The sequence below is a fragment of the Hemitrygon akajei genome, unplaced genomic scaffold (genome assembly GCF_048418815.1).
Source record: "Hemitrygon akajei unplaced genomic scaffold, sHemAka1.3 Scf000081, whole genome shotgun sequence".
In the NCBI taxonomy this organism is placed as follows: Eukaryota; Metazoa; Chordata; class Chondrichthyes; order Myliobatiformes; family Dasyatidae; genus Hemitrygon; species Hemitrygon akajei.
The window spans coordinates 1,469,226-1,541,314 of record NW_027331967.1 but is presented as its reverse complement, the minus strand read 5'-3'; the positions used below and the strand labels follow the sequence as shown (position 1 = coordinate 1,541,314).

At 45.2% G+C, this 72,089-nt stretch overlaps 1 protein-coding gene and 1 long non-coding RNA gene across 2 annotated transcripts; both read right to left on the bottom strand.

Moving 5' to 3' along the window:
• Positions 1 to 27,975: 27,975 nt before the first annotated feature.
• Positions 27,976 to 43,079, bottom strand: LOC140722609 (uncharacterized). Its single transcript, XR_012097683.1, has 3 exons — positions 41,369 to 43,079; positions 39,679 to 39,942; positions 27,976 to 33,665 (listed from the first exon to the last, which is right to left on the bottom strand). It is a non-coding gene; the product is annotated as an uncharacterized lncRNA (long non-coding RNA).
• Positions 43,080 to 46,516: 3,437 nt separating this feature from the next.
• LOC140722595 (zinc-binding protein A33-like) lies at positions 46,517 to 65,662 on the bottom strand. Its single transcript, XM_073037306.1, has 6 exons — positions 65,250 to 65,662; positions 64,479 to 64,574; positions 63,829 to 64,062; positions 62,092 to 62,114; positions 61,886 to 62,004; positions 46,517 to 47,293 (listed from the first exon to the last, which is right to left on the bottom strand). Exons 1-6 carry the CDS (start codon positions 65,658 to 65,660, stop codon positions 46,740 to 46,742), a joined length of 1,437 nt encoding a protein of 478 aa, XP_072893407.1. The 5' UTR covers positions 65,661 to 65,662; the 3' UTR covers positions 46,517 to 46,739.
• Positions 65,663 to 72,089: the final 6,427 nt, after the last annotated feature.

The following is a 72,089-nucleotide window of genomic DNA, read 5'->3' as shown; positions in this document are numbered from 1 at the left end:
ACCCGGGGACTGGATACAGCAAATCCGGCTGATTATATCAGTTCTTGTGAAATCTTCATCACCATCCACACCCTCATAGCAATAAATCCAACCTACATACTTCCTTATAATAAATGCAAATTTATTATCAAAACCCGCATACATTACCACATACCTCATGGGCAGATTCCATTTCTTGTAGCTGCTTAGAAGAAAAATAAACACAACAGGATTTAATAAACACACCGCAGGGAGAGTCAAAGATGGAGAAACATCCAACGTACAGGGAAAATAAATTTGCAAATAAAAAAATATATGACGATGAAATTGAGTTGTAAATTCCTTGAATGTGAGTCTGTAGGTTGTGAAACGAGTTGAGATTTGTTGGTGATTTATGTTAGCCACAGTGGTTCAGGAGCCTGATGGTTGTAGGGGAACAACTGGTCCTGAACCTGGTGGCGGCGGACCATAAGGGCCCAGTATCCCTCTCCCAGATGTAGTGACGAGAAGAGGGCATGTCCTGAATAGTGGGCGTCTTTTGTCAGTGTTCCGAGGGAATGTATACAATGGTGTGGACGGGTTTGTCTGTGATGGACGGGGCTGTATCCACCCCTTTCTCTATACTTTCTCTTCACTAGATTGCTTTAGTAAACATGACAGGAGGTCGTCCAGGAATACAACACCTCACATCTGCGATAGTTAGTCATAAATATTCATTCTGACCTGTCGGGGTATTAAAAGCTGCCTTCCACTCATCCCCTTTATGAATGCGAATTAAGTTAGAAGGGTTCCTCAGGTTCAGTTTTGTGACAATAGTTGGAATAGTCCTGGGAAATTTCCCGGGATCATCATAGGTCAAAAACTTGGGAATGTCAGAGGCAGACTCGGAAACAGGGATTACAGTCTCGGGAACTCGGTGAGCTTCTGGGAGTCAGCCCAGGATGCTGCTATTGAACCATAACAGGACCATGCTATGAAAACCATGGATACCGTCAGGTAAGATTGCCCTCAGGGGAAGAGATGAGGAGAGGTCTATCGGTAACCTCAGGGTCCGTCAAACATGACACACGTTTCCTGGCTCAAGTGGTCTCTTGTCAGGAGCAGAGGCTCTCAATGGATAGTTGAACTTAAAGGTTGGTACTCCTACTGGTCGGGTCACCCGCAGATCTAAAAAAAAACCTGTGGAAACAAAGTCTATAAACGGCCGGAAGGGCCAGTTCCTTGGTTCCAAGGCCAGGTTCCCGAAAGACTGTGGGATGAGAAGGTATCTTCGAGACCGTCACCGAACTCCCTTCACCAACTGTTATGAAGGATGAACAACTCTGATGGGCAGAAGGGTATAGAGTTGCCCATGTTTCCCCCAGCTGGGAGAATCACAAACTGGTACTGTTACCACGCTGCTAATGAGAGAGAAAGAGAGACAAAGGGAAAACATACTGGGACTGGAACATCTGCTTCAGTTAAGGGAGAGATAACACCGGGGGAGAGAGACTTGTTGACCCAACATATTATGACTCCTGAAAGACTTATGGCTCTGGAGAGGGCTGTTTACTTGGTACTATTCTGTTCATTAAAATTCCTCAGTGGACAGCCAGAGTGGGGTGGTTTGATGGACTAAACCATTCAAAACTGATTGACACCTGAGACCCCGTGAGTGGGGATAAAAGAGATGTCTGGGGAGACACTCCTCAGACACACCAGGAGGCACACTAGTCAGCACTGCTTGAGTGTTGGAACCCACGAGAAGGTGTGGGGCATCGGAGACCGAACAAAGGATCGGTCAGTTTAACTCACAGTATTATAGCAGGGCCGGTGGGGGATTATGTGTGTGTCCGCCCTTGCCTGGGTGACGAGTCCACCACAGAAGAACGGTCTAGCTGAAGGACAGAGGGGTCATACCTGAATGGCCACAACACATCGACGGATCAAGAACGTAAAGGAAGGTTTGCCTGACTGTAGCTGTCACAGTTTGCTCGCTCTCTCTCTCTCTCTCTCTCCAACGATTAAAACACAAGAACCAACAACTACCTCAGCACGTATGAACTGAACTGAACTTTATATTCACATATGACAATTCATTATCCCCTAGACATCGATAGAGCTTGTTTATTATTGATTATTATTATACCCACACTTTTAGGTTTAATATTGCTAACATGTATTATCTGTATATTTGCATTGTTGATATTGATTTGTATATTTTACTAATAAACACTGTTTGAAAATAGTACCACCAGACTCCAACGGATTCTTCTATCTTTGCTGGTAAGACACCCAGTTACGGGGTACGTAACACAACCAGTACACCTTTGGACTGTGGGAGGAGATCGGAGCAACCGGAGGAACCCACACGGACACAGGGAGAATGTACAAACCCATTAAAGGTAGCGTCCTGTCTGAAACCCTGTACTGTATGGACCCGGTACTGTAAAGCATTGTCACCACTGCGCTACCGTGCTGTCTCGTAAACCGGAGTACGGTCGAATGGCAATTACACTTCAAAATGAACTTGAGGATCATCGACTGTAGCCGCCATCACTCGGAAAGGGGTGTGCTTCCACTATGTCTATTCTGCCCCTGAATCGCTCTGTCTACTCACACTCACGTCCCAGTGGGATTTTGTACCGCTCGGTAAAATCGGAAAACATTCTTCTAAATGACACAAAGAATCTGGAGCTAATTGTTCCAGTTGTTTTTGTTTGTAAAGAATGAATCTCTGTTGGAGCGTGTTTAATGTTAATGTACTGTTCACTTGCAGAGACAGGGGGTCCTGAAACAAAATCAATATTAAGAATCCGCCACACCAGCACCCGATCCAGTTGTATTTCTAAACCCGAACCACTTACATACCTCGAACGGAATAAACTAACAGACAGGCTGGTATCCCAGCAACAGTCAGGACTTGCAGCCGAAGCAGACAAACAGGTTTGGTAAAACAATGCCGAGGACTGTTGGGGGTTGGGCAGAAGACTCCGGGCCTCCGGGAGGTGGGGGGAGACACAGAATCTCATGTTTACACGGAGCCCACCTGAGGGGGGGGGGGGGGGGTTGGGCAGAACACTCCGGGGGGGGGGGGGGGGGAGACACAGAAGCTCATGTTTACACGGAGCCCACCTGAGGGGGGTTGGGCAGAACACTCCGGGAGGGGGAGGGGAGGCACAGAATCTCATGTTTACACGGAGCCCACCTGAGGGGGGTTGGGCAGAACTCTCCGGGAGGTGGGGGGAGACACAGAATCTCATGTTTACACGGAACCCACCTGAGGGGGGGGCTGGGCAGAACACTCCGGGAGGTGGGGGGGGGGCACAGAATCTCATGTTTACACGGAGCCCACCTGAGGGGCGAAAAGCAGATTTCCCTGACAGTGTGTAACTGGGGACTCTCCCAGTCCGCGAGAAATAACCCCATACTGAGCATGCACGTAACTTTAAACATTAAAATGAGTTTAACGAGGTGGACGATCCCAATAAAAACTCGTGGGATGCCTGGATAATGAAGACGTGAGCCAATTCAAAGTGGCAGGGTGAAGGGATACGGTTTATCCTCCAGGAGGTCAAGAAACAAGGGGGATATTTCCCTGCTGCTGCATCATCACATCCTTACCATGAAGCTGGTGGTAAAAGTCTAGTTAGACAACACTGAGAATTTTGTGTCGGGTCTCGTCTCCTCCTGATAGGAAAGACGTGGATGTCTTTCGAGAGGCAGAGGGATTTTACCAGGGCATGTTTAGTTTTCTCTGTGTGCTGGTGTACGGCTGAATCACGACAAGCTGGAACTTGAACCTGAAGCGGTCGGGGAAAGGCTGCTGGAATGTAAACATCCCTCACTGTAGACGAGCCAGCTCTACATTAACCCTCCTCTTCCCGCGGCAGATTCCTACACTTCTGAATGTGAAGACATTTGAGGATTCTGTACAAAACCGGGCCCCAATGGTTGAGACTGGCCACACTCAGGGTGGAAGGCTGACCATCAGCAGACATCCTACCATCGTGATGTAGGAGCCACACAACATGTTTAAATGATAAAAACACAAAGCAAATTAAAATATATCTGAATGGCAGCTGCCTGTCGATTACTGATTCATATCCACTTTACCTTGGGAAAATCACTGTGAGAGGGCAGAAATGCGGGATCCACTGTCAGAGAGACGCTGCTGACCGTGGTGAACATAGAATCATAGAACCGAAACAGACCATTCGGCCCATCTAACTGGTGCCGAACTACCATGCTGCCTAGACGCATCGACCCGGTACGTAACTCTCCAAACTCATTTTATCCATGTACCAATCCAAATTAATCTTAAATGTTGAAATCAAATCCGTTTCCACCACTTGCGCTGGCAGCTCGTTCCACACTCTCACTACCTGAGTGAAGTTTCCCCATCTCACCTTCCCGTTGAGCATTTCGACAAAAAATGGCTGAAATCGCTTCTCACTTTTATGCAAGAGCTCTTGTATAAACAGAATTATCTGTCTGTATCCAGTATACAAACGACATGTACACATTTACCCATCCCCATCACCAGAGACATTAAATAATCCACCGTGTATGTTGGGAAACGCACCACAAAGCCAGCCCGAGCATTTCCCCTCTGTTTAAAACCCTTTTATGAACACATTGAATTGAGTACATTCAGCCAAACGACAGCAGGACGGCGAGAGTGTAAGGAGTGTGTTTACCGAACGCTCTCTGTCACAAACCCAGTGGCCAAGTTCTGCTCCTATATATTATGGTCTATGGTCAGAGATCCCGCAAAGTAGCTGGTGAAGTTGGTAGACAAAAGACCATGTTACAAAGGATTAGGCCAATCGGCCCATCGAATCTGCCCTGCCGTTCCGTCATGATTGATTTCTTCTCCTGTTTGATCTCTCTTCAATTTCTCATCCTACTGTTCTATAGGGAGTCAAACATAACGTGTGACCTTATGTTCAAGATTTTAGCTTATCTTAGAGGACAAGCACAGAAATAGTAAGGAAATCATATACAGAGCTGAGAAATTATGCTAATGCTAAGAACTGTAAGGCAAAGCAATACTAGCTGGTGCTTCTTAAGTCTATTATTTTCATAATAAAAGACTATTCACAAGGTACCAATTTATTAACTAATAGGCTACTAAACCCTTCCCGGGCTTCCAGCCAGGTGCAGGTATCGATTTAAACGATATTCCGATGACAACCTCTGCCATCTTCATCAGGGATGATGCAGGGACATATCTAGTCCAATGATGCCCAGGCATCATCATCCGGAGTCATTTCAACTCGCCTGCAGTGGCTGGCTTCTATCCACATACTTTTAACTTCTACCTGAATGCTGAATTGGTAATCAACCGTACTTGGTAAGGAGCTTCCCACCGAGCTTCCAGGGGTTCCTTATGCGGTTTCCTGACCAGGTAGGACCCAGTCGCCATGGATCAAGGTATGTCCTCCTGCTATTGGACCATTTCAAGCAGCAGAAACCGGCTGAGAATCAGACTGAACAGATCTGTCAGTTTTGCAAAATTGTCTACTAAACTATCTGACATAACATGTCAATCAGCCTCTCTGAGATCGAGAGCTTCCTGTAGTGACAGAGGTCGTCCCGTCACCACTTCTAATTGCCTACATTTCGTTCTCATTGTTGGGGCTGCCCTGATGCTCCATTTCATCAAACGGGGGCCATGGTACGTCTTCCTTGTGAGAGTTGGTCAGCCGTTGTTTGATGATGCCCATTTATTCCATCAACGTCTTGATCTCTCTGGTGGATGTGGACAGTGAAAAGCCATTCAATATTCATCCTTCAACATGATTATTGACAAACATTTCCAGTGAGATGTGCCTCTGGTTTAAAGTCAATGGGCCACCACCATCCCATCGAGGAATATATTCCTGAATGAGGGTTCTGGTTGTGTGTGTGACAGTTGGTTTTCTTGCTGGGATGGCTTCTACTCATCCTGTAAATGTGTCCACTGCTGATAGATATGAATATCCTTGGCTCGTTGGTGAAGTGACGTCATCCACTTGCAGATGTAAAAATGCATCAGGTGGGCAGCAGAGCTTGGTTGAAGTAGCTTCCCCGGTGATCCAGGTCTGTTTTCTGTTTCATACATCTCTCGGCTGTCAGTCGGGCTTGCATCATGAACTATGGATTTCACCTCCACTGGAAAAATCTGTCAATTACCTTCTGCACTCGAGTGTGTCCTCAGGAGTGGATTAACCGTGCGAGCTAAGGAAGCAGTTCAGCTGGCGCTACCAGACTATGAGTATTACCCCAAACTCAAACCCCATCGTCAAACCCACCTTTTCCCATCCAGTACCGCTGTTTTTGAATATCTCACACGGTCGTCACTTACCGGGTTTTCTTCCATTTCTACGATTTTCTTTAATCCTTCTCTTGCAGCCCTTTTTGCAGTTTTGTCTGCAAATGCATTTCCACAGCTTTCCTCAGTGGTTATTTTAGAGTGACCTTTACTTTTTAACACTCAGACTTCTGACGATAGTTGCATGACTTCGATAAGTTATCGTGTCCGTTCAACACTCTTGATTGGAATTCCTACAGCTGTAAGTAATCCTCTTTATCTCCATGAATTTCCAAAGTCATGAATCACTCAGAAAGCATATCGAGAATCCGTGTAAATATTTATTTCCTTCTGCTAGCTTACAGGCTTCAACTAAAGCTTTCAGCTCTGCCTGTTGTGCCAAGGTACCAGGAGCCATGTGTCCTGATGGCATTACTTTTCTGTGACAACAGGCCAACCAGCCATTCAAATTCCTCTCTCAATGGTAGAGGCACTATTAGTGTACAGAATCTGATCTGGATTCAACAAAGGCACTTCCTTCTCATAATTTGCACCTTCCTGGCATGTTATTGTTCTTACACAGTCATGATCTTCATATTCTGCAATATTCACTGACAACAGTGTTTATATTCTAAATTCCCTTCAGCCCAAGTCTTTAAGCTTCCTGTTTTACGATGCGGCACTTGCTTGGATCACTTGTCATTTTTCCCAAGGTCTGATGGTTGATGAAAAAAAAATCTCCTGTTTCCTTTCATAATCTCCATCATCAGTCTTGTGTGTCTTCACTCTACCAGACCAATTACTTCATTACTGTCATCACCGCTTCAGCCACTAGGGGTCAACCAGTATCACTTCGTGAGGTCCCAGAGGAAGGCGATGGAGTTGTGAAGAGAAGACAGTCGGTGAGACGGGAGCCAAAATGTGTGTGCCAAATTTGCGGAAGATGGGGAAGTCAGTGGTCATGCTGTAAGTTTGGAGGCAAGGCAGCCGGATAATGATGTTACTCCCCCAACCAGGGAGTAGTCTCATCGAAGCAGTAGAAAAGGGCATGGACAGGAATGTTGGAATGGGAATGGGGAGTGGTATTACAATGATAGATAGATAGATAGATACTTTATTCATCCCCATGGAGAAATTCAACATTTTTTCCAATGTCCCATACACTTGTTGTAGCAAAACTAATTACATACAATACCTAACTCAGTAAAAATATGATATGCATCTAAATCACTCTCTCAAAAAGCATTAATAATAGCTTTTTAAAAGTTCTTAAGTAGTTTACTTAAGTACATTGAGTCCTAACCCCGGCACTTTAACATATCTTACTCCTGGAGGTTGAATTGTAAAGCCGAATGGCATTGGGGAGTATTGATCTCTTCATCCTGTCTGAGGAGCATTGCATCGATAGCAACCTGTCGCTGAAACTGCTTCTCTGTCTCTGGATGGTGCTATGTAAAGGATGTTCAGGGTTTTCCATAATTGACCAACTGGAAATCCTGTCCATAAGACGACAAGCCATTGGAGCAGGATTAGGCCATTCAGCCCATTGAGGCTTCTCCGGGATTCCTGCGTGGTTGATCCCACTCAACTCCGTACACCGCCTTCTCACCATACACTTTTGATGCCCTGACGAATCAAGAGACTATCAATTTCTGCTTTGAATCTACCCACGGGCTTCTGCAGATTCACTACTCTCGGCTAAAAAAAACCCTCCTTAACTCTGTTCTAAATGACATCCCCTCAATTTTGAGACTCTGCCCTTTAGTTCTGGATACCGCCCACCACAGAAAACAGCCTCTCCACATAAACCTTATTTACTCTTTCAACATTTGGTAGGTTTCAATGAGATCCCCAGCATTCTTCTAAATTCCAGTGAGCGCAGGCTCAAAGCTGCCAAACGTTCCTCTCATGTTAACCCCTTCATTCCCGGAATTACCTGTTGTAGTGGATAGAGCAAGACTACCTAACAAAGCAGCTCCCCAATGGGTGTCAGGCCTGGTCACTGCATAGGAGACTGGAAAAAGTCGGTGACCCCGAAACACACACAGGCGAAGTGTCACTTCCCCTGGGGGTGACTGTTCGGGACCTTGAATATTGCTATGTGAGTACATGAATAACCAGGTGTAGCACCTGTTGAGATCAGACGTAGATTACAAGCAGAGATTGGACAAACCTGTGCTGTTTTCTTTCCAGCTGCGGCACCTGAAGGGAGATCTAACCAATGTTTGCAGGATTACAGAGTCATAGATAGACTGGACACAGGACTGAATAATCACAGACTAGGTGGCATGCAATTACACTGAGTGAGGTTAAGTTGGAAGTAGATGTGTGGGGCAAGTTTTTGTTGGCACATTGTGGTGGGTGCATGAAATGTCCTTCCAGGGTTGATACTCGAGGTAAATACGACAGAGGGAATCAAAAGTCTCTTAACTAGATACATGAATATGCAAGGAATGGATAAGTGGGGACATTATATTGGCTGATGGCGTTAGTATAGTGGGGCATTAGATGATGAATAAATGGCATGTTTCTGGACAGTTTTTTAAAGAGTTCGATGTTGATAAGAATGTTGTTCCACCCTTGGACTGGATACAGTAAATCCGGCTGATTACATCAGTTCTTCTGCAATCTCCATTACTATTCTCACCCTTATAGCAATAAATCAAACCTACAATCCTTGCTTGACAGTTCCATGTAAATTTATTGTCAATTCCCGCATGTTACCACACACTTCATGTAGATCAAATTTCTTGTTGCCGCTTAGGTGAAAACAGGCTTTACAGAATTTATTGAAAACTGCTCAGGAAGAGACAAAGACGGAGAAACAACCAATGTGCAGGAAAAATAAAGTTTGAAAAGAAAAAAAAACGACATCTTTGAGTAGTAGACTCCTTGAAAGTAAGTCTGTAAGTTGTGGAATCAGCTGAGATTTTTTTGGAGATTTAGATTATCCACACTGGTTCGGGAGCCTGATGGATGGTTGTAGGGTAACAGCCTCTCCCATTAAGATCCCTAAATGGACATAGAATCTTTGGACACTACCTCACTTACTTTAACCCAGGCAATCTGTTCATATTCTATACCTTCACAGTTTGTTCCGGGTCAATTTTGACCCGGCCCGAGAATCCCCTCATAACAAGTGTCTGTAGCAAATTTTGAACCAAAAATCTCTTTAGAATGTATAAATGGCCTGTCTGACAGTAATAAATTGCTGATTAATCCTTAATTAATGTCTCAGAAATCTAAATTCCATTTCAATAGATAATGGTCAAATTTGACCCGGAACAACCTCAGTATAGAAAAAATTGTAGCACGTGTACAAAAGTATAACATTTTAAATAGTTCCACTTGGCGCATTTCCGGTCACTTTAGGAAAAGTCATAAAATTTCGGCTGGAAATGGCATTTAGGGTGTTTTTTTTTTCCTGTTGTTAAATGTCAAAACGGGTCAAATTTGATCCGAATGGTATGTAAGGGTTAATATACAGTGTTTCGGTTTTTTTTAATCTATCCAGTATACGTATACCATAAATTTCTTACTTATTTATTATTATCATTTCAAATGTTATTTATTATTATTACTATTGTTATTCAAATTGTCTCAATTATTATTATCATTATTAATATTATTATTCCTGTGATTCTGATTCCTGTATCCGCCTCCCAGATTTTGTGGTGAGAGGAGGGTATATCCTGAATGCTGGTTGTTTTGATGACGGTTGCTATTTCCTGTGTCAGTGGTCCATGTGAATGTGCTCAGTGGTGTGGAGATGAAGAGGACATATCGAGAAGTGGGCATATCCGGAATGGTGGTTGTTTTGATGACGGTTGCTATTTCCTGTGTCAGTGGTCCATGTGAATGTGCTCAGTGGTGTGGAGATGAAGAGGACATATCGAGAAGAGGGCATCTCCTGAATGGTGGTTGTTTTGTTGACGGTTGCTATTTCTTGTGTCAGTGGTCCATGTGAATGTGCTCAGTGGTGTGGAGATGAAGAGGACATATCGAGAAGAGGGCATATCCTGAATGGTGGTTGTTTTGCTGACGGTTGCTATTTCCTGTGTCAGTGGTCCATGTGAATGTGCTCAGTGGTGTGGAGATGAAGAGGACATATCGAGAAGAGGGCATATCCTGAATGGTGGTTGTTTTGATGATGTTGCTATTTCCTGTGTCAGTGGTCCATGTGAATGTGCTCAGTGGTGTGGAGATGAAGAGGACATATCGAGAAGTGGGCATATCCGGAATGGTGGTTGTTTTGATGATGTTGCTATTTCCTGTGGCAGTGGTCCATGTCAATGTGCTCAGTGGTGTGGAGATGAAGAGGACATATCGAGAAGAGGGCATATCCTGAATGGTGGTTGTTTTGATGATGTTGCTATTTCCTGTGGCAGTGGTCCATGTGAATGTGGTCAGTGCTGTGGAGATGTTCTCTTGTGACGGACTGGGCTGTATCAACCCCTTTCTCTGCACTGTCTCTTCACTCGGTTATTTAAGGAAACATGACAGGACGTTGTCCAGGAATGAATAACGTGGAGCAAATTGAACAATTAGATATGCAAAGGCAGTTGGTGTTTGATTTGTCTGAACATCTAAAATTGCAAATAGATAGATAGATAGATAGATACTTTATTCATCCCCATGGGGAAATTCAACATTTTTTTCCAATGTCCCATACACTTGTTGTAGCAAAACTAATTACATACAATACTTAACTCAGTAAAAATTATATATATGCATCTAAATCACTCTCTCAAAAAGCATTAATAATAGCTTTTAAAAAGTTCTTAAGTAGTTTACTTAAGTACATTGAGTCCTAACCCCGGCACTTTAACATATCTTACTCCTGGTGGTTGAATTGTAAAGCCGAATGGCATTGGGGAGTATTGACCTCTTCATCCTGTCTGAGGAGCATTGCATCGATAGCAACCTGTCACTGAAACTGCTTCTCTGTCTCTGGATGGTGCTATGTAGAGGATGTTCAGGGTTTTCCATAATTGACCGTAGCCTACTCAGCGTCCTTCGCTCTGCTACCGATGTTATACTCTCCAGTACTTTGCCCACGACAGAGCCCGCCTTCCTTACCAGCTTATTAAGACGTGAGGCGTCCCTCTTCTTAATGCTGCCTCCCCAACACGCCACCACAAAGAAGAGGGCGCTCTCCACAACTGACCTATAGAACATCTTCAGCATCTCACTACAGACATTGAATGACGCCAACCTTCTAAGGAAGTACAGTCGACTGTGTGCCTTCCTGCACAAGGCATCTGTGTTGGCAGTCCAGTCTAGCTTTTCGTCTAACTGTACTCCCAGATACTTGTAGGTCTTAACCTGCTCCACACATTCTCCATTAATGATGTCATACACTCTTCCAGAGCTCTGTGGTTGGGAAGATGTTGGAGACCATCAGTAAGGATGAGCTTTCGGGGTACTCGGAGGCACATGAGAAAATAGGGAAAAGTTTCCTTCAGGAAAAATTTTGCCTGACAAATCTATTGGAATTCGTTGAGCAAATAGAAATAGCAAGATAGACAATGTAGTATTGGTATATGTTGTGTATTTGTGTATCAGAAGGCCTTTGACAAGGTGAGGTTGCTAAACAAGATAAGGGTGCAGGATATGACAGGAAAAATATTAGAATGGATAAAGCATTGGCTAATGGGCAGCAGGCAAAGAGTGGGAGTAGCGGAGCCTTTTCTGCCGGTGTCTAGCGAGGTTCCACGCTGGTCAGTGTTGGGACAGTTTCTTTGATTTATCTATATCTATGGCTATGTCTATGTTTATTTATCTATATCATTTGTCTATGATTTCAGTGATAATCATGTTTTCATCATTATGAATCATGATAATCACCAATAATGTTTTATTGGCCCAGATTGTGGACAACACGAGGGGCGTGTAGTGCTGTGGAAGCAGGGCATTGGATAGATTAGGAGAACAGCCAAAGCAGTCACAGATGGAATACAGTGTCGCAAAGTGTATGGTCATGCATTTTGGTAGCAGGAATAATAGTGTACACTATTCTTCTAATCAGTGACAACATTCAGATATCCATGGTGCGAAAAGACCTGTGTGTCCTTGTGCAAGATTCCCGAAATGTTAATTTGCAGTTTGAGTCATTTGTGAGGAAGTTGTTTGAGGCATTGTCAGGATTCAATTCGAGAGAACGAGAAGATAAAAGCAAGGATGTAATACTGAACGTTTATAAGCCGATGGTGAGGCCTCACTTGGAGTATTATATGTGGTTTTGGGTCCGTTATATTGGAAAGGATGTGCTGACATTGGGGAGGGTTCATAAAGAAGGTTGACAAAACTGATTCAGGAATGAAAGGCTTATATGAAAAGCGGTTGACGGCGCTGGGCCTGGATTCACTGGAATTTAGAAAAAGGAGGGAGTACTAATTGAATCCTACTGAGTATTAAAAGGCCTAAAGTGGATGTAAAGACGATACTTGCAGTGTGGCAGCCTACGACCAGCCTCAGAATACAGGGCCATTCCTTTCGAACGGAAATGAGGAGGAATTTCTTTACCAAGTGTGGTGAATCTGTGGAATTCTTACACACATTGGGCTGTGGCGGCCTCGTCATTGGATGTATTTAAGGTAAACATGTGAAGAAGGAATTTGATAGGAGAGGAGAACGGGAAGGAGAAGGGGTAACAGAGAAAGGTGATGGAGATGTGCTGACAAGACAGGAGGTCTCCTAAATGGGGATTATTAAATTTGATTTATGAACATATAGGATTGCGTTGGCCCTTCAGGCTCTTCGAGCTGCGCTGCCCAGCTAACCCCCAATTTAATCCGAGTGCAATCACCGGACAATTTACAATGGCCAGTTAACCAACTAACCTGCACAGTCATGGGAAATCAGTGGATATTGCATTTTCCAGAAGGCCTTAGACAAGGTGTCGCATGTGAGGCTGCCTGGCAAGACAACATCCCGTTGTAATTACAGGAAAGATACCTGTCTGGATAGGGCGTCAACAGATCAGTAGGAGGCAAAAAGTGGGAGTAAAAGGAATCTTTGCTGATTGGCTGCCGGCGACCAGTGCTGTTTTCCAGGGGTGAGTGTTGCGACTGGTCTTTTTATATTATTTGTCAATGATTTCGATGCTTGAATTGATGGCTTTGTGACCAGGTTTGCAGATGATATGAAAATGGACGGAAGGGCACACAGAACTGAGGAATCTGGATTCAGCCCCTGTAATAATGATCAGGGAGGCCGAGAGAGAATCTGTAATTACCGACCGGTACTCAATGAAAGAACCCGTGAATTTACATAACCAAATAGCTTTGAGCTCACCAACTAAGTTTCCTGCTGTTCCATGAACAGTTAAAAAGCAGAACATATAATACCAGTGAAAAATGAGTTCCTGGTGCTGGCTGCATGTTCCCCGTAGTCCCGATTCGAATATCCTCGTGTCCGTCGGGCACCTCGCATTCACCACGGTTGCTCTCCCTGTCTCCACACTTGAAGTGTCTCCTATTGTATTAATTTCTTACCAATTCAAACATCCCATTAAAGTGACATTGACCGTAGGTCGCGGAGGCCAGTCCCACATGGCACGCAGCTTTTCAGGGTCCATAAGAAGATTTCCAATTGTATTTCTAAACCCGAACCCCTTACAATACCTCGGGAGGACTAAACAAACACACAGGCCGGTATCCTAGCAACGGTCAGGACTTGCAGCCGAAGCAGACAAACAGGTTTGGTAAAACAATGCCAAGACCTGTTGGGGGTTGGGCAGAACACTCCGGGAGGGGGAGGCACAGAATCCAAACTTTAAACGGAGCCCGGCTGAGGGCCGAAAAGCAGATTCCCTTGAGAAACCCTCAAGACAGGGCAAAACTGTGTTGTCTCTCCCAGTCGATGAGTAATAACCCCACCAGCTGAGCATACAGGTAACTTCAAACATTAAAATGAGGTTAATGAGGAGAAAGACACTTGGGGGACCTGGATAATGAAGACGTGGGCCATCTCAAAGTTGGGATAGTGAAGGGATACGGTGTATCCACTAGGAGGTTGACAAACCTAGAGGGATATTTTCCCCGCTGCCCGTATCCTTACAATGAAGCTGGTCGGGTGTTTAAGAAAGCGTATGGTGTGTTGGACTTCATCAGTCGGGACATAGATAGATAGATAGATACTTTATTCATCCCCATGGGGAAATTCAACATTTTTTCCAATGTCCCATACACTTGTTGTAGCAAAACTAATTACATACAATACTTAACTCAGTAAAAATATGATATGCATCTAAATCACTCTCTCAAAAAGCATTAATAATAGCTTTTAAAAAGTTCTTAAGTAGTTTACTTAAGTACATTGAGTCCTAACCCCGGCACTTTAACATATCTTACTCCTGGCGGTTGAATTGTAAAGCCGAATGACATTGGGGAGTATTGATCTCTTAATCCTGTCTGAGGAGCATTGCATCGATAGCAACCTGTCGCTGAAACTGCTTCTCTGTCTCTGGATGGTGCTATGTAAAGGATGTTCAGGGTTTTCCATAATTGACCAACTGGAAATCCTGTCCATAAGACGACAAGCCATTGGAGCAGAATTAGGCCATTCAGCCCATTGAGGCTTCTCCGGGATTCCTGCGTGGTTGATCCCACTCAACTCCGTACACCGCCTTCTCACCATACCCTTTTGATGCCCTGACGAATCAAGAGACTATCAATTTCTGCTTTGAATCTACCCACGGGCTTCCGCAGATTCACTACTCTCGGCTAAAAAAAACCTCCTTAACTCTGTTCTAAAAGACATCCCCTCAATTTTGAGACTCTGCCCTTTAGTTCTGGATACAGCCCACCACAGAAAACAGCCTCTCCACATGAACCTTATTTACTCTTTCAACATTTGGTAGGTTTCAATGAGCATTCTTCTAAATTCCAGTGAGCGCAGGCTCAAAGCTGCCAAACGGTCCTCTCATGCTAACCCCTTCATTCCCGGAATTACCTGTTGTAGTGGATAGAGCAAGACTACCTAACAAAGCAGCTCCCCAATGGGTGTCAGGCCTGGTCACTGCATAGGAGACTGGAAAATGTCGGTGACCCTGAAACACGCACAGGCGAAGTGTCACTTCTCCTGGGGGTGACTGTTCGGGACCTTGAATATTGCTGTGTGAGTACATGAATAACCAGGTGTAGCACCTGTTGAGATCAGACGTAGATTGAAAGCAGAAATTCGACAAACCTGTGCTGTTTTCTTTCGAGCTGCGGCACCTGAAGGGAGATCTAACCAATGTTTGCAGGATTACAGAGTCATAGATAGACTGGACACAGGACTGAATAATCACAGACTAGGTGGCATGCAATTACACTGAGTGAGGTTAAGTTGGAAGTAGATGTGTGGGGCAAGTTTTTGTTGGCACATTGTGGTGGGTGCATGAAATGTCCTTCCAGGGTTGATACTCGAGGTAAATACGACAGAGGGAATCAAAAGTCTCTTAACTAGATACATGAATATGCAAGGAATGGATAAGTGGGGACATTATATTGGCTGATGGCGTTAGTATAATGGGGCATTAGATGATGAATAAATGGCATGTTTCTGGACAGTTTTTTAAAGAGTTCGATGTTGATAAGAATGTTGTTCCACCCTTGGACTGGATACAGTAAATCCAGCTGATTACATCAGTTCTTCTGCAATCTCCATCACTATTCTCACCCGTATAGCAATAAATCAAACCTACAATCCTTGCTTGACAGTTCCATGTAAATTTATTGTCAATTCCCGCATGTTACCACTCACTTCATGTAGATTAAATTTCTTGTTGCTGCTTAGGTGAAAACAGGCTTTACAGAATTTATTGAAAACTGCTCAGGAAGAGACAAAGACGGAGAAACAACCAATGTGCAGGAAAAATAAAGTTTGAAAAGAAAAAAAAACGACATCTTTGAGTAGTAGACTCCTTGAAAGTAAGTCTGTAAGTTGTGGAATCAGCTGAGATTTTTTTGGAGATTTAGATTATCCACACTGGTTCGGGAGCCTGATGGATGGTTGTAGGGTAACAGCCTCTCCCATTAAGATCCCTAAATGGACATAGAATCTTTGGACACTACCTCACTTACTTTAACCCAGGCAATCTGTTCATATTCTATACCTTCACAGTTTGTTCCGGGTCAATTTTGACCCGGCCCGAGAATCCCCTCATAACAAGTGTCTGTAGCAAATTTTGAACCAAAAATCTCTTTAGAATGTATAAATGGCCTGTCTGACAGTAATAAATTGCTGATTAATCCTTAATTAATGTCTCAGAAATCTAAATTCCATTTCAATAGATAATGGTCAAATTTGACCCGGAACAACCTCAGTATAGAAAAAATTGTAGCACGTGTACAAAAGTATAACATTTTAAATAGTTCCACTTGGCGCATTTCCGGTCACTTTAGGAAAAGTCATAAAATTTCGGCTGGAAATGGCATTTAGGGTGTTTTTTTTCCCCTGTTGTTAAATGTCAAAACGGGTCAAATTTGATCCGAATGGTATGTAAGGGTTAATATACAGTGTTTCGGTTTTTTTTAATCTATCCAGTATACGTATACCATAAATTTCTTACTTATTTATTATTATCATTTCAAATGTTATTTATTATTATTATTACTATTGTTATTCAAATTGTCTCAATTATTATTATCATTATTAATATTATTATTCCTGTGATTCTGATTCCTGTATCCGCCTCCCAGATTTTGTGGTGAGAGGAGGGTATATCCTGAATGCTGGTTGTTTTGATGACGGTTGCTATTTCCTGTGTCAGTGGTCCATGTGAATGTGCTCAGTGGTGTGGAGATGAAGAGGACATATCAAGAAGTGGGCATATCCGGAATGGTGGTTGTTTTGATGACGGTTGCTATTTCTTGTGGCAGTGGTCCATGTGAATGTGCTCAGTGGTGTGGAGATGAAGAGGACATATCGAGAAGAGGGCATATCCTGAATGGTGGTTGTTTTGCTGACGGTTGATATTTCTTGTGGCAGTGGTCCATGTGAATGTGGTCAGTGGTGTGGAGATGAAGAGGACATATCGAGAAGAGGGCATATCCTGAATGGTGGTTGTTTTGATGATGTTGCTATTTCCTGTGGCAGTGGTCCATGTGAATGTGCTCAGTGATGTGGAGATGAAGAGGACATATCGAGAAGAGGGCATATCCTGAATGGTGGTTGTTTTGCTGACGGTTGCTATTTCTTGTGGCAGTGGTCCATGTGAATGTGGTCAGTGCTGTGGAGATGTTTTCTTGTGACGGACTGGGCTGTATCAACCCCTTTCTCTGCACTGTCTCTTCACTCGGTTATTTAAGGAAACATGACAGGACGTTGTCCAGGAATGAATAACGTGGAGCAAATTGAACAATTAGATATGCAAAGGCAGTTGGTGTTTGATTTGTCTGAACATCTAAAATTGCAAATAGATAGATAGATAGATAGATACTTTATTCATCCCCATGGGGAAATTCAACATTTTTTTCCAATGTCCCATACACTTGTTGTAGCAAAACTAATTACATACAATACTTAACTCAGTAAAAATTATATATATGCATCTAAATCACTCTCTCAAAAAGCATTAATAATAGCTTTTAAAAAGTTCTTAAGTAGTTTACTTAAGTACATTGAGTCCTAACCCCGGCACTTTAACATATCTTACTCCTGGCGGTTGAATTGTAAAGCCGAATGGCATTGGGGAGTATTGATCTCTTCATCCTGTCTGAGGAGCATTGCATCGATAGCAACCTGTCACTGAAACTGCTTCTCTGTCTCTGGATGGTGCTATGTAGAGGATGTTCAGGGTTTTCCATAATTGACCGTAGCCTACTCAGCGTCCTTCGCTCTGCTACCGATGTTATACTCTCCAGTACTTTGCCCACGACAGAGCCCGCCTTCCTTACCAGCTTATTAAGACGTGAGGCGTCCCTCTTCTTAATGCTGCCTCCCCAACACGCCACCACAAAGAAGAGGGCGCTCTCCACAACTGACCTATAGAACATCTTCAGCATCTCACTACAGACATTGAATGATGCCAACCTTCTAAGGAAGTACAGTCGACTGTGTGCCTTCCTGCACAAGGCATCTGTGTTGGCAGTCCAGTCTAGCTTCTCGTCTAACTGTACTCCCAGATACTTGTAGGTCTTAACCTGCTCCACACATTCTCCATTAATGATGTCATACACTCTTCCAGAGCTCTGTGGTTGGGAAGATGTTGGAGACCATCAGTAAGGATGAGCTTTCGGGGTACTCGGAGGCACATGAGAAAATAGGGAAAAGTTTCCTTCAGGAAAAATCTTGCCTGACAAATCTATTGGAATTCGTTGAGCAAATAGAAATAGCAAGATAGACAATGTAGTATTGGTATATGTTGTGTATTTGTGTATCAGAAGGCCTTTGACAAGGTGAGGTTGCTAAACAAGGGTGCAGGATATGACAGGAAAAATATTAGAACGGATAAAGCATTGGCTGATGGGCAGCAGGCAAAGAGTGGGAGTAGCGGAGCCTTTTCTGCCGGTGTCTAGCGAGGTTCCACGCTGGTCAGTGTTGGGACAGTTTCTTTGATTTATCTATATCTATGGCTATGTCTATGTTTATTTATCTATATCATTTGTCTATGATTTCAGTGATAATCATGTTTTCATCATTATGAATCATGATAATCACCAATAATGTTTTATTGGCCCAGATTGTGGACAACACGAGGGGCGTGTAGTGCTGTGGAAGCAGGGCATTGGATAGATTAGGAGAACAGCCAAAGCAGTCACAGATGGAATACAGTGTCGCAAAGTGTATGGTCATGCATTTTGGTAGCAGGAATAATAGTGTACACTATTCTTCTAATCAGTGACAACATTCAGATATCCATGGTGCGAAAAGACCTGTGTGTCCTTGTGCAAGATTCCCGAAATGTTAATTTGCAGTTTGAGTCATTTGTGAGGAAGTTGTTTGAGGCATTGTCAGGATTCAATTCGAGAGAACGAGAAGATAAAAGCAAGGATGTAATACTGAACGTTTATAAGCCGATGGTGAGGCCTCACTTGGAGTATTATATGTGGTTTTGGGTCCGTTATATTGGAAAGGATGTGCTGACATTGGGGAGGGTTCATAAAGAAGGTTGACAAAACTGATTCAGGAATGAAAGGCTTATATGAAAAGCGGTTGACGGCGCTGGGCCTGGATTCACTGGAATTTAGAAAAAGGAGGGAGTACTAATTGAATCCTACTGAGTATTAAAAGGCCTAAAGTGGATGTAAAGACGATACTTGCAGTGTGGCAGCCTATGACCAGCCTCAGAATACAGGGCCATTCCTTTCGAACGGAAATGAGGAGGAATTTCTTTACCAAGTGTGGTGAATCTGTGGAATTCTTACACACATTGGGCTGTGGCGGCCTCGTCATTGGATGTATTTAAGGTAAACATGTGAAGAAGGAATTTGATAGGAGAGGAGAACGGGAAGGAGAAGGGGTAACAGAGAAAGGTGATGGAGATGTGCTGACAAGACAGGAGGTCTCCTAAATGGGGATTATTAAATTTGATTTATGAACATATAGGATTGCGTTGGCCCTTCAGGCTCTTCGAGCTGCGCTGCCCAGCTAACCCCCAATTTAATCCGAGTGCAATCACCGGACAATTTACAATGGCCAGTTAACCAACTAACCTGCACAGTCATGGGAAATCAGTGGATATTGCATTTTCCAGAAGGCCTTAGACAAGGTGTCGCATGTGAGGCTGCCTGGCAAGACAACATCCCGTTGTAATTACAGGAAAGATACCTGTCTGGATAGGGCGTCAACAGATCAGTAGGAGGCAAAAAGTGGGAGTAAAAGGAATCTTTGCTGATTGGCTGCCGGCGACCAGTGCTGTTCTCCAGGGGTGAGTGTTGCGACTGGTCTTTTTATATTATTTGTCAATGATTTCGATGCTTGAATTGATGGCTTTGTGACCGGGTTTGCAGATGATATGAAAATGGACGGAAGGGCACACAGAACTGAGGAATCTGGATTCAGCCCCTGTAATAATGATCAGGGAGGCCGAGAGAGAATCTGTAATTACCGACCGGTACCTTTATTGACTTAATGAAAGAACCCGTGAATTTACATAACCAAATAGCTTTGATCTCACCAACTAAGTTTTCTGCTGTTCCATGAGCAGTTAAAGAGCAGAAAATATAATACCAGTGAAAAATGAGTTCCTGGTGCTGGCTGCATGTTCCCCGTAGTCCCGATTGGAATATCCTCGTGTCCATCGGGCACCTCACATTCACCACGGTTGCTCTCCCTGTCTCCACACTTGAAGTGTCTCCTATTGTATTAATTTCTTACCAATTCAAACATCCCATTAAAGTGACATTGACCGTAGGTCGCGGAGGCCAGTCCCACATGGCACGCAGCTTTTCAGGGTCCATAAGAAGATTTCCAATTGTATTTCTAAACCCGAACCCCTTACAATACCTCGGGAGGACTAAACAAACACACAGGCCGGTATCCTAGCAACGGTCAGGACTTGCAGCCGAAGCAGACAAACAGGTTTGGTAAAACAATGCCAAGACCTGTTGGGGGTTGGGCAGAACACTCCGGGAGGGGGAGGCACAGAATCCAAACTTTAAACGGAGCCCGGCTGAGGGCCGAAAAGCAGATTCCCTTGAGAAACCCTCAAGACAGGGCAAAACTGTGTTGTCTCTCCCAGTCGATGAGTAATAACCCCACCAGCTGAGCATACAGGTAACTTCAAACATTAAAATGAGGTTAATGAGGAGAAAGACACTTGGGGGACCTGGATAATGAAGACGTGGGCCATCTCAAAGTTGAGATAGTGAAGGGATACGGTGTATCCACTAGGAGGTTGACAAACCTAGAGGGATATTTTCCCCGCTGCCCGTATCCTTACAATGAAGCTGGTCGGGTGTTTAAGAAAGCGTATGGTGTGTTGGACTTCATCAGTCGGGACATAGATAGATAGATAGATACTTTATTCATCCCCATGGGGAAATTCAACATTTTTTCCAATGTCCCATACACTTGTTGTAGCAAAACTAATTACATACAATACTTAACTCAGTAAAAATATGATATGCATCTAAATCACTCTCTCAAAAAGCATTAATAATAGCTTTTAAAACGTTCTTAAGTCCTGGCGGTTGAATTGTAAAGCCTAATGGCATTGGGGAGTATTGACCTCTTCATCCTGTCTGAGGAGCATTGCATCGATAGTAACCTGTCGCTGAAACTGCTTCTCTGTCTCTGGATGGTGCTATGTAGAGGATGTTCAGGGTTTTCCATAATTAACCGTAGCCTACTCAGCGCCCTTCGCTCAGCTACCGATGTTAAACTCTCCAGTACTTTGCCCACGTCTGAGCCCGCCTTCCTTACCAGCTTATTAAGACGTGAGGCGTCCCTCTTCTTAATGCTTCCTCCGCAACACGCCACCACAAAGAAGAGGGCGCTCTCCACAACTGACCGATAGAACATCTTCAGCATCTCACTACAGACATTGAATGACGCCAACCTTCTAAGGAAGTACAGTCGACTCTGTGCCTTCCTGCACAAGGCATCTGTGTTGGCAGTCCAGTCTCAAGGGCCATGTTGAGCTCTCTGAAAGTCTAGTTAGACGACACTGAGAGTTCTGTGTCATTTCTGGTCTCCTCCTGATAGGAAAGTCGTGGAGGTTTTAGAGAGGGGGAGTAGGAAATTTACCCAGGGCATTGTTTTGTTTCAGCCAGTATGCGGGTGTACGGCTGAATCACGGCAAACTGGAACGTGAACTTGAAACAGTTGGGGAAAGGCTGCTGGAATGTAAACATGCCTCACCGTAGTCGAGCCAGTTCTACATTAACCCTCCATCTCCCTCGGCAGAGTCCAACACTTCTGAATGTGAAGACGTTGGAGGATTCCCTCAAAGCAGCTGCACAAGTTGATAGACCGAAAGGCCATGATAGGAAGGATCACAATGGGAACGTTAGGCCCATCGAGTCTGCCTGCCATCCCACCATGACTGATTTCTTCTGTGCAAATTCTGTTTGATTTCTGATCCTCAGGGTTCTTCCGGGGCCGTGTCCGTATAGTGACGCAGTGGACAGAAGCTTCTGGACTGATGAGCTTGATTGTTGTTACCTGTGAGACTGATCATCAGCAGACTCAGGGGGGAGGACTGATCATCAGCAGACATCCTACCATCATGATGTAGGAACCACGAGTCATAGTTAAATGACAAAAACACATTTAAAAAACAACAAATAAAAATAGCCGAATCAGACCGAATCGTTGGTCACTGATTCCTACCCGCTTTACCCTGGCCAAAGCAGCGTGAGGAGAGAGTAATGAGGGACACACCGTTAAAGAGTCGCTACTGACCGTGAACATAGAATTATAGAACCAAAAACAGGCCATTCATCCCACCTATCAGACGCCAAACTACCGTGCAGCCTCGACCCATCGACCGGATGCACCCCACAATTTAGTTATAATAATGTTACAAAATAAACATAATTATCCAGTATACAAACAACATACACATTCTGCCAAACGACAACAGAACGACAAGACAATATTTCCTTTTGAAGGAGTGTGTTTATCGAGCACTGCCCGTCACAAGCCGAATGGCCGAATCCTGCTCCTGTATCTTATGGTCTCCCATCATCGTGGAGCCTCAAATGCAGCTGCACAATTTCATAGACCGAAGGGCGATGAGATAAACTAGCAAAATTAGAACATTAGGCCCTTCCAGTCTGCCTGCCATCCCATCATGACTGATTGCTTCTCCTGTGGAAACTGTTTAATTTCTGATGCTTAGAGTTCTCCCGGGAGTTAAAAATAACTAGTGACCTTAATTTCAAAATTTCGGTTTATCTTAGAGTACAAACAAACATACAAATCCTCAGCAAACTAAACAAAGAGCTGATAACGATGGCAAGAAGTGTAAGGCAAAAAAAGTCAGCGCTTCTGAAAAATCTATCACTTCTATAATAAGATAAAGGAACTTACTTTGATGACGATGAATTAATTAACAGGCTAATAAATTCTTCTCCTGCTTCCAGCCGGGTACAGGTGTCAACTTTACCGATGTTTCCATTACAAACTCTGCCATCTTCATCGGGGATGATGCCTGGGCATGTCTATTCCAGTGGTATATATATTTCCGTCAGCCGCCCCGATTAGACATGCCCAGGTGTCGTCCCTGATGAAGATGCAGAGTTTGGTATTGACATGTTGATTGAAATAGATACCTGTACCCGGTTGGAAGCCTGAGAAGAGTTTAAACGTCATCTACGCCGGGAAAGCACGAGATCCTTTATTTTAAATTAATACGCTGCATAATTTCAGTAAATGTAGCACATGTGTAATGTGCTCATCCTTAAACAACGAAAAGTGAGAAAGGTGATATATCGGTATGGAGAGCCCACTGCACAGGATCGGAAACTGCTGCAGAAGGTTGTAAAGTCAGCCAGCTCCTTCATGGGTACTGGACTCCACAGCATCCAGGGCACATTCAAAAGATGATGCCACAAAAAGGTGGCATCCATCATTAAGGACCCCCATCACCCAGGACATGCCTTCCTCTAATTGCTACCATCAAGGAGGATGTACAGGGTCCTGAAGAGCCACTCACTGTTTCAGGTACAGCTTTTTTTCCCTCTGCTATAAGATTTCTGAATGGACAATGAGCCCATGAACAGTTGCTCAGTATTTTCCCTCTCTTTTGCACTACTTTTTAAATATAATGTTGTACATAGTTGTTGTAATTTATATTTTTTATTACTATGTATTGCAATGTACTGCTGTCACAAAACAACAAATTTCACACATATGCTGCTGATATTAAACCTGATTCTGATACTCAGACACACACAGCTGGGCTCAGACATACAACACTCCCACATTCCTCCTTTTGTGACACCCTGCTTGCTCCGTGGCCCCCGGTATGAAGCTCAAACTGTTGCAACACCTGCCCTTTAAATTCATGGCTGAGGCTGTGTTGTGTCTGTTCACTGTTTGAGTTCGATATTAAATGAAGAGCATTGAATGGGAAGAAAGGGTTGAATACACGAATAAAGATCTCCTCTGAAGGTATATGGGGTCCTGGTGAGAGCGTACATGGAACACTGTGTACAGGTCTGGTCTCTCTCCCAGAGAGTCAGTCTGTGGGATGAAGGGAATGAAGAGAAGGTTTCCCAGATTGATTTGGGGGAAGAGGAAGATGAGGAGGTGTCCTTGGAGAGATTATATGGAGAGGATAGCGGTAAGAATGATGTTTCCGGGTTGTGGTTTGGAACCAGGGATCCAGACTCAAAATCAGAGGTCAGCTCAGCAGGACAGAGATGAGGAGAAAGTTTCTCACCCAGAGTGCAGTAAATATTTTTTGAATTTTCCCCACAAGGTTTCTGAATTGAAAAGGCAAATTTGGTGTCTCAGCGATGTTGGGAACTTTGCATGAAAGTGGCGCTGAGGTGAAAGGTCAGGCATGTTCCGAATGGCGATGCATCCTCCTGTTTCTTATTTTCTAAAGCACAAGTTTGCCTTTGCGGTGAGAGCAACTCAGATCCATCAGCAGCCGCTGCAGTTATTTCATGTTCTCGTTATTTATTTCCCGAGAAAAATAAAAAAAAACCGCTGGAGGAACTCAATGGGTCAGGCAGCAACTGCAGCGATCTGTGGGGGGAAGTGGACAATCGACATTCCAGATGAAGGATCTCGACCAGGAAGGGCGACTGTACATTTCTCACCACAATTCTTCCAGGATGATGTTTCTTACTGCAGGTTCCAGCATGTGCAGTCTCTTGGGCCTCTCTTTTCAGAACTTCTCCCTTTTAGTCCAGCCTCAGACTGAACCAGGTTCTTCTCTCCGGCTTCATTTCTGTTCTGCTTCTTCTTCAGCCCATCACGCCTACGGGTTGCCAACAGCAGCTCGCCAGAGACCCCAATCCAGGGCCTGGGTTGATCGGCCCTGTGGCTTCTTTTTTCACCACACAACTTCAATCGTCTTCCAGGGGATGGTCCTTCTGATCCTGGGGATGGTCCGTCTGATCCCGGGGATGGTCCTTCTGATCTCGGGGATGGTCCTTCTGATCCCGGGGATGGTCCTTCTGATCTCGGGGATGGTCCTTCTGATCCCGGGGATGATCCTTCTGATCCCGGGGATGCTCATTCTGATCCCGGGGATGGTCCTTCTGATCCCGGGGATGGTCCGTCTGATCCCGGGGATGAGGCCTTTGGAGATTCAGTTGACGTTTCTGAATTCAGTTTCCTCCTCCTTTCGCAGCCGGGCTTAGGCAGTCCAGGGCCACATTTTCTTTACTGTTCCCACCTGTTTAACATTTTTCTGATCCCACCCTGATTTGGAAATAGCCACATTTTTCCCCAATGAACACATCCAGCAAAACCACGGTCGGTGCCCGACACTGCAGCGTGCAGGGGATCAGCAGCTCCCCGAAAGTGAAAGCATTCTGAATCAGGAAGTGCTGGGAGTTAACATGGCTTCGAAAGGACAGGTCGAGAGTTTGAGCGAGGAGGTAATTTGTCCCGTCTGCCTGGATTTCTTCACCGATCCGGTTATACTGGAGTGCGGACACAACTTCTGTCGCTCTTGTATCACACGGTGTTGGGAAAGGGAGGAGAGAAACTCCTGCCCGGAATGTAGAGTGGTATTTGCTGACCGCACCCTCAGGGTGAATCGGGCCTTAGCAAATTTGGCTGAAAAAGCTCGAAATCTAAACCTGAATCCGAAAGGGAAGGAACGAAAACTTCACTGTGACGAACATGAGGAAGAACTGAAGCTGTTTTGTAAAACGTACAAGACGCTGATCTGTCTGATCTGTAGAGACGCGCAGGAACACAGAGAGCACCGCTTCATGCTGATTAAAGAAGCTGTTAAAATGTACAAGGTAAAATCAACCTGAATTCGATACTGACCCCATCGTCAAGTGAATCTCCAAAGTCCGACCTACCGCAACACGAGCCTCTATATCCAACTTATCCTGACATCTTTCAGCATCTCCAGCCGGATTCTACCACCAAACACATCTCTCCCTACACCCAGCCCAATCAGAATCGCTGTCTACGTCACTCCTTTATCCACTCGCTCCTCTCCCTCCTGGCACTGATACCTGCAAGCGGGACAAGTGCTACACCTGTCTCCTACCTGTCTCCTGCTGCTGTTATGTATTGAACCAGAGGTGATTAGGTAAAATAACCCTTAGGAGACAGTGCTCACAACATGATTGAGCTCAACTTGAAATTTGATAAGGAGAAAGTAAAGTCTGATGTTGTAGTATTTCACTGGAGTAAAGGAAATTACAGTGGTCTGAGAGAGGAGTTGGCCAAAGCAAACAGGAAGAAGATGCTGGCAATGATGACAACAGAGCAGAAATGGTGTCAGTTTCTGGGAAAATGAGGAAGGAGCAGGATCGATGTATTCCAAAAATGAATAAATAATCAAATGGCAAAATAGCACAACTGTGGCAGACAAGGGAAGACAAGCTATTGTAAAGGCAAACGAGAGGGGCTACAACAAATCAAAATTTAGTAGGAAGACAGAGGATTCAGAAGCTTTAAATACCTACAGAGAGGAACTAAAATAATCATTGGGAGGAGAAGAATGAAATTTGAAACCAAGCTAGCAAACAATATCAAAGTGAATAGTAGAAGTTTTTTTTCCAAGTAGGTAAAGTAGGTAAATAAAATAAAAGAGATGAGAGTGGTAATAGGATCGCTAGAAAATGAGGCTGGATATACATTAACGGGGGACAAAGAGATGGCAGATGAGCTAAATGAGTACTTTGCACCAGTCTTCACCGTGCAAAACACTAGCACTGTGCCCGGTGTTGAAGGGTTCGAGGGAAGAGAAGTGAGCGCAGTTACTGTTACAAGGGAGAAGGTGCTCAAAAAGCTGAAAGACCTAAATGTACATAAGTCACCCGGATCAGATGAACTGCACCCTAGTGTTCTGAAAGAGGTAGCAATAGGCATTCTGGAGGCATTTGAAATGAACTTTCAAAAATCATTTGTCTCTGGCATCGTGTCAGAGGACCTGAAAATTTCAACTGTCGCTGCACTCTTTTGGTAAGGAGGAAGGCAGCAGAATGGAAATTATAGACCAGTTAGCTTCACCTCTGTAGTTTCGAAGATGTTGGAGTCAATTGTTAAGTATGCCCATATGGAATACTTCGCGTCACAGGACAAGATAGGACAAAGTCAGTATGGTTTCCTCAAGGGAAAATCTTGCCTGACAAACCTGTTGGAATTCCTTGAGGAGTTACAAGTAGTATAAAGGGGATGTAGTAGATCAGGGGTGTCAAACTCATTTTAGGTCACGGGCCAGATTGGGCAAAATGCAGCTTCATGCGGGCCGGATCAGTTGGGCGCGTGCGAACGCAGCTTTCGTTGCCTCCATTTTTTCAGCCTGCTCTCATGTGTCTCAGTCTCTGCTATAACTACAAAGTGTTTTGCTTTACAAATTCCGTTTCTCATGAAGAAGATTGCCGAGCAAGCATTATTTGTATGATTGGTATTAACTTACAGACGTAGGCTACAAGAAAGTTGTTCTGAGGGAGAGAGAAAAGTGATGCTACGTTGGCTGAGATTGTTTTGGGAGCCACACCCTTTACGTTAACAAACCATTTGAAATTGAGCATTAGCAGACACAAATGTAGACCTAACGAAACAAATTGTAAATGTAGGCTGCACAACTGCACCTAATTCTTATTAGCCTGCTTCCAGCAATCAAACCCAGAAAATGAACGGAGTTAGCCTCTATTTTTTTTATTGAAGTGATCACAATTTACTATAATAGAATAGTCAGAAAATGAATGAATCACAATATTATGACACAATATTCCATAATGCATTCTGCTTACACGTCGCAGAGCATCAAACAGTATCACTCATTTTTCACTTGCTGCTTCCAGACACCTGACATCTGTTGGTCTTAACCAGCCTGTCAACATCAGGGACCAGTTTCTGGGCAGTTCCGATTTTCATAATGTCATTTAGATGTCTGTGTGTCAGCTGCGAGCGCAGTTTGGATTTGTTAATGTTCATTATGGAGAATGCCTGCTCACAGAGATATCTTGTCCCGACGATGCAAAGTATCTTTGAGGCAAAGTCTGTCATCTTGGGGTACATTGGTCCGAGGTATTGATAGAATGAGTCCAGACTCACAGTCTCAAATTTACATTTCAAAGCCGAGTTACACTGAATTTCAATTAGTTCCATTTGGAGTTCCTCCGGCACATCCGATGCTGCGGTGACGGCAAACGCCGAGCAAAATAGTGAGAATTCCTTCTCGAGCTGACTGAAGACTTGAAAATGATTCTGAAACTTACTTTCCAGCCGTGATATTTTGTCCTTATAGCTGTCCATGTTGTCATTATTACCATGAGCGACACACACAGACTGCAAAGAGGGGAAATGAGCTGGGTTGCTCCGGGATAGTTGCATCTCCCACAGGCTTAATTTAATTTGAAAGGCACAAATGCTGTCGTAATATTCCGTAACAAGTTTGTTTGGGCCTTGCATGTTAACATTAAGCACATTTAAGTGCTCTGTTATATCCACCAAAAATGCAAGATCGTGAAGCCAGTCTGGGTCATCGAACTCTGCCACTGGCTTCCCTTTCTCATTGATGAATAGTCAAATTTCCGCATGTAATTGAAAGAAAATGTTTGAGCACAACACCTCTGCTCAAACAGTAGACTTCAGTGTGGTAGGGTAGGCCATTTCCAATATTACTTCTGGTGCCAAGAGTCGCGAAGGTCGTGTTTAACACCCCCCACCCCCGTCGGCCGGTCTGCAAGAATATTCTCAATATTAAACCGGTCCACGGTACAAAACAGAGTGGGTACCCCTGGTGCTTATGCATTATTTCTACTTCCGGGTTGCAGTATTTTACTTCCAGTCTTTTCTGCCCCGGTGCGCATGCGTGTGACTAATCAATTTGGAGTCGATCTCGCCTTTTACTGAGGCCGAGGTAGTAGATGTTGGGCTTATAAAGGTTGGTGACCACTACCCTAGAAAATGACACCGGAGAGGAGAAATGTGACAAAGGACATGGCAGAGGTACTTATTTAATATTGTGTTTCAATCCTCACTGTGAATGATAACAGCTGTACGTCAGAAATGTGAGAGTGTCCGGGGAGAGAAATGAGTGCTGTTGCTAATACTAAGGAGAGAGTGCGTGGGACGATCGAAGGTCTGAAGGTACCTGGACCAGATGGACCACACCCCAGTGTTCGGAAAGAGTTAGCTGAAGAGAATATGGGGACATTAGTGATGATCTTTCAAGAATCACTAGATCATTCAAGATGACTGGAAATTGCAAAGGTCACTTCACTCTTTAAGAAGGCAGAGCAGCTGGGGAAAGAAAATTACAGGTGAGTTAGTCTGGATGTGGTGTGCTTGGGAAGATGTTAGAGTCCAGTGTTAAGGACGAGCTTTCGGGTACATGGAGACACATGATAAAATAGAGCAAAGACAACATGCCTTCCCTTAAGGGGAAATCTTGCCTGACAAATCTGTTGGAATTCTTTGAGGAACACAGAGCCAAGATAGACAAAGAATGATTTGGATGACAGCATTGTTGCCTTTTGTGGCCAAGCTTGCAGACGATATGAAGATAGGTGAAGGGGCAAGTAGTGCTGCAGAAGCTCGGAATCTGGGGAAGGACAGAGACAGATCAGGAAATGGGCAAATAAGTGATAGATGGATTATCGAGTAGGGAAATCGTGCATGCACTTTGGTAGAAGCAATAAAGGCATAGACAATTTTGTAAACAGGGAGAAAATTCAAAAATCAGAAGTGCAAAGGGACTTGGGTGTCGTTGTGCAGGATTCCCTGAAGGTTAACTTGCAATTTGTGTCAGTGGTAAGATCGGCAAACTCAATGTTTGCTTTCATTTTGGGAGGTTTAGAATACGAGAGCAAGGATGTAATGCTGAGGTTTTATAAGGCATTGTTCAGACCACACCTAGAGTATTGTCAGCAGTTTTGGGTCCCTTATATCGGAAAAAATGTGCTGGCATTGGAAAGGGTCCAGGAGGTTCACAAGAATGATTCTGGGAATGAAAGAGTTAACATATGAGACATATTTGTTGGTTCTGGGCCTGTACTCACTGGAGTTTAGAAGAATGGCTGATTTATTATCCCCCTCAACCCTATTCTCCCGCCTCCTCCCCATAACTTTTGAGACTCTGACTAATCAAGAAGTTTACGTATCAACTTGTGCTTTAAAGATCACACTTGAGAAAATCTGCGGATGCTGGTAATCCAAGCTACACAGGTCCTGATGAAGGTCTTGCCTGGTCTCCTGTCTGGAGAGAGTTGATGTCTGGAGGATGTGGGTGGTTCGAGGACCAGATGGCACAGCCTCCGACTGGAGGATGAAAATCTGCGGATGCTGGTAACCCAAGCTACACAGGTCCTGATGAAGGTCTTGCCTGGTCTCCTGTCTGGAGAGAGTTGATGTCTGGAGGATGTGGGTGGGTCGAGGACCAGATGGCACAGCCTCCGACTGGAGGATGCTCATTTAGAACAGAGATGAGGAGGAATTCCTTTCGCCAGAGAATAGTGAATCTGCAGCAGGCAGCTGCGGAGGACAAATAATTGTGTATACTTAAACTAGATTAACACACACAAAATGCTGCAGGAACTCAGCAGGCCAGGAAGCATCTATGGAAAAGAGCAGACAGTCAACGGCTTGGGCTGAAACCCTTCATCTGGACCTGTGTTGCTTAAGGATCTGTGCATTTCCATCCCGTGTCCTAATGAGGGGTTGTGGGAAAGGGGACAAAGGAATACCCATCCCCCATCTTTGTTCCCCTCCAACTTCTTGTTATGTCTACTGTTACGTACTCGTGACACGTGACAGTGGTACCCTTGTCACGTGACTGGGGTTGAAGCTATACTGGACTTGAGGTAATGGTCTTGTGATGGAGTGACGTCATTTTCCCGCCAGTAGAGATCATGTGACAGGTTTTTTTTACAGGGTATAAGAGGAGGACCCCACCCTGTGGGGAGGGGCAGTTCGTGACTGGATTTGCCATGTTGACTTCATGCCACTGCGTGATTTAATGTGATGACGCAGTTTAGTTGAAAAATGAAGTTTTATCTAATGCCTAAAGTTTAGAAGGTCATTGCCAGCAGTTTCTTTACTGTGGAGAGTGAAGATAAAAGTTCGGGAGTTAAAGATCGAGGAGAATCAAATTTCGACAGTGGAATGGGTTCGACCTTGTGTGATCCTCATTCGGAAGGATTTCGTTGACTGTTCTCGTGTTAATCTCTGCGGGATAGCAGAAGATTGAGGACAGTGTGGAAGAAAAGGTCAGTGCCTTTAAACCGTTACGTTTCATAAAATTCTACGTGGGAAGAGATTGACTTTGGAGATTGAAGAAAAACGACGTGGTAGAGAATTTAAATCGCCTTAAAAAGTCTCTCCTTTTAAATGGACTGAGCATTTTGAACTTTTGGCATACCACTTTTAAAGAACTGTTATTGCAACATCGCTTTAAGAACTGTTTGAGCTGCCGCACAGCAGCTGTTTTCCAGTTACGTTAGTGTTTGTTTACTTTTGGGGGGTTTGTTTTCAGTGTTTAATAAACGTGTTATTTGTTATAAAAACCCTTGCCTAACTCACATATATTTATTGTTGCCTGAATACGTAACACTACACACACAGTTCACCCACAGGCTTTCCACCCCTCCCCCACCTGGTTCTGGTTCAATCACCCAGTCATCTCTCCCATACTGGTTCCCATTATCACCTCCTTTACTTCCCACTTCAACTTCCTTCAACTTCCCACTTCACACTCACAAATGAATGTGAACATTGAATGAAGGGCCTGTTCCTGTGCTGTACTGTTCTATGTTCTCTGTTCCCAGTTTCGAAGAATGGGAGTAGATCTCAGGGAAACACAAAATTCTTTCAGGGGTCAACAGGCAGGATACAGGGAGGATGTTTCCCCTGACTGAGGAGTCAAAGGTCAGGGGTCACTGTCCGTTTGGAATTATCAGCACGGGGGTGCGTACAGCATAGAAATGTTCCCTTTGACCCATCGCCTCTGTGCTGATCTATTTACCCATCTACATTCATCCCATTGGCCGGCATTAGGTCAGTCTCCCTCTGTGCTTTGCCTGTTGAAGTGTCTGTCCAAGTGTCTCTTCAACACAGAGGACTGGAGGCCTGTGACCTGCAGAGGTCGGTGCTGGGGCCGGGTTGTTTGTCATTCATATTAATGAATTGTATGAGAATGTAGATGACACAGTTAGTAGGTTTGTGGGTGACACTAAAATTCATGGTATAGTACTTGGTCAACTGTAGAGTTGGGTACAGTGACAATGTTTTAAAATACATCATGCCAGGGACGTGGATAACAAAGGGGGAAAGGAATAATGGGCAAATGGGACCAGCTCAAAGTTGGGCCAAAGAGCCTCTGTGACCTCCTGCTTAAATCCATTCACTCGCCCCCTTTCCATCTTAATCCACCCCTTTCCTGCACTCGTTTCTGCTGTCTCTCTCCCCTATTTATTTCTGCTCTTGAGGGAAGATGTCGATCTGAAACGTAGACTGTACATCTCTCTCCACACATGCTGCCTGACCTGCTCGGTTCCTCCAGCATTTTGTGTCTGTTTGATCGGGAAATCTCTGCTTTCCGTCCAGCGGAAAGATATTGGAGAGATATTAGTTGCCCACCCGCTTCCCTGGGAAAGGTTGCCTGTCTGCAACCCGACTGCGCTGAAGGCCCACGGGCTTTCCACTGGTCCTGGGGAAGCTTTGCCGGAGTGTTCCCCCAATCTCTGGGGCAGCGCTGCCTGAGTCTCCCCCCAATCCCCGGGGACTCACTAATTCTCTGCTTCTCCCCGCAGTCTCTGTCACCCTGGATGTGGAAATGGCGAATCCGTGGATCGAGGTGTCTGAGGATCGGAAGAGTGTGACATGTACCCGGACCCGGAGAGAGCTTCCTGACACCGGGAAGAGATTCACAAATCGGGCTTGTGTGCTGGGATCGGAGGGATTCACATCGGGGAGACATTACTGGGAGGTGGAGGTGACGGGGATTCGGGACTGGGGTCTGGGAGTCGCTGCAGGGTCTGTGGAGAGGAAGAGAGGGGTCGGACTGAGTCCGGAGACCAGATTCTGGGTCATTGGGCGGTATTATGACGTGTTACTTCGGAATTATGACATGATGAAAGTTCGTACCTCCCCTGAGTCCCGTCTCGCTGCCTGTCCCATCCCCAGCAGGGTGGGAGTTTATCTCAGTTATGAGTCCGGGACAGTTTCATTTTACAACGCGGAGACCAAGTCCCATCTCCACACCTTCACTGGGAAACTTTATCCTTACTTTGTGAATGGGGATGAAAACCAGTGGCTGAGAATCTGCTCCGGTTCCGCTCCGGGTCTGTAAACGGGTCGGGTCCTGGGACTGGCGTCAGGAGTAAGATCACTGTAAATGTAAATATGCGGAGAGTGAAATAATCATGAGATGAGAATTATCGATCCATTAATTTTAACTCATTCATTGCGTCCAACAACAGAATAGAATAGGGTCCTGAGCTCCCCCGGGTCCTACAGTCCACCCGAACTGAGACAGGTTAAATGGGACAAATGGGGGTGGTGCTGACTGGAAAAGACAGTGAAGATTGTTCATTAAGTTCATCTGCCATTTCTTTGTCCCCCATTACTACTTCACCAGCATCATTTTCCAGTGGTCCAGTATCAACTCTCATCTCCCTTTCACTCTTCATGTAACTGAAAACTAAACTTTTAGTATCCTGATTTATATTATTGGCCAGTTTGCCCTCATATTTCGTCTTTACCATTCTTATGGCTTTTTTCATTGCCTTTTGTTGGATTTTAAGAGCATCCCAATAATCCAACATCCCACTCACCTTTGCTACCTTATATGCCATTTCCTTAGGCTTAACACAGTCCTTAACTTCCCTTGTCAGAGACGGATTCCTACCCCTGCCATTTGAGAACTTCTTTGGTGGGACATGTCTCTCCTGCTATTCCCACATCTGTCAGCCACCTCTGTTAAGCCATCATCCCTAGAGTAATGTCCCGATACAATTGGGTCGTTACCATTATTATATGCCTTTGCCTGTTCAATACTGTGAATTAATTTAAAGTCAGTCCTATAACTTAAGTTTTTATCTGAAAACTACCAACCCCTCAAAGATTGTACTGATGTCATAATCCTCTAATCCTCTAACCCCATAATCCTCTAATTTTCATTCACACATGGATGAAAGAAAATTAGAGGATTATGGGGTAGTGACGGTTTAGTACTTTTTTTAAGGATTATATGGGTCGGCACAACATGGAGGGCTGAAGGGTCTGTTCTGTGCTGTAATGTTCTATGGTTCTATGGTCCTATGACACAGAATGAAGTTTTCTAATTAGATACAAGGCATAATTCAGCATAGTGTTGGCAATTCTAAGTCGTGTCAATATCATTCCTTCCCTTCCTGTTTTAAGCCCTTCTTCCATAAACCCAACTTGTTTATGTATTCTGTAAAGGTGTCAGTCCTGATGTCAATTTTCCTACAGATCTTGCCATAAGTCCTGAATTCTTAACCCTACCATCCCCTTAGCTTCTGATATGCGAAGTGGAATGTCTATATCCACAGTTGAACTTCTAACAGGTTTTGTTGCTAAACAGTCAACCCCATCATTTCCCTCAACAGTGCGATGTGCAGGGCCCATAAGGTGCAGACATATGAACCGAACTCTGTATATGAAATAATGTTTGATGAGTTTCCAACAGTCAATCTGACCTACTGCTAGACTGTCCTGTTTTAAGGCTCATCGAAACCGAAAGAGAATCTGAACAAATTACAAGTTTGCAAGGACCAATTTCCTCCACACACTGTAACCCTAAAATCAAAGCAAAGAATTCTGCTCCATAGACCCACCAATGGCTGGTAAGTGATTTCTTTATCATTACCTGCAACTCAGGCACATACAAAAAATGAAAACAGACACACCAACATTCCCAGTTAAATTATGTTTTAATCCATCTGTAAAAATGCTGACCGCATGATAATAACTTTCATTAATATACTCGTGAACCAACAGACTCTCAGGCAGAACAGAATCCAGTTGTGTAACCTAAAATTAACTACAGTCATTGGAAAAAACATCAAAGTGGAGTTACCGAGAAAGCTACAGTGGAACATACTGTATCATCCAATACACCCATATTCCCAGCGTGATAAGAACCCAGCCACCCAGAACTGAAAGCATTCTTCTTGTGATGTTCCCAACCACCCTTTAGCACAGAATATTCAATCCAATTTGTTAACATCAACTTCCACCTCTGTCCCTGTAAGGGTAATTGTCCCATTTCAACCAGTAAAGCCGAAACAGGGGACGACCTGACTTAACCACAACACAATCTTAAAGCACAAAATGTATCACACCCAAACATCATAAAGTTGAAGAAGAAGGTGATCTATAAACCACAAACATAATCCAGAACAGATCCAATTAAACAAACGAGATTGGTCAACACATATTTTCATGTAACACCCCAGAATACTCACAGAGATAATGAAGAGTATGTAAAGTTTCTTTACATTTATCAATTATTTTCTGATCCGGTGCTTCCATGTCAGCTTTTATTATCCGTCCACATGCCTGGAAATCTTACCACTGACACCTTTTAAAGAGTTTGACCATATTATTTCCAATCAAGTGCAGGTCTGCTAATCCTGTATGTAAAGCACATAATTTGTGTTTTTGCTACTGAAAGATTAAATCCCATCTATTCGCCGACTGTTCGACCTTACTAATTGTTAAAACATCCTATATACAGTAAAAGTGAAATTTCTACCTCTAATCCATAAACCTCCATCATTTGCATATAGGGATTTACAGAATGAAAAACCTATCTCAGAGAAAAATATTATTAATAACAATATAACATAATAAATACTGCCTGTGGGATCCCAGTCTCTATCTCATAACAACCTGAATATAACTTTCCCACCCATACCTGATACAAAATGTTCAATTAAAACAACTCAATGTTAGATAATAGCCCCTCCATCCTCATTTCCACAATTTCATAAAAATCCTTTCCTTCCATAAATACCATCTGCCTTTTGAATAGTGAAAATACTGCTGTTACAACATCTATATTTAACTGTGCTTTCCTAATATCATCTTCCAAATATAAAAATGAATTCAATGTCATACTTGCCCATCCATACCTTTACAAGACGTACAAATAGAAACAATCAGAAAAAGTTGTACAATAGCCCTCTCAATTGCATTTCCAAATATTAATCAAGTCCATCCTTCAATAAATATTATTTGCCTTTTCAATAATAAAAATATTGCTATTACAACATCTTTATTTAACTGTACTTTCCTAATATGATCTTCCAAACCCAGACTGATTCCAATGTTATTTAATAGACAATAGACAATAGGTGCAGAAGTAGACCATTCGGCCCTTTGAGCCTGCACCGCCATTTTGAGATCATGGCTGATCAATTACTATCAATACCCGGTTCCTGCCTTGTCCCCATATCCCTTGATTCCCCTATCCATAAGATACATATCTAGCTCCTTCTTGAAAGCATCCAGAGAATTGGCCTCCACTACCTTCCGAGGCAGTGCATTCCAGACCCCCACAACTCTCTGGGAGAAGAAGTTTTTCCTTAACTCTGTCCTAAATGACCTACCCCTTATTCTCAAACCATGCCCTCTGGTACTGGACTCTCCCAGCATCTGGAACATATTTCCTGCCTCTATCTTGTCCAATCCCTTAATAATCTTATATGTTTCAATTAGATCCCCTCTCAATCTCCTTAATTCCAGCGTGTACAGGCATGTACAGCGTGTAAGGCAGAGATTGCTAGGTATCTGAGTAGCCAGGGTATCAAAGGTTATGGTGAGAAGGCGGGTGAGTGGGACTAAATGGGAGAATGGATCAGCTCATGATAAAATGGCAGAGCAGACTCGATGGGCCGAATGACCGACTTCTGCTCCTTTGTCTTATGGTCTTATTCTACCGTTCCAAACTCCCCTCTGATAAAACGTGAAATTACCTCTTTTATCAAAAATATAATTCAAACACCTGATTACCATACATTCCACAAGTTTACATAAATGAGACTTTAATGATATTGGTCTAGAAGAAGGAGGATCAGACGGGGAGATCCAGGTTTTAGAATGGGAACTACTACAACCATTTTCCATGAGAAAAGTAGATGGCCAAACCTCCAAATACGATTCAGAAAGTTAATATTCTCACAAAAGAAAATTACACACATACCTGTTGAATCAAGATTTTCCACAAGTTCATGATACATTTTATTCCCATTCACAACGCTATTCTCTGCCCCTTTCCTTATAAAACTGACAACACCACCCCTCTATCAACAAACCCGTCAAGCCAAATGACAATATAATCCTGCACAGCAATAAAACTTAAAATGTGCAGGTTTCCTGAACAGATATAACATCGGAAGAATCTGACAAATCAGAAATAAACTACTTAAAGTGTTGCCCATGTAAAATCAGGCTTCTTGCATTTCACTTCAATATTTCAATCCCATTACATATCTTCACAAGTAGACTGGGATGCAGAAACCCCCACAAATCAGAGCTTCATTCACAGCTTCCCACATAACACCAGTTACACCAAGATACCTTTCTGCAGCTTTCACAATAATTTTAATTTCCTCAGTAGGATGAGATGTCTGAGCAGTACAATTCACCACATCGGTTATAAACATCACAAACTTCATTTTATCCAGCAGTGAAGTATATTTGGTGAGAGAACTGTGATGCCGGCATATATCCACTGACGTCACAGTCTGTTCTCTGAGTGGGATCACTTTATCCAGTTTACCTGCTCTGCTTGCTGTACTTGTCCTTGAACAGGCCCTTCTGCTCACTGTGTTGTTCTGAACCAGTTGAACTGGTCACTTCATGCCTTACTAAACCAATCCCTTCTGCCTACACAAGGAACACATCCCTCCATTCTCCTCACATTCACGTGGTATCTAATAGCCTCTATCACATCTGCCTCCACCACCACCCGATATTCACTCCAGACTCGCACCACGATGGGAATGAAAAACAAAACTTGAAACGCAAATCTCCTTTAAACATCCTGAGTCAGGTTTTTAACATCATTGTCTTTTCTAATTGTTTTTTTTCAACAGCAGCTATGCAGAGAAAAGATACAAAATGAACTAAATTACAAAATACTTCAATAGTGCAAAAAGGTCCAATGAGGATGTGTTCCCCCTTTCTCCTGAAGTACATGCCCACTGGCATTGGACATTTCCTCCTTAGAGAAACAATCCTGGCTGTCCACTCTGTCTGTGCCTCTCACATTCCTGTAAACGTCTGTCAGATCTCCCTCAGCCTCTGCCACTCTGGAGAAAATTACCTGAGATTGTCCAGTCTCACTTTATCCAGGCAGCATCCTGTTAAGCCTCTTCCACTCACCATCCAAAACCTCCGCATTATTCCTGTATTCGAATGCAATTCTCCAGATGTGGTTAAACTAGAGATTTATACAACTGCAACATAACTGCCTGACAATGAAACCACTATCTGGAAGTTATGAACTCAGATTCCAAGATCTCCCTGTAGATCAACACAGTCCAATCTCGCCCCATGAATATAACAGCAAAGAGATAATGCTGAGGCTTTATAAGACACGAGTCAGGCCGCACTTGGAGTATTGTCAACAGTGTTGGGCCCCACATCTCAGACAGGATGTGTTGTCATTGGAGAGACTCCAGAGGAGGTTCAGAAAGATGATTTCAGAAATGAAGGGGTTAAAATGAGGAGCACTTGGCAGCTTTGACCCTGTGCTCACTGGAACTCAGAAAAATGCGGGGGAATCTCATTGATAGATAGATAGATAGATACTTTATTCATCCCCATGGGGAAATTCAACATTTTTCCAATGTCCCATACACTTGTTGTAGCAAAAACTCATTACATACAATACTTAACTCAGTAATAATATGATATTCATCTAAATCACTAACTCAAAAGCATTAATAATAGCTTTAAAAAAGTTCTTAAGTCCTGGCGGTATCCACCTCCACCATCGCTGCCAGCAGTGCATTCCACGCACTCACCACTCTCTGTGTAAGAAACTTCCCCCTGACATTCCCTCGGTACCGACTTCCAAGTAGCTTAAAACTACGTCCCCTCGTGTTAGTCACTTCAAGCCTGGGAAAATGCCTCTGGTTATCCACATAGTCAAAGCCACTCATCATCTTATTACAATTACTTATGTACAGGTTAGGAGAAATATAGCTTCAACATCACCTCACAGCTCTTGAACTCAATCCCACGGTTGATGAAGGCCATCACACCAGACGTTTTCCTAACAACACTGCCAACCCCCACAGCAGCTTTGAGTGTCGTATGGACATGGACCCCAAGATCTCTCTGACCCTCCACCCTGCCAAGAGTCTTACCATTAATATTATATTCTGTGTTCAAATTTGACCTGCAGAAATGAATCTCTTCATCTGTGTTGAACTCCATCTGCCACTTCCCAGTTCTGCATCCGAGGCGAGGAAATAGATTGCTGAGCCTCTGGCTAGGATCATTATGTCCTCATTGTCCACGGGAATGGTCCCGGAGGATTGGAGGGAGGCGAATGTTGTCCCCTTGTTCAAAAAGGGTAGTAGGGATAGTCCGGATATAGACCATTGAGCCTTACATCTGTAGTGGGAAAGCTGTTGGAAAAGATTCACAAAGATAAGATTTATTGGCATTCAGAGATCATGGTCTGATCAGTGACAGTCAGCATGACTTTCTGAAGGGTAGATCGTGTCTAACAAGCCTGATGGAGTTCTTTTAGGAGGTGACCAGGTATATAGATAAGGGTAGTGCAGTGGATGTGATCTACATGGATTTTAGTAATGCATTTGATAAGGTTCCACACGGTAGGCTTATTCAGAATGTCAGTAGGCATGGGATCCAGGGATGATTGACCAGGTGGATTCAGAATTGGTTTGCCTGCAGAAAGCAGAGAGTTGTGGTGGAGGGAGTACATTCGGATTGGAGGGTTGTGACTAGTGGTGTCCCACAAGGATTAGTTCTGGGATCCCTACTTTTCGTGATTTTTATTAATGACCTGGATGTGTGGGTAGAAGGATGGGTTGGCAAGTTTGCAGAAGACACAAAGGTTGGTGGTGTTGTGGATAGTGCAGAGAATTGTCAAAGATTGCAGAGAGACATTGATAGGATGCAGGAGTGGACTGAGAAGTGGCAGATAGAGTTCAACCTGGAGAAGCGTGGGGTGGTAGACTTTGGAGGGACAAACTCCAAGGCAGAGTACAAAGTAAATGGCAGGATACTTGGAAGTGTGGAGGAGCAGAGGGATCTGGGTCTCCATGTTCACAGTTCCCTGAAAGTTACCTCACACGTAGACAGAGTCGTTAAGAAAGCTTATGGGGTGTTAGCTTTTATAAGTCGAGGGACAGAGTTTAAGAGTCGCGGTGTAATGATGCAGCTCTATAAAACTCTGGTTGGGCCACACTTGGAGTACTCTGTCCAGTTCTGGTCACCTCACTATAAGAAGGATGTAGAAGCATTGGAAAGGTTACAGAGGAGATTTACCAGAATGCTGCCTGGTTTAGAGGGTGTGCAATATGATCAGAGATTAAGGAAGCTAGGGCTTTACTCTCTGGAGAGAAGGAGGATGAGAGGGGAAATAATAGAGGTATAGTTGATATTAAGGGGAATAGATAGAGTGGACAGCCAGCGTTTCTTCCCCAGGGCACCACTGCTCAATACAAGAGGACATGGCTTTAAGCTAAGGGGAGGCAAGTTCAAGGGGGATATTTGAGGAAGATTTTATACTCAAGAGAGTGGTTGGTGCGTGGAATGCACTGCCCGAGTCAGTGGTGGAGGCAGATACACTAGTGAAGTTTAAGAGTCTACTAGACAGATATATGGAGGAATTTAAGTTTAGGGAGGCAGAGTTTAAGTGGCGGCACAACATTGTGGGCCGAAGGGCCTGTGCTGTGTTGTATTGTTCTATGTTCTATCTATTTCCCGCTGGAATCTCTCTTTTTTTAAAATTTTTTATTGAAGGCACGACACAGTACAGAAAACGTAATGCATTACATTTTCCTCCATTTTGTTTTTATACCTTACCCCGAAACAACACCACAACGTCATCAGTGGGGCCTTCTGGGAGTTGTAGTCATTTGTCCTCGATCGCTCCCTGTCGAAGCATGTTTCGTCAGCCGCCACAGACGTCACCGAAACAGACCCACCGAGGCGCGAAGGGGAATCACACCCGTCCTTGTGGGCGCCGAGGCCGGCGACTCCAACAGAAGCGACTTCGCTGACCTCCGCCATGGCGATGGAGCGGAAGAGGAGGGGCTGCTCATGGGCCGATTTCCTCCAGCCTATAGTAGCTCAGACTTAAAACTGAACCCTGCTGTCATTGGCTATAGTGCCTGTCGCTCAAATGGGAACTCGGAGGGTGATTAGTTTATGTGAACGCCAGTCAGCCTTCCTGTCTTTATGAGTTTGGATTTGGATTTATAACGGGACAGGAAGCAAATTGGGAGAAATGTGAGTTTTTATGTGATGGTTCATCAGTCCCCGAGTTACATTATTAACATTAAAAGGGCAAAGGCCGTGGTGAGGAAGTAGGTGATTTACTGGAGGTTATATAGAGATAATATTGGAAGGGATATCAAACTTGGAATTGTTTGGGATATGTTTTCGAAAATGGGATTTGTGGAGATCATAATATTCCAGTGTTGATTAATGAGGGCAAAATGATTGTTACTAAAACAGGGAAGGTTGTGTTACTGGCTGGGTCATTTGCTAACATTAATAATCAGGATAATTTAAGTGAAGAAGTTAAACAATGTTGGGATATGTTTTTCAGTGAATACCCCGATGTGCTGGAAGTCAGCTGTAGCAATGACAGTATCACTGAGGGAGAGATTTCTTTGTATGAATTTAAGAAGTCTATTAATAATGCAGGTCAGGTGTCCTCAGGAAAGAGTGATATTTGAAATTGTAATTGTATATAACTCTCTTTTGTGAAAATATTAAATCCCCATTTTATCCTAGTTAAGGGCCTATATCGTGAATGTCTCATTTATGTAAACTTATGCAATGTATGGTAATCAAGTACTTGAATTATATTTTGGAAAGAGTGGTGATGAAGTGTTTCATTAGAGTGGATTTTGGAAGGGTGAAATGACATTAGATTCAGTTTTAGGTTTGGAAGATGATATTCGGAAAGCACAATTAAATAAAGATGTTGTAATAGCAGTATTTCTTGATACTGAAAAGGGAAATGATATGGAAGAAAGGACTTTTGATTAAATTAGGAGTGAGAGGGACATTGTATAATTTTTCTGAGTTTTTTATTTGGACGGACTGTGCAAGTACGGGTCGGCATGTTATGTTTGTGTTTCTATGAGATAGAGAATGGGATCCCACAAGGCAGTATTTGTAGCCCTTCATTATTTAATATTATGATTAATGATATTTTCTCTGAGATGGGAAAATGGGATACCCTGGGTAAATCACAATATACAGATGATGTAGCTTTATAGAAGAGAGGTATTAATTGCAATTTACAATTAATAGGTCAAACAGTGGGCAGATTGATGAGGATTTTAAGCTTTCAGTCGTTAAAACACATTACGTGGTTTACAAGCAGGATTAATAGACTTGCACTTGATTATAAATTAAATGATTACTACCTTGAGGAAGTGTCAGTGGTAAGATTTCTCAGTATGTGGATGGATAATCAGCTGACATGGAAGCACCTATCAGTAAAATAATTGATAAATGTAAAGGAGCTTCAAATCTCCTCAGGCATCTAAGTGGGTATTCTTGGGTGCAACATGAAAATCTTTGTTGACCAATTATATTTGTTTAATTTGATCTGTTCTTGATTCTGTCTGTGTGGCTTATGGATCAGCTTCATCTTCAAATTAAAAATGTTTGTATTTGATACAATTGCAGACTTAAAGACTGTGTTCCGGTGCGGTAATGTTGTCTCCTGTTTTGGCTTTACTGATTGCAATGGGAGAATTACCCTCAAAGTAACAGAGGTTCAAGTTGATGTCAACATACTGGATTAATTTGCGGGGGCAAGGAAATGATCATCCTGTTAAAGGTGTGCTGGAGGACGGTTGGGGACATCACAAGAAGAGTGTTTTTTGTTTTGGGTGGCTGGGTTCTTACCACGCTGGGAATATGGGTGTATTTGATGATACAATATGTCCCACTGTAGCTTTCTCTGTAACCCCACCTTGTTTTTTCCAATGACTTCAGTTGATTTTAGGTTACACGATCCGATTCGGTTCTGCCTGAGAGTCTGTTGGTTCATCAGTATATTAATGAAAGTTATTATCATACAGTAACCATTTTTACAGATGAATCAAAAGATAAGTTAACTGGGTATGTTGGTGTGGCTGTTTTTGTGTGCCTGAATTGCAGGTAATGATAAAGAAATGACTTATAGCCATTTATCAGCAAAGGAAGCCGAATTCTTTCCCAACAGTTTAGGCTTACAGTGGGTGGAGGAAATTGGTCCTTATAATTTGCTCAGAAGACATTTCGGTTTTGATGAGTCTTAAACACGTCATTCTGGCAGTAGGTCAGATTGACTGTTGGAAACTTGTCAAACGGTATATCATATATAAAGATTGATTTATATGTCTGCACATTATGGACCCTGCACATCACACTGTTGAGGGAAATGATGGGGTTGACTGTTTATCACCAAAAGCTGTTAAATGTTAAGCTGTGGATTTTGACCTTCCACTTAGCAAATTAGAAGCTAAAGGGTTGGTAGTGTTAAGAATTAGGGGCTTATGGCAAGACGTAGGATAATGGACATAAGGACAGGCACCTTTACAGAATACATAAACCTGTTGGGTTTATAGAAGAAGGGCTTAAAACAAGGGAAGGAATGATATTGACATGACATAGAAATGTCCACAGTATGCTTAAATCTCTGCACTCTTTCAATCTCTCCAACCTCTCCATGGATACCTCATGCCTGAACTAACCTCCCATGTGGGACCTTGTCAAAAGCCATACTGACTATCCTTAATCAGCGCTCTGCTGTCCAAATACTTGTAAATCCGATCTCTCTGAACATCTTACAATAATTTACCGACTACTGATGTCAGGCTCACGGGCCTGTAATTACCTGGTTTACTATTGGAGCCTTTTTTAAACAATGGAATAACAAGAGCTACCCTCCAATCCTCCGGCACTGCACCCGTGGCTGAGGACATTTTAAATATTTCTGTCAGGGCCCCTGCAATTTCTACTCTAGTCTCTCTCAAGGTCCGAGGAAATATCAAGTCAGGCCCGGGGGATTTATCTACCTTTATGCGCTGTAAGGTAGCAAACACCTCCTCCTCTTTAATCTACAAATGTTCCATGACACTACTGCTTGTTTCCCTTTCTTCCATATACACTATGCCAGTTTCCTGAGTAAATACTGATGCAAAAAAACTGTTTAAGATCTCCCCCATCTCGTAAGGCTCCACATATAGACGACCACTCTGATCTTCTAGGGGACCAATTTTGTCCCTTACTATCCTTTTACTCTTAATATACTTGTAGAAACCCTTCAGGTTTTCCTTCGCATTATCTGCCAAAGCCACCTCATGTCTTCTTTTTTTTCCTTCCTGATTTCCTTCTTTAGTATTTTCTTACGTTTTCTATACTCTTCAAGTAACTCATTTGCTCTTTGTTGCCTCTACCTGCTATAAACCTCTCTCTTTTTCTTAACGAGATCACCAATATCCCTTGAAAACCAATGTTCCCTATGCCTGTTAACTTTGCCTTTAATCCTGGCAGGAACATGCAAACTCTGCACTCTCAAAATTTCACATTTGGAGGCATTCCACTTACTGAACACATCCTTGTCAGGGGGGAAAAAAACTTATCCCCATCCACTCTTCCTAGATCCTTTTTCATTTCCACAAAATTGGCCCTTCTCCAATTTAGAACCTCAACTCAAGGACCAGACCCATCCTTATCCATAATTAACTTGAAACTGATGACATTATGGTCACTGGACCCAAAATGTTCGCCTACACATACTTCTGTCACCTGACTGTCTGGTTTCCTAATAGGAGATCAAGTATTGCATCCTCTCTCGTAGGTACCTCTATATATTGATTTAGAAAACTTTCCTGAAAACATTTCACAAACTCCAAGCCATCTAGCCCTTTTACAGTTTCGGAGTCCCGGTCAATATGAGGGAAGTTAAAATCCCCTACTATTACAACTTCCTGTTTCTTACATCGGTCTACTATATTTATACAGGTTTGCTCCTCCAATTCTCTCTGACTATTGAGCGGTCTATAATACACCCCTATTAGTGTGGTCACACCTTTCCCGTTCCTCAGCTCCACCCATATGGCCTCTGTAGACAAGCCCTCCGGGCTGTCCTGTCTACGCACAGCTGTGATATTTTCCCTGACTAGTAATGCCACTCCTCCCCCTTTCATCCCTCCCCCTCTATCACGTCTGAAACAACGAATATTTCTATCATGTATAAACCTTAGGTGGGAGGTTACATTTGTATTAATGTAATAAAAATAAATTATAAATTCTACCAATGGAACCTCTTACTAAAAGATTCATATTCAAAATAGTATCCAACAAATCAGATTCTTGCATATATGGAAACTTAGATAATTATTTTTGTAAAAAATGTCTGACCTGAAGATATTGCAGTATGTGTGTATGAGAGAGAGAATATTTGCTAATTAACTCTTCAAAAGTCATCAATCGACCATCACAAAATAAATGAAAATAAAAATAAATAAATCTGCAAAGAGCAAAACACATCCCCTTAATCACTAAAAATTAAACAAGATTGTGAGAGAGAACTTAATATGACCTTTGTTAATGAAGATGGTCAATTCTTCTTTGATATGTGCCAATCAGTGTTTAATTGAATTTAAAATTGTTCACTTTTACTATTTAACAAAGGAGAGCCTATCCAAAGTATTTCCTAACATAGACAATTATTGCGATAGGTGTAAAACTGAAGTAGCCACTTTTTCACATATGTTCTGGTCATGTTCTTCATCAAAATCATTTTGGAAATCTTTATTTTCTACAATTTCTAAAGCTCAGAAAATTAATTTACAACCTAATGTACAAACCTTTGATTTCTGTCTATACATGCAGTCCTCGCATGACCTTTATCCTCCTCCACCTCACTATCTGCTCTAACACCCTGGTTCCCCTCCCACTGCAAATCTAGTTTAACCCCCTTTCCCCCCCCTCCCCCGAGCAGCACTAGTAAATCTACCTGCAAGGGTGTTATTCCCCCTCCAGTTCAGGGGCAAACCGTCCCGTCGGAACAGGCCCCACCTTCCCGGGAACAAAGCCAAATTGTCCAGAAACATGAAGCCCTCCCTCCTGCACCATCGCCTTAGCCACGTATTTAGCTGCACTCTCCGCACATTTATATTTACAGGGACTTTACCCCTGACGCCGGTCCCGGGACCCGACCCGTTTACAGACCCGGAGCGGAACCGGAGCAGTTTCTCAGCCACTGGTTTTCATCCCAGGTGGCGAAGAAAGAATAAAGTTTCTCCGTGAATTTATTCCCAGTGAAGGTGTGGAGATGGGACTTGGTCTCCGCGTTGTAAAATGAAACTGTCCCGGACTCGTAACTGAGATAAACTCCCACCCTCCCGGGGATGGGACCGGCAGCGAGACGGGACTCGGGGAAGGTGAGACCACGGGACACGTCATAATCCCGATGTAACACGTCACCAACTCGCCTGATGACCCAGAATCCGGTCTCCGGTCTCAGTCTGACCCGTCTCTTCCTCTCCACAGACTCTGCGGCGACTCCCAGACACCAGAACCGATTCCCCGTCACCTCCACTTCCCAGTAATGTCTCCCCGATGTGAATCCCTCCGATCCCAGCACACAAGCCAAGTTTGTGAATCTCTTCCCGGTGTCAGGGAGATTCCTCCGGGTCCTGGTACATCTCACACTCTTCCGATCCCAAGACACCTCGAGATACGGATCCGCCGTTTCCACATCTAGGGTGACAGAGACTGGGGGGAGAAGCAGAGAATTAGAGAGTCCCCGGGGAAAGGGGGGAGTCTCGGGCAGCGCGGCCCCGGGGATCGGGGGGAGACTCGGGCAGCGCGGCCCCGGGGATCGGGGGGAGACTCGGGCAGCGCGTCCCCGGGGATCGGGGGGAGACTCGGGCAGCGCGGCCCCGGGGATCGGGGGGGGGGGGAGACTCGGATAGCGCGGCCCCGGGGATCTGGGGGAGACTCGGACAGCGCGACCCCGGGGATCTGGGGGAGACTCGGACAGCGCGGCCCCGGGGATCTGGGGGAGACTCGGCCAGCGCGACCCCGGGGATCTGGGGGAGACTCGGACAGCGCGGCCCCGGGGATCGGGGGGAGACTCGGACAGCGCGGCCCCGGGGATCGGGGGGAGACTCGTGCAGCGCGTCCCCGGGGATCGGGGGGAGACTCGGGCAGCGCGGCCCCGGGGATCGGGGGGAGACTCGGGCAGCGCGGCCCCTGAGATCGGGGGGAGACTCGTGCAGCGCGGCCCCGGGGATCTGGGGGAGACTCGGACGGCGCGACCCCGGGGATCGGGGGAGACTCGGGCAGCGCGGCACCCGGGGATCGGGGGAGACTCGGGCAGCGCGGCCCCGGTGATCGGGGGGAGACACGGGCCGCGCGGCGCCGGGGATCGGGGGAGACACGGGCAGCGCGGCCCCGGTGATCGGGGGGAGACTCGGGCAGCGCGGCCCCGGTGATCGGGGGGAGACTCGGGCAACGCGGCCCCGGGGATCGGGGGGATACTCGGACAGCGCGGCCCCGGGGATCGGGGGGAGACTCGGGCAGCGCGGCCCCGGGGATCGGGGGGAGACTCGGACAGCGCGGCCCCGGGGATCGGGAGGAGACTCGGACAGCGCGGACCCGAGGATCGGGGGGAGACTCGGGCAGCGGGGCCCCGGGGATCGGGGGAGACTCGGGCAGCGGGGCCCCGGGGATCGGGGGAGACTCGGGCGGCCGGAGCCCCGGGGATCGGGGGGAGACTCGGACATCGCGGCCCCGGGGATCGGGGGGAGACTCGGACAGCGCGGCCCCTGGGATCGGGAGGAGACTCGGACAGCGCGGACCCGAGGATCGGGGGGAGACTCGGGCAGCGGGGCCCCGGGGATCGGGGGAGACTCGGGCAGCGGGGCCCCGGGGATCGGGGGAGACTCGGGCGGCCGGAGCCCCGGGGATCGGGGGGAGACTCGGACAGCTCGGCCCCGGGGATCGGGGGGAGACTCGGACAGCCCGGCCCCGGGGATCGGGGTAGACTCGGACAGCGCGGCCCCGGGGATCGGGGGGAGACTCCGGCGGCGCGGCCCCGGGGATCGGGGGGAGACTCGGGCGGCTGGAGCCCCGGGGATCGGGGGGAGACTCGGACAGCGCGGCCCCGGGGATCGGGAGGAGACTCGGGCAGCGCGGCCCCGGGGATCGGGGGGAGACTCGGACAGCGCGGCCCCGGGGATCGGGTCGAGACTCGGACAGCGCGGCACCGGGGATCGGGGGGAGACTCGGGCAGCGCGGCCCCGGGGATCGGGGGGAGACTCGGGCAGCGCGGCCCCGGGGATCGGGGTAGACTCGGGCACCGTGGCCCCGGGGATCGGGGGAGACTCAGGCGGCTGGAGCCCCGGGGATCGGGGGGAGACTCGGACAGCGCGGCACCGGGGATCGGGGGGAGACTCGGGCAGCGCGGCCCCGGGGATCGGGGGGGAGACTCGGGCAGCGCGGCCCCGGGGATCGGGGTAGACTCGGGCACCGTGGCCCCGGGGATCGGGGGAGACTCAGGCGGCTGGAGCCCCGGGGATCGGGGGGAGACTCGGACAGCGCGGCCCCGGGGATCGGGAGGAGACTCGGGCAGCGCGGCCCCGGGGATCGGGGGGAGACTCGGGCAGCGCGGCCCCGGGGATCGGGGGGGGGGGGGTTTCCGCTGGACGGAGAGCAGAGAGACCCCTGACCCTTGACTCCTCAGACATGGGAAACATCCTCCCTCACTCCTGCCTGTTGACTCCTGAAAGAATTTTGTGTTTCCATGAGATCTCTCATTCTTCGAAACTGGGAACAGAGAACATAGAGCAGTACAGCACAGGAACAGGCCCGTCATACAATGTTCACATTCATTTGTGAGTGTGAAGTGGGGCAGTGTGATGGTTTGAGACAGTAAAGGAGGTGATCATTGGAACCAGTAGGGGACAGATGAATGGCACATCGAACCAGGAGAGGGAGTGGTGGAAAGCCCGTGGGTGAACTGTGTGTGTAGACGTTATGAGAAGCTGGAGGGGGCAAAGATGGGAGATGAGGATGACTTTGTCCCCTTTCCCAGAGCCCCATCCCTCGCAGCCCCTCATTAGGACAGGGGATGAATTTGCAGGAACCCTTAAGCAGAACAGGTCCTGATGAAGTGTTTCAGTCTAAACCGTGGACGTTTATTCTTTTCCATAGAAACTTTCCGGACTGCTGTTCCCCGAACAATTTGTGTGTGTTACTCTGCTTTAAATATACTCAATTATTTGGCCTCCACAGCTGCCTGTGGCAGATTCACTATCCTGTGGACAAAAGAATTCCTCCTCATCTCTGTCCTAAATGGACATCCCTATAGCCGGAGGCTGTGCTTACCGTTCTCGACCCACCCACATCCTCCCAACATCAACTCTCTCCAGACAGGTGTCAGAGAGATCTGGCGAGACCATTCATCAGGACCTGTGTAGCTTGGATTACCAGCATCTGCAGATTTTCTCCTGTTTGATTTTTAAAGCAGAAGTTAATAAGTAAACTTCTTGATCAGTCAGAGTCTCAAAAGTTATGGGAAGGAGGCAGGAGAATAGGGTTGAGAGGGGTAATAAATCAGCTATTCTTCTAAAATCCCGTGTGTACAGGCCCAGAACCATCAAACACTACTGATATGTTAACTCTTTCATTCCCAGAATTATTCTTGTGAATCTTCTGCACCCCCTCCAATGCCAGCACATGTTTTCCGATAGAAGGGACCCAAAACTGCTCACAATACTCCAAGTGTGGTCTGACCAATGCCTTATAAAACCTCAGAATTACATCCTTGCTCTTGTACTCTAATCCTCCCGAAATGAAAGCAAACATTGAGTTTGCCAATCTTACCACTGACACAAACTGCAAGTTAACCTTCAGGGAATCCTGCACAAGGACACCCATGTCCCTTTGCAACTCTGATTTTTGAATTTCGCCCTGTTTACAGAATTGTCTATGCCTTTATTCCTTCGACCAAAGTCATACCTGCCTAAGTTTTTACCTGTCAAACTCTACCTGTGTTGCAAGATCCTTATTCCGTATACTGGTGCATTCAAATAAGACCATAAGACAAAGCAGCAGAAGCCGGCCATTCGGCCCTTCGAATCTGCTCCACCATTTTATCATCAGCTGATCAATTCTCCCATTAGTCCCACTCCCCCACCTTCTCACCATGACCTTTGATGCCCTGGCTACTCACATACCTATCAATCTCTGTCTTAAATACACCCAATGACTTGGCTTCCACTGCCGCAAGAAATTCACTGATTCACCACCTTCTGGCTAAAAAAATTTCTTTGCATCTCTTTTCTGAATGGGCACCCTTCAATCCTTAAGTCATGCTCTCTCGTACTAGACTCCCCCACCATGGGAAACAACTTTGCCACATCCACTCTGTCCATGCCTTTTAACATTCGACATGTTTCTGTGAGGCTCCCCCTCATTCTTCTAAACTCCACGGAGTTCAGTCCAAGAGCGGTCAAATGTTCCTCATATGTTAACCCTCTCATTCCCGGAATCATTCTGGTGAATCTTCTCTGAACCCTCTCCAATGTCAAAACATCCATTCTTAAATAAGGAGCCCAAAACTGCACACAGTATTCCAAGTGAGGTCTTACCAGTTCCTTACAGAGCCTCAACATCACATCCCTGCTCCTATACTCTATTCCTCTAGAAATGAATGCCAACATTGCATTCGCCTTCTTCACCACTAACTCAAACTGGAGGTTAACCTTAAGGGTATCCTGCACGAGCACTCCCAAGTCCCATTGCATCTCAGGACTTTGAATTTTCTCTCCATTTAAATAATAGTCTGTCCGTTTATTTCTTCTACCAACGTGCATGACCATACACTTTTCAACATTGTATTTAATCTGCCACTTCTTTGACCATTCTCCTAATCTATCCAAGTCTCTCTGCAGACTCTCTGTTTGCTCAGCACTACCGTCCCCTCCACCTATCTTTGTATCATCAGCAAACTTAGCCACAAAGCCATCTATTCCATAATCCAAATTGTTGATGTACAACGTAAAAAGAAATGGCTCCAACACGGACCCCTGTGGAACACCACTGGTAACTGGCAGCCAACCAGAATTGGATCCTTTATTCCCACTCTTTGTTTCCTGCCAATCAGCCAACGCTCTATCAACGTATGTAACTTTCCCGTAATTCCATGGGCTCTTATCTTGTTTAGCAGCCTCATGTGTGGCACCTTGTCAAAGGCCTTCTGAAAATTCAAATACACAACATCCACTGCATCTCCCTTGTCCAGCCTACTTGTAATCTCCTCAAAAAATTTCAATGGGTTTGTCAGGCAGGATTTTCCTTTAAGGAAACCATGCTGAGTTTGGCCTATCTTGTCATATGCCTCCAGGTACTCCGGAACCTCATCCTTGACAATTGACTCCAGAAACTTCCCAACCATTTCTCAAGCTAACAGGTCTATAATTTACTTTTTGCTTCCTTGCCCCTTTCTTAAATACCAGAGTGGCATTTACAATCTTCCACTCCTGCGGAACCATGCCAGAATCTTGACTTTTGAAAGATCATTGCTAATGCCTCCGCGATCTCCACAGCTACTTCCTTCAAAACACAAGGGTGCATTCCATCTGGTCCTGGAGATTTATCTACCCTTAGACTATTCAGCTTCCTGAGTACTTTCTCTGTCATAATTGTGACTGCGCACACTTCTCTTCCCTGACACACTTGAGTGTCCGGTATACTGCTGATATCTTCCTCAGTGAGGACTGATGCAAATACTCGTTCAGTTCCTCAGCCATCTCCTTATCTCCCATTACAATTTCTCCAGCATCATTTTCTATCGGTCCTATATCCACTCTCACCTGTTTTTTACTCTTTATATACTTGAAAAAGCTTTTAGTATCTTCTTTGATATTATTTGCTAGCTTCCTTTTATAGTTCATCTTTTCCCTCTTAATGGCCTTCTTAGTTTCCTTTTGTAAGCTTTTAAAAACTTCCCAATCCTCTGTCTTCCCACTAATTTTTGCTTCCTTGAATGCCCTCTCCTTTGCTTTTACTTTGGCTTTGACTTCTCTTGTCAGGCACAGTCGCATCCTTTTTCCATTCGAAAATGTCTTCTTTTTTTGGAATATATCTGTCTTGCACATTCCTCACTTCTCGCATAAACTCCAGCCACTGCTGCTCTGCCATCCTTCCCGCTAGTGTCCCTTTCCAGTCAAATTTGGCCAGTTCCTCTCTCGTGAAACTGTAATTTCCTTTACTCCACTGCAATACTGACACATCGGATTTCGGCTTCTCTTTCTCAAATTTCACAGTGAATTCAATCATGTTACGATCACTGCCTCCTAACGGTTCCTTCACCTCAATCTCTCTAATCACCTCTGGGTCATTACACAATATCCAATCCAGTACCTCTGATCCCCTAGTGGGCTCAACAACAAGCTGTTCTGAAAAGCCATCTCGTAGACATTCTACAAATTCTCTGTCTTGAGATCCAGTGTTGACCTGATTTTCCCAATCCACTCGCATGTTAAAATCCCCACAATTATCATAACACTGCCCTTCTGGCAAGCCTTTTCTATTTCCTGTTGTAATTTGTAGTCCACCTCATTGCAGCTGTTAGGAGGCCTGTAGATAACTGCCATCAGGGTCCTTTTACCCCTGCGATTTCTTAGCTCAACCCAGAAAGATTCTGCACCTTCTGATCCTATGTTACCTCTTTCTAATGATTTAATATCATTTCTTACCAGTAAAGCCACGCCACCCCCTCTGCCTACCTGCCTGTCCTTCCGATACACCGTGTATCCTTGGACATTCAGCTCTCTGAGACATGCATCCTTTAGCCACGTCTCAGTGATGGCCACAAAATTATACCTGCCAATCTGTAGCTGTGCAACAAGATCATCCACCTTATTCCTTATGCTGTGTGTATTTAGGTATAACACCTTAAGTCCAGTATTTGATACTTTTTGTTTTGATTGCACTGCAACTCATCCCAGTGGCTGCAAATTTGCCCCATCACCTGCCTGTCCTTCCTGACATCTTTACTGCTCACTATCTTAGATTTATTTCTGTTTTCCCCCTCCTCTACTCTATCATTCCTGTTTCCCATCCCCCTGCCAAATTAGTTTAAACCCTCCCTAACAGCTCTGTTAAACATTCCCGCTATGGTTCAGGTGTAACCCATCCTTTTCGAACCGACAATACTTCCCCCAGAAGAGATACCAATGATCCAAGAATCTGAAGCCCTGCCCCCTGCACCAGTCTCTCAGCCACGCATTCATCTGCCTGATCCTACTATTCTTGCCCTCGCTAGCACGTGGCACAGGTAGCAATCCTGAGATTACTACCCTGGAGGTCCTGCTTCTCTGCTTCCTTCCTAACTCCTGGAAATCTCTCTTCAGGACCTCCTCCCTTTTCCTCTCTATGTCATTGGTACCAACATGTACCAAGACAGCTGGCTGCTCGCCCTCTCCCTTCAGAATATTCTGGACCCAATCCGAGACATCCCGTACCCTGGCACCTGGGAGGCAGCACACCATGCGGGTATCTCTACCAGGCTCACAGAATCTCCTGTCTGTTCCCCTGACTATGGAATCCCCTATGACTACCGCATTCCTCTTCTCCCTCCTTCCCTCCTGCACAACAGCGCCAGGCTCAGTGCCAGAGACCCGGTCACCGTGGCCGTCCCCTGTCCGGTCATCCCCCTCAACAGCATCCGAAACGATATACTTGTTGCTGAGGGGGGCAGCCACAGGGGTGCTCTCCACTATCCAGGCATTTCCCCTCCCTCTCCTGATGTCACCCAGTTTTCTGACCCCTGTAGCCTAGGGATGACTACCTCCCTGTAGCTCCTGTCTATCACCTCTTCATTTTCTCTAATAAGCAGTCGGTCATCAAGCTGCAGCTCCAGATCCCTAACACGGTCTCCGAGGAGCTGAATCTCGGTTCACCTGGTGCAGATGTGGCTATCAGGGAGGCTGGAGGTCTCCCAGGATTCCCACATCTGACACCCTGAACAAAGCACTAACCCTGCAGACATGCTACCTAATTCTACAGGAATGAAACAAAGAAAGATAGGTCTACTCACCCACTTACTTCGCCAAACACACAAACTTTTTAAACCATTGGCTAATGTGCCCTGCTTTTCCCCCGTCCGTCCAGGCCGATTTGCCAAGGGGAGAAAAAGAGTCGGTGCCTCGCTCTCTCTTCCCGTTACCGCCTAAGCCCGTTGAGCCAAAGCCCTACACTCTGCTGCCACCCACTCCGCTGCCCGCTGTATAGGGGGGTCTTCTTTTTAAACTCTCCGCGCTGTCCTGCGCAGTCTCGCCGTTCTTGTACACGAAGTTTTTTTTTAAAAACTGCCTTCCTTCAGGATTTAGCTCCCACGCCGCCCTTCTTGTCCCAATCTAAAAAAACACCTTCAGTCCTGTATTCATCAGCCTATTCCACACTGTCCACATGAAATTCAGCAAGGCCTTTGATGTCGATGATAGACCACACTTGGAGTTTTGTCTGCATTTCCGGTTCCCGAATATGGGGAGGATGTCATTACACTGGACAGGAGGCTTCAGGAGGATGTTACCAGGCCTGGGGGCTTGGGTTAAAAGCAGAGAGTGGATAAGATAGATAGATAGATAGATAGATAGATAGATAGATAGATAGATAGATAGATAGATACTTTATTCATCCCCATGGGGAAATTCAACATTTTTTCCAATGTCTCATACACTTATTGTAGCAAAACTAATTACATACAATACTTAACTTAGTAAAAATATGATATGCATCTAAAATCACCCTCTCAAAAAGCATTAATAATAGCTTTTAAAAAGTTCTTAAGTAGTTTACTTAAATACATTGAGTCCTAACCCCGGCACTTTAGCATATCTTACTCCTGGCAGTTGAATTGTAAAGCCGAATGGCATTGGGGAGTATTGATCTCTTCATCCTGTCTGAGGAGCACTGCATCGATAGCAACCTGTCGCTGAAACTGCTTCTCTGTCTCTGGATGGTGGTATGTAGAGGATGTTCAGGGTTTTCCATAATTGACCGTAGCCTACTCAGCGCCCTTCGCTCTGCTACCGATGTTATACTCTCCAGTACTTTGCCCACGACAGAGCCCGCCGTCCTTACCAGCTTATTAAGACGTGAGGCGTCCCTCTTCTTAATGCTTCCTCCCCAACACGCCACCACAAAGAAGAGGGCGCTCTCCACAACTGACCTATAGAACATCTTCAGCATCTCACTACAAACATTGAATGATGCCAACCTTCTAAGGAAGTACAGTCGACTCTGTGCCTTCCTGCACAAGGCATCTGTGTTGGCAGACCAGTCTAGCTTCTCATCTAACTGTACTCCCAGATACTTGTAGGTCTTAACCTGCTCCATACATTCTCCATTAATGATCACTGGCTCCATATGAGGCCTAGATCTCCTAAAGTCCACCACCATCTCCTTGGTCTTGGTGATATTGAGACGCAGGTAGTTTGAGTTGCACCATATCACAAAGTCCTGTATCAGTTTCCTATACTCTTCCTCCTGTCCATTCCTGACACACCCCACTATGGCCGTGTCATCAGCGAACTTCTGCACATGGCAGGCTATTCAGCTGTACTGTAGGATGTTCAGGTATGACCCGTTATCGAGGTAAATAATTCATAAGGAGCTTAAATAACGTTTGTTTTTCCAAGAAATGGGAGTACAGAACCAGAGGCCTCAGATTGAAAGTGAGATGGGAAATTTTTCTGAGTGGTCTATCGGGTAATATTCTCATGGAGAGGGAGGTTGGTAAATGGAATTTGACCTCAGACGCTGTAGAAACAGGTAAAAATAAAATATTTTAAAATAAATTTGGGCAGGTGCACAGAAGGGAAATGGTTAAAGGTTAAACACACACAAGAACTTTTTAAAAGCTATTATTAATGCTTTTTGAGAGAGTGATTTAGATGCATATCATATTTTGACTGAGTTAAGTATTGGTTGTAATTAGTTTTGCTACAATAAGTGTATGGGACATTGGAAAAAAATGTTGAATTTCCCCATGGGGATGAATAAAGTATCTATCTATCTAAAAATGGGCCATGCTCAAGAAGACACCTTAGTCTTGCAGATTGATGAAGTGGGCCGTGAGGTCAACATCCGTCAAACCCTCCCAGATCATCCTCCTGAGGAATCTCACCCCGGAGTCTGTCTGTGAAGTGTTGATGTGACGTCACGTCAGAGGGCAGCTCAGTGCCACAGAACAGACAGACTGGGTAAGGACGGCAGATTTCAATCCTAAATGGGAATTTGTGCCTACTTCTGTGGCCGTGTGTCACACTCTGATAGTATATCCGTGTGTGTGTGTGTGTGTGTGTGTGTGTGTGTGTGTGTGTGTGTGTGTGTGTGTGTGTGTGTGTGTGTGTGTGTGTGTGTGTGTGTGTGTGTGTGTGTGTGTGTGTGTGTGTGTCTGTTGATTGTGGTAAATATTCGTCTGGTGTGTATACACATTGAAGGAGAGTGTGCATATTGAAGAATTTGTATGTTACAGTGTGTCATCACATGTCTGGTGTGTGTTGACAATGTGTCACACGTGATTGAGTTGTTTAAATGAATAAATGACTGTCTCTGAAGAGATTGGTTTCCAGGTTACTGAGGGAAATAACAACGTACATTGCTGAGGCTCTGACTACAATCTGCCAGTCCTTCCTGTGTATGTGTGTGAGGGAGCTTTGCCAGGCCGGTTATGCTGTGTGTGCTTCTCCCGAGATGAAATCTTGACCCATGTCAATGCTTGTTGGTGTGTCCGAGCTCATTCTCACAATGCTTTGATGTAGTGGTCTGATCACCATAAGACATAGGAGCAGAATTAGGCCATTTGCCCATCGAGTCTGCTCCGCCATTCAATCATGGCTGATCCTTTTGTTCCCTCCTCAGCCCCACTCCCTTCTCCCCGTAACCTTTGATACTGTGTCCAATCTAGAACCTATCAAGCTCTGCCTTAAATGCACACAATAAGTTCCACAAATTCACCAGCTGCTGGCTCAAATTTGTTCACATGTGCTTTAAATAGATGCCCCTCTAATTTGAGGCTGTGCCCTGTTGTCCTAAACTCCACCACCATGGGAAACATCCTTTCCACATCTACTTTGTCTAGGACTTTCAACATTCAAAATGTTTCAATGAGATCCCCCCTTATCTTTCTAAATTCTATCGAGTACAGACACAGAACTATCAAACGTTCCTCGTATGATAACCCTTTCATTCCCGGATACATCCTTATGAAATGAACCTTCTGCAATGCCAGCACACCTTTTCTTAGAAAGCTGTTCACAATACTCAAGGTGAGGCCTCACCAGTGCCTTATAAAGCCTCAGCATCACATCCCTGCTCTTGGATTGAATGCTATGTAAACCCCTTGAATTGAATACTAACATTGGATTTGCCTTGCTCACCATTGACTCTACCTGCAAGTTAACCTTTAGTGTGTTCTGCAGAATGACTGCTAAGTCCATTTTCATCTCAGCTTTTTGGGTTTTCTCCCCATTTGAAAAAAAAATCCGCACATTATTTCTACGACCAAAGTGCATGACCATGCATTTTCCAACATCGTATATCATTTGCCACTTTCTTTCCCATTCTCCTCATTCAAGTCCTTGTGCAGCCTAACTGTTTCCTCGACACTACCGGCCCCTCCACCAATCTTTGTATCATATGCAAACTTGGAAACAAAGCCATCTACTCCAGGACAAGAAGGTATGAATTCAGGATTGAAGGACGTCCTTTTAGAACTGAGATGTGGAGACATTACTTTAGTCAGTGTGTGGAAAATCTCTGGAATTTGTTGCCACAAGTGGCTGTTAAGGCCAAGGCATATTTAAGTCAGAGAGGATAGGGTCTTGATTAGCCAGGGCATCAAAGGGTATATGGTGAAAGCAGGAGAGTGGGGATGACTGGAAGAATTGGATCTGCCCATGACTGAATGGTGGAACAGACTCGATGGGCTGAATGACCTACTTCTGCTCCTATATCTTATGGTCTATTTCATCTGCCAAATCTTGATATACAGCCTAAAATGAAGGTGTCCTAACACTGACCCCTGTGGAACACAAGTCACTGGCACTCAACCAGAAAAGGATCCCTTTACTCTCATTCGCTGTTTCCTACCAATCAGCCAATGTCCTAACCATGCCTGTAACTTTTCGGTAATACCATGGCCTCTTAACCTGGTTACCACCTTCATGTGTGGCACTTTGTCAAAGGCCTTCTGAGATTCCAAATATACAACATCCACTGCATCCCCTTTACCTATCCTGCTTGTAATCTCCTCAAAGAATTCCAACAGGTTTGTCAGGCAGGATATTCCCTTAACGAAGCCATGCTGACTTGCCCTGTCTTGTCTAGTGTCACCAAGTATTCCATAACCTCATACTTAACAGTTGAGTCCAATTTCTTCCCAACCACAGAGGTGAGGCGAACTGGTCTGTAATTTCCTTTGTGTTACCTTCCCTCTTACTTAAAGAGTAATTTTCCAGCCCTCTGGCACCATGCCAGGGTCCAATAATTTTTGGGAGATCATTTCAAATGCCTCCACAATGTCTACCACAACCTCTTTCAGAACACTAGGGTGCAGTTCATCTGGTCCGGGTGACTTATGTACCTTTAGGTCTTTCAGCTTTTTGAGCACCTTCTCCCTTGTAACAGTAACTGCACTCACTTCTCTTCCCTAGCACCCTTCAACACCAGGCACAGTGCTAGTGTCTTCCACGGTGAAGACTGGTGCAAAATATTTGGTTTATCTGCCATCTCTTTATCCCGCGTTATTATATATCCGGCCTCATTTTCTAGCGGTCCTATATCCACTCTCATCTCTGTTTTATTTTTTTACAATACTTGAAAAACAATTTGGTATTGTTTGCTAACTTGTTTTACAAAGACAGGTGTGTAAAAAGGGCCTGAAGGATCATTGGAGACCAGAGTCACCCCAACCACAAACTGTACCAGGTGCTACCATCCGGGATACGGTACGCAGCATAAAAGCCAGGAGCAACAGGCTCCGGGACAGCTTCTTCAACCAGGCCATCAGACTGATTAACTCGTGTTGACACAACTGTATTTCTATGTTATATTGACCAGCATGTTATACATATAATTCATCATAAATTACTATAAATTGCACATTGCATATTTAGATGGAGACGTAACGTAAAGATTTTAATCCTCATGTATATGAAGATGTAAGTAATAAAGTCAATTTAAATCAATTTCTTGTTTATTTTTCCCATCCAATCATCCTTTCAGTTCCTCTCTGTAGATATTTACAAGCTTCCCAATCCTCTGTCTTCCTACTAATTTTTGTTTAGTTGTATGCCCTCTCTTTTGCCTTTACAATAACTTGTCTTCCCTTATCAGCCACGGTTTTACTATTTTGCCATTTGAGTATTTATTTATTTTTGGAATACATCTATCCTTCACCTCTCACATTCTCCCAGAAACTGACACCATTTCTGCTCTTCTCTCATCCCTGCCAGCATCTCCTTCCAATTTACTTTGGCCAACTCCTCTCTCAGACCAATGTAATTTCTTTCACTCCTCTGAAATACTACAATGTCAGACTTTACTTTCTCCTTATCAAATTTCAAGTTGAACTCAGTCGTGTTGTGAGCACTGCTTCCTAAGGGTTCTTTTAACTACTCACCTCTGGTTCAATACATAACACCCAATCCAGTAGAGCTGTTCCCCGAGTAGGCTCAACGACAAACTGCTCAAGAAAGCCATCACATTGCATTCAACAAACTCACTCTCTTGAGATCCTTTACCAACCTGATTTTCCCAATTGCCCTGCATGTTGAAATCTCCAATGATTATCATAACATTGTCCTTTTCATCAACCTTTTCTATTTCCAGTTGTAATCGGTGGGCCCCAACCCACTGACTGTTGGGAGGCCTGTATATGACAGCTGTCAGTGTCATTTTTACTTATGCAGTTTCTTACCTCAATCCACAAAATTCAACATCTTCCAATCCTATGTCACATCTTGCTGCTGATTTACCAGCAGAACCACGTCACCCCCTCACCCGACCTTCCTATACCACCGATACATTGTGTAACCTTGGACATTCAGCTCCCAACTACAACCATCCTTCAGCCACGATTCCGTGATACCTGACAATCGGTAATATTGAAACAAGATCATCCACCTTATTTCTCATACTTCATGCATTGAGATATAACACTTTGTGTACTGTATCTGCTACCCTTTTTAATTCTGCATCCCTAATGCACTGATACTCACCTTGCTGGCTGCAATTTTCTCCTCTCATCTGTCCGCCATATCTGACAGTCTGACTGCACGCTATCTTTGCATTTTTACCATCAGTCCTATCCCTTCACTCCAGTTCCAACCCCGCACCCCACCAAATTAGTTGAAACCCTCCCCAACAGCTCTATCAAACCTCTCTGTGAGAATATTGTTCTCCCTCGGGTCGAGGTGCAACCCATCCCTTTTGAGCAGGTCATTCCTCCACCAGAACAGATCCCGATGATCCAAGAACCTGAATCCCTGTCCCCAGCACCACCTTCTCAGCCATGTTTATCTGTCAAATTATCCTGTTTCTACCCTCACCAGCACGTGGCACAGGCAGCAATCCAGAAATTACAACCCTGGGGGTACTGCTTCTGAGCTTTCTACCAAGCTAGCCAGATTCTTTTCAGGACCTCTTTGTTTTTACTTCCGATGTAATTGGTCCCAAAATGCAACAAGTTATCTGGCTGTTTTCCCTCCCTCTCTAAAATGCTGCAGACACGATCGGAGACATCCCTGACCTTGGCACATTCGGGTGTCCAATTCCCGTCCATATATTCTCCTGTCTGTCTCCTGACAATTGAGTCCCCTGTCCCTACTGCTCCCCTCTTCTGCCTCTAACAACAGTGAGAGTTGTGGTTCCAGAAGGGGGAAGACCTGTGTCAGTCAGAGTCTGCACTCACAGGGCACAGAGGACAATCCCTGTCACCACAGTGATACTCGCTTTTATTCCCTACAATATCATCAAGTCAGTATTAAATTCCCAGCTCCTGTGGTAGATTCAAACTCATGTCCTGGTGTGTTAGTGCAGTGTGTCTGGAATCAGGACACAGTGGTTCATCTTCCAGTCCCGTGTATTGGTTGTATTGTGACCCTGTGCTGGTGTGTTCAGGGGTCTGACATCTTCAGCTGACCATGTGACAGCGATGCCTCCCAGTCGGTGGGGTTGATGTGAAATAAACTTCAGTTCCCCTTCAGTCCATTATCACAGCCAATCCTTGCTTCAGCTTATAAATTAATTGTGTTTCATGAATAAGTAAAAATGAATCTTTGTAAGTTTTACCTCGGTTAATGGCATCAAGTGTTTCTCTCAGCACTGTGTTCAACAAATAGAAGCAATCGAATTTTTCAACCGGTAGGGCTTCATCTGTCACTGACAATTCCTGGACATCGTCACTGATTCTGTAAATATTAAACTGCTGGTGATAAACTGGAATTTTGAAGTATTTTACAAATCCATACAGGGTTTCAGTAAAGAGCATGTCCTACCTCCTCTTTCGATGAGCTTCCTCCTGAAATAAATAAAAGCACAAATCTGATTAGACTTGGACTTAATGTCGACATCCTGAATTTCATCCAAATCATTACAAGGTGTTGAAAATTCCCACTCCCACAGTCACAAACACACACCAGCAATACAGAACCACGGGGTAAATTACAGGGAAAGTTTCTGAAATTCAGACCATTACTGAGAGGATGGAACTGACAGGAAAGACAGGACAGGCTGTGCATTACCATCTGGATAAAGCGTCAGAATGATAAAATGGAACAATTTAAGATCAGTGATGGATTTGCTTGCGCGAAGGTGGAAAAAGTACCTCATTTATGGTGAACTCGAGAGGACACAGGTGCTTGGAAGTAGTACAGAGGAGATGTCGGGTAAGTGTTTTGGAATGGGTGGAATGAGCTGCCGGCAACAAAGGTGGAGGTGGATGCAATAGGGTCTTTCACGAGACTCCCACACAGGTACATGGAGCTTGGAAAAATAGAGAGCTATGGGTAACTCGAGGTAATTTCTAAAGTCAGTAGATGTTCGACACAGCATTGTGGGCCAAAGAGACTGTATTGTGCTGCAGGTTTTCTTTGTTTCTATGTTTCTATTTATGGGGAGACCTTCAGTCAAAGATAAAATGCCAGGAGGTTTTTAATAAATCCCACAAGAATTTTAGTGAAGAGGATGTGGAACTCAACGCCACAGGAGTGGTTGAAATGGATCAGCAGAGATTGAATGTAATGGGGAGGCTGGATAAACACGTGAGGGACCAGGGAGTTCGGGGCATTGTTGCTGGGTGCGGTGAGTAGGTGGCAGGAGGTTTGTGCAGAGGGGAAATTGATAGAAGATGGACTGAATGGCCTGCTCATGACAGCGAACGGGACACAATCCCATGTAAAAATAATTCGAAAAAGTAGAGACAGTGAAAGTTTCTGTAATCTGATGGAAACTGGATATGGAGGCTAAGTCTGATGTGTGGGTCACATTCTTTGTTCTCACTGATTGACAGAGAGACCCTCACACCCACCGCACCAGACACACTCACAGCCTGTGACTAGAACTGGGTGTTAATGTGAGTTTTAGAGGATATTTAATGTTCTAATTAAGGACACAATCAGCAGCTCTGTGTTATGATCAGAGTAAATCATTTCAGAGAAGATTGCATTCTGTCCTGGGATGTACAGAAGTTGTGGAAATCCAGTTTTTGGAAAACATCAACCCTGAATAGTTGCATCAATTGTCTGGTGAGAAACAGTTTACTGCCATTTGTAAATGCTGTGTGTAGGAGCAACACGTCAGTTTTCTGTCTGCGTTGTATTCTGTGTTAGGTGTTTATTACGATAACCAGTCAGGTGAGTGGGGACGTGGTAAAAGTGAAGGGAATAAGTTACATATTCATACTTTGTTCTGTGTTGTTTTGATCCTGGGACTGGCAGATGCCATATCTTTTGTTGACCGATTAATTGCAGTTTAATTTATGATTAATAATGCTGAAATTTCATCGCTTAAATATTGTATGTTGCTGATAAAGGATCGAATATCTGTCTCCGACATTTTAGAATGTCATTAGCGGAGTGATTGGAGGTTTGTCATGCAAGGAGTACAATCTGTGTGAGGACACCAGCAGCGGCAATTGATTTGTTAGAATTGGCCGCTGTGCTGTGTTTATTTCAAACATACCACTGTTCATTTAGTGCCCTTTGACAGAAACAAATTGAAATGTAATCCCTCACCTTGAGAAACATCACACTGTCTTTTTGATCCATCTGTTCCTTTAACTTAGTGATTTCCTCCTGAATAATCCTTATATTCTCTTGAATCTTAAGAAGACTTTTCTCCATTGGGTTGAGAATCCTCTTCTCTTCTTCCCTGAGATCCCCGAGTAAGCTCTGCTCTTTCTCAGTGATAATCTGGCGCAGTTCAGCAAACTGGGATGTGATGTGGGTCTGAACGCTGTGTGACTGTTTCTGTCGAATGAAAGGTGAAGATTAATATACTGCATTGCTGTGTTGTATTTCCTTATGACATTAAGGTGACCATTTGGCCCATTGGGGTCCATACTACTTCTGAGACATTCCCGTCAACCCCATTCCCTCACGTTTTCCTGAAACCTATTCCCCCCATTGACCCATTAACTCCCACCTGATTCACATATACCCTCCCCCACCTTCACAGGGTTAATTGTAATTAACCATTTAACCAGCATGTTCTTGGGATGTGTCTAAAACCGTCATGGCCACAGGGAGAGCATGCAATCTCCACACAGATGGCAGCAGAGGTCAGGATCGAACCCAGGTCACTGGAGCTGCGATTCTCGGCTATTCTGCATTAAATGGAGCAAAACTCGACAGTAATATCAGAAATTCCGCTCAGGAAGCCTCACCCGAACTCCGGAAATCTTCTCTTTCTGTTGCTGCTCTTTTTCCTGGAAGTCTGATTTCTTTTTTGTGAGAGAGTCTAAGGAAGATTTTAGCTGATCCTGGAAGTCAGAGAGTGAAGGAAATAGAAAAAAAGATGCATCGAAATAAACAGGGGATCAAACCCGATTATCGCACAAAATGCCGGAGGAACTCAGTGAGTCAGGCAGCATCTATTCAGGGGAAATAAACAGTCGGTGTTCCGGGATGAGACCCTTCATTAGGACTGGGAAGGAATGGGACAGAAGCCAGAATAAAAAGGTTGGGGATGAGAACCAGCTGACAGTTGACGGGTAAGACAACGTGAGGGGGAGCGTGGGGGAGGGTGATGAAGTGAGAAGCTGAGAGGGGACAGGTGGAAGAGGTAAAGGGCTGGAGAAGAAGGAATCTAATACGAGAGGACAATCGACCATGGGAGAAAAGGGAGGAACTGGGCTGTTTGCGGCCCTGAATGGTGACGAGGGAGGAGGTTAGGAGTCAGGTGCAGCACTCGTCCCACTTGCAGGTGTCGGTGCCAGGAGGGAGATCAGTGGGGAAGAGCGAGTGGGTCAGGGCGATACAGTACGGGGAGCGCGATCCGTATGGAGAGCGGAGAGTTGCGGGGAGGGGTGGGTCTGGGCTGTTGGAGGGAGAGATGCGTTTGCTGGTAGAATCCCGTTGGAGATGTCGAAAGTTGCGGGGTGATGGTATGTAGGACAACGGAAATGTGTTGAGTATTAAATTAACATTAGTTTTACCTTGTAGATTTTAACAGCTTCTTTAATCGGCATGAAGCGGTGCTCTCTGTGTTCCTGCGCCACTGCACAGACCAGACAGATCAGTGTCTTGTCCGTTTCACAAAACAGCTTCAGTTCTTCCTCATGTTCCTCGCAGTGACGTTTACTTTCCTTCCCTTTCGGGTTCAGGTTTAGATTTCGAAATTTTTCAGCCAGATTTGCTAAGGCCCGATTCACCCTGAGGGTGCGGTCAGCAAACACCGCTCTACATTCCGGGCAGGAGTTTCTCTCCTCCCTTTCCCAACACCGTGTGATACAAGAGCGGCAGAAGTTGTGCCCACACTCCAGTGACACCGGATCAGTGAATAAATCCAGGCAGTCGGGACAAATTGCCTCCTCGCTCAAACTCTCGACCTGTCCTTTTGAAGCCATGTTAACTCCCAGCACTTCCTGATTCAGAATGCTTTCACTTTCGGGGAGCTGCTGATCCCCTGCAGTACCGCGATTGTCCACTACCCGCGCTGCAGTCTCGGGGAATGAACATTCTGCTGCTGGATGTGTTCAATGGGAAGTAGTAGTGGTAATTTCCATCGCAGGGTGGGATCAGCGACACATTAAACAGCTCAGAACAGAAATGAAAACTCGGCCTCGGACTGCCTAAGCCCGGCTGCGAAAGGAGCGGCGTTGGGCCCGGGGTTTGCAACCTCGTCCGGAAAAGTGGCAGTGCACAGAAAAGTCAAATGAACCTCCAAAGGCCTCATCCCTGAGATCGGAAGGTCCTTCCCCTGGAAGACGATTGAAGTCGTGCGGTGAAAGGAGAAGCCACAGGGCCGGTAACCTTCGCCCTGGACAGGGGACTCTGACGAGCTGCTGTTGACGGCCTGTGTCCCGGTAGGCGTGATGAGCTAAAGAAGAAGCAGAACAGAAATGAAGCCGGAGAGAAGAGCCTGGTTCAGTCTGAGGCAGGACTGAAAGGGACAAGTTCTGAAAAGAGAGGCACAAGTGACTGCAGATGCTGGAATCTCGATGGTGGTGGACTTTAGGAGATCTAGGCCTCATATGGAGCCAGTGATCATTAATGGAGAATGTGTGGAGCAGGTTAAGACCTACAAGTATCTGGGAGTACAGTTGGACGAGAAGCTAGACTGGACTGCCAACACAGATGCCTTGTGCAGGAAGGCACAGAGTCGACTGTACTTCCTTAGAAGGTTGGCGTCATTCAATGTCTGTAGTGAGATGCTGAAGATGTTCTATAGGTCAGTTGTGGAGAGCGCCCTCTTCTTTGTGGTGGCGTGTTGGGGAGGAAGCATTAAGAAGAGGGACGCCTCACGTCTTAATAAGCTGGGAAGGAAGGCGGGCTCTGTCGTGGGCAAAGTACTGGAGAGTATAACATCGGTAGCTGAGCGAAGGGCGCTGAGTAGGCTACGGTCAATTATGGAAAACCCTGAACATCCTCTACATAGCACCATACAGAGACAGAGAAGCAGTTTCAGCGACAGGTTACTGTCGATGCAATGCTCCTCAGACAGGATGAAGAGGTCAATACTCCCCAATGCCATTAGGCTTTACAATTCAACCGCCAGGAGTAAGATATGTTAAGTGCCAGGGTTGATTGTATTTAATGTATTTAAGTAAACTACTTAAGAACTTTTTAAAAGCTATTATTAATGCTTTTTGAGAGAGTGATTTAGATGCATATCATATTTTTACTGAGTTAAGTATTGTATGTAATTAGTTTTGCTACAACAAGTGTATGGGACATTGGAAAAATGTTGAATTTCCCATTGGGGATGAATAAAGTATCTATCTATCTAAGAAACTCGACGGACTGAGCGGGTCAGACAGCATCTGTGGAGAGAAATGTAATTTCGACTTTCATGTCGAGATCCTTCAGCTGGACTGTCTCAACCGCAAATCTCGATTGCCATTTCCCTCAGATGCTGCCTGACCCGTTGAGTTCCTCCAGCAGCTCGTTTTTAATTTTTTCTCTCTCGCGGTGTAAGGAGAGTCAGACTGGGGTGTAAAACCGGGGTTAAGTAACTATTTAAAACAACTATTAAATTAGTTCATGCCATGAAAGTGGGGATGTCGAGAGCATATTACGCTGTGACAAGACAGATGCTGTGGCTGCAGGGGAAAGTACAGGACTGGACATTCCACGTCACAGATTATTTTGTCACAGATTATTTTGAAAGATTATTTTGGTCGGTGAAGTCCTGAAGAAACTTTCTGACTTTAGCCATGTCTGCCCCAGCTCCAGTGATAGGCCAGTTTCCACAATTCTGGACAGAGCCCAGACGTTATTTGCCATGAAATATTCACAGGGATAAACCGTGCAATGCCTTTACCCGAGGATCAGTGAGCCTTCTGTCACGCAACTGCTGTGGCACAGGCCCTTGCATCTTTCTCCACAGATCTTGGCCAGCCCACAGTCCGCAAAGAGGCGAGTGACCGTCTCGTCTCCACTGCAGTAATCTCGGGGCAGCACGCTGTGTGAGTGATCTCCGGGCATGCAGCAAGGATCAGACTGGGAGGGACCCTCTCGTCTCCACTGCAGTAATCTCGGGGCAGCGCGCTGTGGGAGTGATCTCCGGGCATGCAGCAAGGATCAGACTGGGAGGGACCCTCTCGTCTCCACTGCAGTAATCTCGGGGCAGCGCGCTGTGGGAGTGATCTCCGGGCATGCAGCAAGGATCAGACTGGGAGGGGCCCTCTCGTCTCCATTGCAGTAATCTCGGGGCAGCGCGCTGTGGGAGTGATCTCCGGGCATGCAGCAAGGATCAGACTGGGAGGGGCCCTCTCGTCTCCACTGCAGTAATCTCGGGGCAGCGCGCTGTGGGAGTGATCTCCGGGCGTGCAGCAAGGATCAGACTGGGAGGGCCCCTCTCGTCTCCACTGCAGTAATCTCGGGGCAGCGCGCTGTGGGAGTGATCTCCGGGCATGCAGCAAGGATCAGACTGGGAGGGGCCCTCTCGTCTCCACTGCAGTAATCTTGGGGCAGCGCGCTGTGGGAGTGATCTCCGGGCATGCAGCAAGGATCAGACTGGGAGGGCCCCTCTCACCGCCAGCCAGGTACGATTTGGCACGATGATCAAAGTAGTTCATCGCCCTCCTGATGAACCTACACAAGGTGTTGGATTCGGCCCGGTACATCCCGGGTGGATCCTCCCAGCCACTGTGCACATCGACATGAAACGCTGTCGGAGTAGAGCAGCATCCATCATCAGAGATGCTCACCACCCAGGCCAGGCTCTTTTCTCGCTGCTGAAATCAGAGAGAAGGTACAAGAGCTTCAGGACTCGCACCACTAGGTTCAGGAACAGTTTCTACACCTCAGCCACCAGGCTCTTGAACAGTGCAGTAGAAATACACTCGCTTGCCAATCCAGTGAGATGCTTCTGCAACAAGTTATCACATTGGGCCTTTCTCAGAATTAGCGAAATAAGAGGTGTTCTGACTGGGACAGACTCATAGGGCATGTACAGGGTAGGGGCAGGAATGATGGCTCCCCTGGCTGGGAGGGTCTCACAGACTCAAAATCCAAGGTCCCCACCCAGACTGAGACTGATCGCATTGGGCCTGTCTCAGAATTAGAGAAGTTAAAGGTACAGGCACAATCTCACAGGATATTGACAGTGTCGGGGCAGGAATGATGTTTCCCCGGGCTGGGCTGTGGAACCAGGGTTCACAGACTGAATATCACAGTTCACCTCAGCAGGACTGAGATGAGGAGAAATTTCCTCACCAGTGCAGCGAATCTTTGGAATCTCCTCCACAGGGTTTCTAAATTTAATAGACATATTCTGGGGCTCAGCGCTGATGGGGACATTGCAGGAAAGTGGTGTTGAGGTGAAAGGTCAGACACGGAGAGGTTTCAGATAAATTTCACAAGGATGATTCCAGGAATGAAAGGGTTATTATACGTTTGATGGCTGTGGGTCTGTACTCGATTGAATTCAAATGGGTGAGGGGAATCTGATTGATACCTTTTGAATATTAAAAGGTAGACAGAGTAGATGTGGAGAGGATGTTACCCATGGGGTGAGAGTCTCGGACCTGAGGGCACAGCCTCAGGATAGAGGGGCGCCCTTTCAAAACAGAGAGTTGGAGAAATGCCTTTAGACAAAGTCTGGTGAATTTGTAGCCGGGACGTTGGTTGTCATTAATGCGGAGATTGATAGGTTCTTGATTGGACATGACAGCAAAGGCTACGGGGAGAAGCCGGGAACTGGGATTGAGGAGGGAAAAAGAATCATCCATGATCGAATGGCGGAGCAGACTCGATGGGCCAGGCGGTTTAATTCTGCTCCTGTGTCTTATGGTTTTATGTTCTGAGTGAAGGGCAGTACAGGCGCAAGGGGCCGAATAGCCACGCCTCCTCCTGTTTCTTATTTTCTAAGACACCAGTTTTCTTTTGCACCTTGCTCTCTCTTGGCCTTCAGCCGTTGGATTGCACAGGGGAGCGGTGAGAGCTCCGGAGATCCGTCGGCAGCCGCTGCGGTTATTTCATGTCTCGTTATTTATTGCTATTTATTTATATTTTCATTTGCACACTTTGTTGTCTTCTACACTCTGACTGATCTTTCACTGATCCAGTTATAGTTACTATTCTGCAAATTTTCTCTGCGTCCGCAGGAAAATGCTTCTCGGGGTTGTATGTGGTGAGTTATCTGTACTCTGATAATAAAATTTACTTTGAACTTTGAGTTTCGGGGAAATTCCTTCCATTCTGAGAGCAAACTGTGACTGACATCTCCAGCTCCCGGTAGCAGCCCATCAAGCACACTTACAGCCAATCAGCGACATCGCTGGGAGAGTCTTGCTCCCATTGGCTGACTGTCAGTGGGCGGGATGCTGAATGATCGCAGCGGTCCGAGTTTTGGACCTGAGAGCGAGTGGACCCGGGGAGAGGCCGGAGATCGGGAGCTACATTTCGGGTAAAGGCTGCAACACCGGCCGGGTTTATCCTTCCCGTGGCAGAGATTCCGTGAGATGTTTCAGCTGCACGGAGGGTGCCCGGTCTTTCCCCTTCGAGGATCGGGGCCTGTTGTCGGGAGTTTCCTCCCAGACCTGTTTCCTGATGCTGGGAGCCCGGATTTGACCCGCAGCGGCTGCCGATGAATCTCCGGAGCTCTCACCGCTCCCCTGTGCAACCGGACGGACTGAAACCCAAGGGAGAACAAGGCGCAAAGGTAAATTCCTGCTTTCGAAAATAAGAAACTGCAGCAGGCGTGGCCATTCGGCCCCTTGCCCCTGTTCTGCCTTTCACTCCGATCATGGCTGATCTTTGATCTCAGCGAAACTTTCTTGCAACGTTCCCATCTTCGCTGAGCCGTTCAATATTCCTTGTGAATTTCGAAACCTTGTGGGGAAAAAATCCAAAGATTTGCCGCACTCCTCATCTAAGTCCTGTCAGATGACATCGGATTCTGAGTCTGTGACCTTATTCAACACCCAGTGAAGAAAAACGCCATTCCTGCCCCACCCTGTGAGACTGTGTCTGTCTCAGTCAGACCACTTGTTATTTCTCTAATTTTGAGACAGGCCCAGTCAGTGTAATCTCTCTGAGGACACTACCGCACCCCCCAAATCAATCTCTGAAACCTTCTCTTCATTCCCTTCATCCCACAGGCTGACTCCGGGAGGGAGACCAGACCTGTGCACATTGTTCCATGTACGCTCTCACCAGGACCCCATATACCTTCAGAGGAGATCTTTATTCTTGTATTGAAACCTTCCTTCCCATTCAATGCTCTTCATTTAATATCGAACTCAAACAGTGAACAGACACAACACAGCCTCAGCCATGAATTTAAAGGGCAGGTGTTGCAACAGTTTGAGCTTCATACCGGGGGCCACGGAGCAAGCAGGGTGTCACAAAGGGAGGAATGTGGGAGTGTTGTATGTCTTTGAGCCCAGCTGTGTGTGTTTGTGTATCAGAATCAGGTTTAATATCACCCGCATATGTGGTGAAATTTGTTGTTTTGTGACAACAGTAAATTGCAATACATAGTAATAAAAAGTATAAATTACAATAAGTATTTATAAAAGTAAATTCAAAACGTAGTGCAAAACCGGAGGGAAAATCCTGAGAAAATGTTCTTGAGTTCATTGTTCATTCAGAAATCTGATGGTGAAGGGGAAGAAGCTGTTCTTGAACCAGTGAGTGTGTCTCCAGGGTCCTGTATATCCTCCTTGATGGTAGCAATGAGACGAAGGCATGTCCTGGGTGATGGGGGGTCCTTAATGATGGATGCCACGTGTGTGTGTGTGTGTGTGTGTGTTGTGTGTGTGTGTGTGTGTGTGTGTGTGTGTGTGTGTGTGTGTGTGTGTGTGTGTGTGTGTGTGTGTGTGTGTGTGTGATGCTGCAGCTTTGCAAACTTCAAAGGAAGGAGAGGCACTGCCGTGCTTTCTTCGTGATAGCACTTGCAGTGCTTATAAAAAGTATGCGGCCACCTTGGAAGTTTTCATCTTTTATTGTTTTACAACACTGACAGAGTGGATTCAGATTTGTTTTATTCACACTGATCAACAGAACAAAACCTTTCTTGTGTCAATGTGAAAATAGATCACCAAAAAGTGAAAAAAGTAATTACAATTATAAAATAGAAAATCTTTGAGTGCATCAGTATTCACCCCTACATGTCAGTATTCTAAACCTTGCAATCCCATTTCACCAGTTTGAAGATTTGATTTCATTTTTACATACAGAACCTCCCCACTCCTCTGCCTACCTGCCTGTCCATTCAGTACAATCTGTATCCTTGGACATGAAGCTCCCAGCTATAATCTTCCTTCAGCCACCATTCAGTGATGCCCACAATGCCAATCTGTAACTGTGACACAAGTTAATCTCCCTTA

What these genes read in the sequence shown, in the direction of transcription:
- LOC140722595 (XM_073037306.1), bottom strand. Translation starts at nt 65,660, where the DNA reads ATGGCTTCAAAAGGACAGGTCGAGAGTTTGAGCGAGGAGGCAATTTGT. An exon ending in GAAGCTCATCGAAAGAGGAG is followed by an intron (nt 62,005 to 62,091) that starts GTAGGACATGCT and finishes TAATATTTACAG; the next exon opens with AATCAGTGACGATGTCCAGG. An exon ending in ACTTGATGCCATTAACCGAG is followed by an intron (nt 47,294 to 61,885) that starts GTAAAACTTACA and finishes TTCTCCCCCCAG; the next exon opens with TCTCTGTCACCCTAGATGTG.